General features: G+C 33.9%; 7 protein-coding genes and 1 pseudogene across 10 annotated transcripts; 5 read left to right on the forward strand and 3 right to left on the reverse strand.

Annotated features, from left to right (window-relative positions):
• Nucleotides 1-7,021: 7,021 nt before the first annotated feature.
• Nucleotides 7,022-11,223, forward strand: LOC130946627 (protein HOTHEAD-like). 2 transcript variants are annotated; one of them, XM_057875432.1, is made up of 6 exons: nt 7,022-7,195; nt 7,600-7,978; nt 9,347-9,657; nt 9,857-10,242; nt 10,350-10,918; nt 11,005-11,223. In XM_057875432.1, the coding sequence occupies exons 1-6, from the start codon at nt 7,096-7,098 to the stop codon at nt 11,057-11,059; spliced, it is 1,800 nt and encodes a 599-aa protein (XP_057731415.1). In that variant the 5' UTR covers nt 7,022-7,095; the 3' UTR covers nt 11,060-11,223. The 2 variants fall into 2 exon arrangements, with proteins under 2 accessions (XP_057731415.1, XP_057731416.1); XM_057875433.1 differs by lacking the exons at nt 7,022-7,195; nt 7,600-7,978 and adding an exon at nt 8,545-8,617.
• Nucleotides 11,224-11,422: 199 nt separating this feature from the next.
• LOC130943878 (receptor-like serine/threonine-protein kinase ALE2) lies at nt 11,423-15,299 on the reverse strand (annotated as a pseudogene).
• A 19,867-nt stretch (nt 15,300-35,166) lies between these two features.
• LOC130946498 (NDR1/HIN1-like protein 6) lies at nt 35,167-36,420 on the forward strand. The gene has a single exon (XM_057875259.1). The coding sequence runs from the start codon at nt 35,364-35,366 to the stop codon at nt 36,132-36,134; it is 771 nt and encodes a 256-aa protein (XP_057731242.1). The 5' UTR covers nt 35,167-35,363; the 3' UTR covers nt 36,135-36,420.
• Nucleotides 36,421-41,996: 5,576 nt separating this feature from the next.
• On the forward strand, nt 41,997-43,681 carry LOC130945250 (serine/threonine-protein kinase BLUS1). Its single transcript, XM_057873982.1, has one exon. It carries the CDS (start codon nt 41,997-41,999, stop codon nt 43,446-43,448), a length of 1,452 nt encoding a protein of 483 aa, XP_057729965.1. The 3' UTR covers nt 43,449-43,681.
• On the reverse strand, nt 43,633-44,972 carry LOC130945232 (LOB domain-containing protein 22-like). The gene is made up of 2 exons (XM_057873960.1): nt 43,985-44,972; nt 43,633-43,896 (listed from the first exon to the last, which is right to left on the reverse strand). Exons 1-2 carry the CDS (start codon nt 44,655-44,657, stop codon nt 43,850-43,852), a joined length of 720 nt encoding a protein of 239 aa, XP_057729943.1. The 5' UTR covers nt 44,658-44,972; the 3' UTR covers nt 43,633-43,849.
• Nucleotides 44,973-45,110: 138 nt separating this feature from the next.
• Nucleotides 45,111-49,718, reverse strand: LOC130945230 (beta-galactosidase 17). Of its 3 annotated transcripts, none has more exons than XM_057873958.1 (19): nt 49,501-49,718; nt 49,323-49,424; nt 49,020-49,215; nt 48,852-48,940; nt 48,524-48,604; nt 48,319-48,413; nt 48,005-48,075; nt 47,771-47,861; nt 47,582-47,699; nt 47,403-47,498; nt 47,261-47,309; nt 46,965-47,152; nt 46,812-46,883; nt 46,520-46,669; nt 46,326-46,376; nt 46,098-46,242; nt 45,735-45,880; nt 45,580-45,645; nt 45,111-45,445 (listed from the first exon to the last, which is right to left on the reverse strand). In XM_057873958.1, the coding sequence occupies exons 1-19, from the start codon at nt 49,696-49,698 to the stop codon at nt 45,341-45,343; spliced, it is 2,109 nt and encodes a 702-aa protein (XP_057729941.1). In that variant the 5' UTR covers nt 49,699-49,718; the 3' UTR covers nt 45,111-45,340. The 3 variants fall into 3 exon arrangements, with proteins under 3 accessions (XP_057729941.1, XP_057729939.1, XP_057729942.1); XM_057873956.1 differs by having other exon boundaries at nt 46,089-46,242; XM_057873959.1 differs by having other exon boundaries at nt 45,113-45,445; nt 46,089-46,242; nt 49,020-49,222.
• A 5,630-nt stretch (nt 49,719-55,348) lies between these two features.
• Nucleotides 55,349-56,509, forward strand: LOC130945251 (protein FAR1-RELATED SEQUENCE 11-like). The gene is made up of 2 exons (XM_057873983.1): nt 55,349-56,135; nt 56,265-56,509. Exons 1-2 carry the CDS (start codon nt 55,349-55,351, stop codon nt 56,507-56,509), a joined length of 1,032 nt encoding a protein of 343 aa, XP_057729966.1.
• On the forward strand, nt 56,510-58,388 carry LOC130945252 (protein FAR-RED ELONGATED HYPOCOTYL 3-like). The gene is made up of 4 exons (XM_057873984.1): nt 56,510-57,433; nt 57,754-57,933; nt 58,002-58,059; nt 58,204-58,388. Exons 1-4 carry the CDS (start codon nt 56,510-56,512, stop codon nt 58,386-58,388), a joined length of 1,347 nt encoding a protein of 448 aa, XP_057729967.1.
• Nucleotides 58,389-72,089: the final 13,701 nt, after the last annotated feature.

The following is a 72,089-nucleotide window of genomic DNA, read 5'->3' on the forward strand; positions in this document are numbered from 1 at the left end:
TCGGACAACGAACTCTAAAATACCGATTTGAAAATTGGTATCTAACAAAAGTCAAAACCAAGCCATGAATTCCAAACTGCAAACATACTTGGCATAACAAATGAAAAAGAGATCTATTTTTCAAAAATGAACAACCCCCCCAAAACTGGTCCTTATCTGACAGTTCACGCAGATATATCACTATGAATTATCTAACAACGAAAGAGAAACTAGACTTAACAGTCATTCATTTGCAATTTATAAAACATCACAACAAGCCTCGGATAAAGGCAAAATTCAAAAGACTCCGAACAAATCGGATAAAACCAGTTCCAGAATAACTACAAACAAAATACAGATACACAAATATTTTTCAAACTGGAAGGGGAGTATTCTCAGCATGCTCCTCGCCGGCTTCGACATCCGCAAGCTCCCCATTAACAACTACTTTGGTCACATCGAGTTTTCTCACATCAAAGTTCGAAGAAAACAACGTGACTTGGCTGATGGCACGATCAAAACCAGCTACGAACATGTCCATCTTCTCCTCTTCAAGCTCGTGGATACGAGAGGTCATCTCACCTTTAGTCTTATCATTTTCCTTAATCTTAGCTTGCAACAATCTAATTTGTTCTTGAAGACGAGAAACCTCATTTTCCCTCTCCTTCATTTTTGAGGTTACATCAATGACGACCTCTTCCTTCTCTTTTAGCAAACGCTATAGAGTTAATGCCTTGTCCACTATTACCTATTGTTTCGAACCTAACAGTTTGGTAGCACGCCCAACACACAATAGCTGAGATGCGACAATCTACAGAGAGAAAGACAAAATACAATAAAAAAAAATTCACAGAAACGAGCAAAAGATCAATAGAAAAACTCACCTGAATCAACTTTCCCATTCCCTCAACTCTAGTCCGACGAGTGAGACCCATGTCTCCAGGATACTGGGACACACGATCCGCAAGCTCGGAGATTGGAAACTGATCACTCCATACGGAATGCGGATTCGCCCCAGGTATAAAACCATGCAGTTTTCGTTGCCTTTCAAAAACAGACTTCACAGTAGCACCATGATCACCTTCAGAAATCATTTCCAGAGACTTCTCCGACCCAGTCCTCCTCTTTTTTGGAGAAGGAGGAGGCTGAGCGGAGGAATAGGCAGCATCCCCACCCGCCTCTTTCACAACACTGAAAGCACTACCACCTTTCTCACCTTTCTTTTTCAGATACGCTTGAAATTTGGCCGAACTCAAATTTGGAACCCTACCACCTACAACAACAAAAGGCAGAAGATGAATAACAACAACCAAACAAAATTAAAGCATATAAAACCAGAGTTACCTATATACAGTTTTAGCCCTTCTTTGTCATTTTCCTCTTCATATCTCAATAAATCAGGAATGGACAAACATTCCCCAGCAGCAAAATTTTCGATTACAAAATCTAAAAAGAGGTCTTCCTCCTCACTCCTTTCATTAGCTTCGAGGATTTGCATCGGTTTCGAACACCAATACAGAGGATATTTCTCTATCAGTTCGCTATCTAAATAGAAAGGATATTCAAACTCCAAAGAGAGGACCTTTACAAACATAGATTTGAAATTTTTAAAAGAAGACTTATACAAAAGGAAGATAAAACGGCCAGAAAAACTACCCAGAAAAATCCAAAGCCCTTTCCATACCCCTTTTGATTGAAAGAAAGAAAAGAAAACATTCAGAGTAGTAGGAAAATCCAGAAAATTCATCAGACATTAAAATGCATGCAAAAACACCTAGGAATTAGGATGTAACTGTGACGGAGCACGGTTTAGCTGAGTTAAAACCTTATATTCGAAATCTAAAAAGGAAAACTTTACATGCAACTCAAACAAGCAAGGATCATACATATAAAAATAACCCCAATTCCCTCTCCTTTCGCAAACTCTCTCCTCACTAGTACAAGGAAGAAATTCAACACGGATACCAGAACCTCCCCTAAAAAACTTTAGATTTTCCAACTCACGAAGTGACTCGACATCGCAATATGACGACGCAGAATTTTCACATCAACGTGAACCCAAAGGTAAGGGTTTTCTTTGTTCACTTTGACAACTTTCAAATTTTCTCTCTTTTTCTTTAGCCATTTTTCAGAAGATAACAAAATAGAGGAAACAGTAAAAAGACGAGAAGATGGTAAGAAGATGAGAAGACTAACCTTTGAAAGACATGTCTTTTCACACTTATGAAATTTTACAACTGAAGTTGTGATTTGTGTTTTTCCAAAAAGAAAATGGTAAATGTTTAATTACAACCCACTACTTTAGTGAAAAATTGAAAAATAATAATGGCGCGCCTAATGTGAATCGATCCGGATCCAACTTAGCCAAATAAAAATTTATTGCGGCCTAATTAATAAGGTAAAATTTTTTAAACCATTTTTATCTCTCTATTTTTAAAATTCATTTATTTTCAAAAACCCAAGGTTGAAACGCGCGTTGAGTTTAGGGGCTACAGTATTCCACCTCAAAATACCAAGGTATAACTCTACAAAAAAAAAGCTCAACTTGCTGAACTACACTCCAACAAGTCAAGTTTGGGGACTGTGTACTGTACCCCTGCGATCTCGGACAAAACTGAGTTATACCTCGACACGACTTATCATGAAAATGACTCCATCTTAATAGAACGCTTCCCATGATCTCGCCACGAGATCGACCACGAAGATCTCGGATGAAAGCAAACGACTAATTCCACACTAACTGGGCTATAAATCGGGCGCGATACTGACAATAGAGAAGAGGGCAAATTCATTCTAACAGTAACATACTATCAAGCAACGTCCCGATCATAAGCACGTTTTCATTTAAGTGATTCCTTTACTGACTTGGGCGTCGGAGTCCCTTTTGCAAGTACTACGCTCGGGTCCGAGTTCGCGAGAATATTCCCAGTTCAATTCAAGCTATCAGGCATATTAGGATTGACGTAAGGCCGACACATAGCCTGGGAGGAGTATCCTTGCCAGAACAGTCATAATAGTAGTTGTAACTCCTTAATTATATATATTACAAAATTACTTGAAAAACCATAAAAAATCAATCTAAAACCATTTAATAAAATTATCTTATTTTGTTTAATTACTACTTCTTTTATTTTTTAGTTACTACTTCTTTTATTTTATATTTTTTAATTATTATTAAAATAATTAAGTAATATTAGATATGATAATAAGTATATAATTATAAATATTATATACATAATATTAAAGAACTACCTCAATAATAAGAAAATAAAATTGCATTTAATATGAGCTAATAATAATTAAGAAATACTTAACCAGTAATTATTATTAATTGTTTCCAACGTCTTCACCTAACTGTGTGTGTTGAGGGCAGGTGGGGACTTAATTAAAGGCTTGATCCTAGTTTTGGAACAGTTGGAACTTTTGCCTCAAATCTACAAATATTGAATAATAATTGTCTAATAGCTAGGTTTTAATTAAGTGGAAGGCATAGACATAGCATAGTAGATAGAGTTAATTAGAGAGCTCAAAGATTGGATTTGGAACAACCAAACCAAACCAAACCAAAATCATCATATCGAATATTTTGTCTATTGATGTGAGTGAGGGTGGTACTTGGGGGTTGCACTTCCATTTTCAGTCAAAAAGATATTATGAGTAATACTTTAAATAAAATTTTAAAAATTATTCAAATAAATATTTTAATTTTTACGAAATTTTAATCATCAAATTAATTTTTTATTTTTAATTTTGTTAGATAAAGTAATTTTTATGTTAAATTTTATTAAAAATTAGATAAATTAATTATTATCATTATTTAATAGAGACATAATAATTCTTAAAAATTTAAAATCAATCTTTTGATTATATATAACTAAACATTCTAATGTAAAATTTGATTTGTTTAACGAAATAAATATTTAAAAATAAATTAAAATTAAAATTTATTAAAAATTAAAAGATTTGTCTAAAAATTTTAGAAATTGATTTAGATTATTACTCACATCTTAATTCCAACAACTTAGCTATATACTAATAACAATTTCGCTAACAATTTCACTAAATGAACAATGAAAGTTATAAATAATAACAAGTCGTATTTTTGAACTCGGTATTCAGATAATAATTTATTAATTAAAAATATAAATTTTAATTTTAACTTTACCTTTTTTTTAATTCGTTATTTGCATTTATTTATTGTATGCGTTGTTCTTCTATATTTTCTCTACTAATAATAGCTGCTACTAAAGCTTCTTTTTTCTTGTGCATGCCATTCTTGTTTGTTTGCGTGTTGCATGTGCATATTAATAACTCTCTTCTGTGTGGATGGTGTTGAAATAAATAGAATATACACTAAGTAGGATACATCTTTTAGTCAAAGCTATGATCTATAATATTAATATTTGAGTTCTAATAATTATCATTAGAGTTTGGTTCTTCAATGCTCATAATGCACCACACTAACCAAATTCTTATACACAATTTATATTTCAAAAAAATTTCCATGATTATTATTATGCTAAGAGCATCATTGGTTGAGGAAAATAACTCTTCATGATTGAATCATCATCATTGAATTTTGTAGACGTTTGGAACTATAAATTTAGACTACAATATATATAGACATTTAATTTGAGTAACAAGGAAGAAAAGAAATTAAAACAATAACAAGGCGATGACAAGTACAACTAACTTATAGTACTGGCAGTTAATTAACATTGATCAATACATGATTTTCAGATCGTTTTGAAACGTGCAATCGTAGTATATGTTTTAATTTATGCTCTTCCTTCTAAGGAAAGTGTTGTAATTAATTTCATTTGTCTTATTTTCCTATAACTATATGTGTGCGTGTGTGTGTGCATGCTTACATGAAGATAGCACGTCATAGTTAATTAGCGTGTTTGAGCAATAATAATAATTGTACCAACTTAATCTACTAATTAATCAAATAAAGAAGGAGATTAATGTGTGAATTTGGGTCCAAGTAGATGAACTAATATAACGGGTCATTCATTGTTGTAAGTTGTAACCCTAAGGCCCCTATGCCAATAAGTCACTAGTCAATAAAATAAAATAAATCACCAAAAAATGCCGGCAGGGATGCCCACTGTTGACTATAATGATCTTCTCTAACCCAAATTTTCTATGTTGCATTGGAGTGTGCATTCACAAGGAAAAACCATGTAACTAAACTTCACAACTCTTCTAAATTATTTCATCTTTATGCCGTCTTTATTTATTAGGATCTCATACTATCTAGAATAACCATCCGAGTACTAGAGATGATAAATATATTCCTAAACATGATACCAATCATTTTAAAAACTTCAGATGATAGAAAAAGATAACACTAATTGTTATATTTCTAATACTCCATAAATTTCCATTGTACACATTGTACAAGTATTCCATTGATTTCTCGTATTTTTCCTATTTATTAATGTGATTAATTACCCAACTACGTTTCTCCCCTAAAGCTTAGTATTGGAATGCCCACTTATAAAAATTAAGAGAATATTATTATTTTATATTACACATTTTAAATGTATCTATTTTTCAATAGTATTAATAGTTTAATACCATATGCTTTATTAAAATATTAGAAAAAGAAATATGTGCATGCCTCTATACATTTTTTAATTTTGATATTGAAAAAACTGATGTGTTATTCACTACTATTGGAATTATTTTGAGTGTTATTTAGGAAATGTGTAAGACAACTATTAATAAATCAGAGAGTCTGATTTAGTATGACATAAATTGGAGATTAGGTTTTTTTAAATCCTCAATTCTGACCTACTGATTAGGTTTTTAAATTTTTTTTTTATTTTTTTAACTACAAAATTTACCCTCCAATTTGCTATACACTTGACAAAAAAATTTTCGCACACAATATCTAAGGTTCAATTTGTTCATCAATCAAATTTAAATACAAATAAGAGGCTAAGTTTTTTCTCTCTCACTCGATTTACCCTTCTATTTGTGTATTGTTGTTTTAAAAAAATTTAACTCCATATCAATACAATACACTCCAACAACCCATAACAACGCGTAACACGTATAGTAATGAAAATCCATTACAAAAAACTGAGCCGCGACTATATATCTTATCAAAATTGCTGCTTATATTACCACTTTGTCAACCTATTTGCATGTATATTAATTTTCTAATAGTCACAAAAAAATATATTAATTTTCTAATATTATTTCATCAAATTCTACTAATAATTTAACTCCAATAGAAGTACGTGTAATACAATTTATATAGATACTACAAACAAAGACCCCTCTCCTCTCTCTTCCTCCCTTTTTTTTGTATCCACCAAATAAAGTTAAATATGAGGCCTAGAGACCTGAGTGAGGGAAAAGAATATACATACATATATACATCTCAAAGGCTCAAACAGTAAGCGACCTAACTAACTAGAGGATATAAATGTAGCAACAAGAGGAAAAGATGCTACTAGAATTTACAAGCCATATATATATACATACATAGCTAGATTTAAATGTAGCTAAAGAAAAAGGAAAAGATATATAGTATACAGTAAGTAAAGGAAGTACTTTATATATAATTAACATTGATAGATTTGGTGGCATAATAAATGTAGAGCGTTATTACTCTTACTTGCTCGTGAGCTGTCTTTGTATGATCAAAGTGGTAGATGCCATCATCGATCATCACAAACACAAAAATGCCAAATCCAACGGTCACCCTTTCATCCTTATTAAATGCAATCTTCCTTCATTCGGTCATGTAGGTACTAGTAATGCATCTTGTTAATTCACATTACTAACTGTTTTATCTTTAATCAACTTGGATTATTATTAGAAACAAAGTCAAACATAATAAGCATATGTATGTGATGTAATAATCATTGATAGGTTGTTATGTATGTAGAAGTAGGGTTAGGAAAATGGAGATCACTAATGATGGTGACACATTTAATTTCGTTCTCATTAATTATTATCATCACATTACTGGAAGTATATAAATAATTGAAAGTTTTTATAATATATATAGTCACAGAAAACAAGGCCAACCAGAGAGAGACACATAGAGTTTGAAGAAGGAAGCAGAAAGTTGCATCGATCTTGAGCTAGAGAGGCTCAATGGCTTCACTACTACTTAGTGCTTCTGTCAGATCATTTTTCCTCTTCTTCTTCTTCCTCCTTCCACTATGTCTCTTCAACTTTCTACCTCTCTCTCAAGGTTCATAAACTAAATCCTTTTAATTTCTCACATTCCATTCTTATTTTTATGATCTGATCTGATTTACTAGATCACACACAGAAACATTATTCAATCTACATTTTTCTTTAATTTGTTGATGGTGATGCATATAATATACCTATAATCGTGTCTTTTTCTTCCATAATTAACATGCAACACAACTCTTCTTTGACTTCATATCTTCTCTTCTTGTACTAATCTTTTCTTATACTAATAAGATGATAAGTATTAATGGATAATTTAGATAAATATAAAGATATTATATCAATAATATTTTTATATTTTTATAATTAATTATAAATACAAACTGTCTTGGACATAAACAAATTTTTTACATTTATTTAAGTAAACGAGTGAGTTGACTAGTCAATTAACTTGTACAGGTAACGATAAGGAATGGAACCATGGATATGAATTCATAAGGAAGGCGAGCTCATTCTCATCGTCACCGTCGGAATCAAGCAGCAGCAGCAGCAGCAATGGCTACGATTACATAATAGTGGGGGGAGGAACGGCAGGATGTCCTCTAGCAGCAACGCTATCGGAGAAGTTCAGTGTGTTGGTGTTGGAGAGAGGGGGAGTCCCTTTCACGAACCCTAATGTGTCGTTTCTTGAGAACTTCCACATCACACTGGCGGACACCTCACCAACCTCAGCATCCCAATGCTTCATCTCAACCGATGGCGTTCTCAATTCAAGGGCTAGGATTCTTGGTGGTGGTTCCTCCATTAATGCTGGCTTCTACACTCGAGCCAGTTCAAGGTATATGTAGTTATGTACTACTGCTTTATTATTATTACATACAACCATAACACCTAATTTTTCTTTCCAACTCTTTTCATTTTTAAATTTAAACCGTTCATTTCTAATCATTTTAAGATGCTTTAATCAATTTGTACAATAACACTATTAATTATCTTTTAGAAAAATATTTTGAAACATAGAGAATATTATTCGTAATTTTTTAGTCTGGGTTTAATTTGCGTTTTTATTTTCTCGTATTTTTCATTTTCAGAATTTTGTAGGAAAAAAATTATGGTTTTTATTTTTTTATAGTTTTTAAAATAAAAATGAAAGGTAAATCAAAGGCACCATTTTTATCATATATATTTTTTAAATAGAGCATAATTATATTATAATATATGCATGGTGGAATAAAAGAATGGGAAATTTTCAAATAGAACAATATAATAAGTTGGTGGTCTTGATTACATACATAATCATGACTAAGATAATGAAGCGCTTGGTGTTTTGGGTTAATGTGGTTAATGTTGTTATTACTTCAATTTTATATCTCTTTAATCTATTCAGTTGTCAAAATAGTTTGTGTTAAGGGATTTGAAATTAGGCATATCACACAAGACACAACTACAAAGGCAAATTTTTAATGAGAATTCAGATGTAAGTTGATGGTACTATTTATACACCGCTCACCTATAAAATAGAAGTAGTGTGACCATGTATATATGAAGAAATGCGTCTAGCATTAGCATGAAGAGACTTTTGGGGGACCCCTACGGCTATCAATTTACCTTCACAAAGTTAATTAAATTTATTGCTACACATGCATACGTAGTAGTAATACTATCTCTGTTTCTATCAATTTTCATTTTCATCAATTAATGCTCTCTCTCTCTCTCTCTCTCTCTCTCTCTCTCTCTCTCTATATATATATATATATATATATATATATATATATATATATATATATATATATATATATATATATATATATATATATGTGGTCCTTCTTAATCCTAACTTTATTTATTCCATGGCACTACTCATAATCCATTTTTATCATAGTTAGAATTTGGTCTTAATTCTAAGAATCAAACTCATCACATTCTTATATTAATGGCTAATGTTGTAATGCTTTGATTTCCGGTTGTATATGGTTTATCATGTGCATGTGAATCACAAGTAGGTAGGTACCAATCAATTAATTCACATATCTTTTTCTTTCTTCTGCGCTTTATAAAACTTTTTAAATGTATAAATGTGAATTTTAAATCTAGCTAAATTAGAAAGCTACCTAAAACAATTAATGCAGATGGAAACTATGAACATAACAGAATGATCTCTTCTATCTCAAAGAAGGTCTTTAACACTTGAACAATAAAAATGCAGATTCATAGAGAAGGTGGGGTGGGATTCTAAGCTGGTAAATGAATCATATCCATGGGTTGAGAAGCAGATTGTTCATCGTCCAACGTTTTCAGCTTGGCAGAGAGCAGCCAGAGACAGCCTCCTAGATGTTGGTGTCTCACCTTTCAATGGATTCACCTATGATCACAAATATGGAACCAAGGTTGGTGGCACAATCTTCGACAGATTCGGCCGCCGCCACACTGCCGCCGAACTTCTTGCTACCGGCAACCCTGATAAACTTACTGTTTTGGTATATGCCACTGTTCAAAAGATTGTTTTTGATACAAGAGGTGAGAAACTTGAAACCACATATGTCTAAATTGAATGGTGAAAGTTGATAGATAAAACACGTTAGATGACAGTTTGGTCAAAAATATCAAATCATCTAAAATTCTTAACTATTTGGCAATGCAGCAGTTTACGCCTTTTATTAGTATAGTACAATTGTATCTGACATGATTGAATGAAATGGCAATGATGTCCTTGTAGGAACAAGGCCTAAGGCTGTGGGGGTTATTTTCAAGGATGAAAAGGGGCAACAGCATCATGCAATTCTAAACAATGATGGGCAGAGTGAAGTGATTGTGTCTAGTGGTGCAATTGGGACTCCTCAAATGCTATTGCTCAGTGGAATTGGCCCAAAAGAAGATCTTCAGAAGTTGAACATCCCTGTTGTTCTTGACAACCATTTTGTTGGGAAGGGCATGGCTGATAACCCTATGAACACAATCTTTGTCCCTACTAAGAGACCAGTTAAACAATCACTCATTGAAACTGTTGGTATCACCAATTTGGGTGTCTACATTGAAACTAGCTGTGGTTTTGGCCAATCCAATGACAGCATTCACTGCCATCATGGCATTGTCTCAGCGGAGGTAACTAATATATTCACTAAATCTACTTAATGCAGATACAAAATAATGCTAAGGAATATAATGTAAACACTATGAACAACATTTAACATGAAAAAAACTTAATACAGATTGGGCAACTCTCCACAATTCCCCCCAAACAAAGATCAATAGAAGCTGTTCAAGCTTACTTGAAGAGCAAGAAAGATATACCAGTTGAGGCATTCAGGGGAGGTTTCATTTTGTCAAAAGTTGCGAATCCTTGGTCAACAGGAGAGCTCAAGTTAGTTAACACCAATGTGGAGGACAACCCTTCTGTGACCTTCAACTACTTCAGCCACCCATATGATGTTCATCGCTGCGTCGAGGGGATTCGCTTGGCAACCAAGGTTGTCCAATCTCAGCACTTCACAAACTTTACCATGTGTGATAGACAGACAACAGAGAAACTGCTTAACCTCACCGTGAAGGCTAATGTCAACCTCATTCCAAAGCATGTCAATGACACACAGTCACTAGAGCAGTTTTGTAGAGACACTGTGATCACAATTTGGCACTACCATGGTGGCTGCCATGTAGGGAAGGTAGTCAATCCTGATTATAAGGTTCTTGGTGTTGATAGACTCCGCGTCGTCGACGGCTCAGTATTTCCAGAGTCACCAGGAACTAACCCTCAAGCTACTGTGATGATGATGGGAAGGTATGTAGAATTCTATACATAGTGACCATGACACTTCACCTTTGTTTTTCATGTCAATAATCTATTGTTATTTATGTTTGTAACAGGTACATGGGACTGAAGATTTTACAAGACAGGTTGGGGAAATTTGATGGTATATAAGTGTGTGCATGTATGTGAAGATTGTGTCTATTAAAGTGAGAAAAAGAAAATTGTGTCATATGAAGATAAGAAGAGAAGTATTAGTTTTAGGACTGGAAATTAATGTATTTTGCTTGTAATTGACCAATTGTCAGTGAAGAGTGATTGTTAAATAATCAACGAAGTTTACTTTTTTTGAAGAAGAAAAACTTCTGTTTATGTACTTATGTTCATATATGTAATAGCCATCATTATTTATTTGCATGATAACTTGGCAAGTTCCAAAGACAGTGGAAAAAGAAAAAAACTCTAAACTACTTTAACGATAACAACATAAGAAGAAAAAACTGACATAAAGAGCAACATAAATAGATTAATTCCATACAAGGATACAAGCTTCATTCATTTTGCTCCTGAAGTTTGAAACACCAACTTCCGAATATAATATAACAAACAATGAAATTGTCAATAGAATTTGCATTGAGGCTGTGACAAATTTAATGGGATCAAGGCCATATTTTAGTTAAAAATTCATGCTCACTGATAGTCCCTCTAGCAAGATTTATCATTTTCTACCAGAGATGCATCTTCTTTTCCCTGATGCACTAAACATCTTCTATGTTGATGCATCTATCTGGCTCTTCACTAGCTTCATAGTCATTCAGTGAGTTCTTACACAGAAAAATCCACTCTCTCATCTGAACTTTTGGAAAATTTCCCTTGTACATCATCTTGAAAACTTGCCTGTCTTGCATAGTCTGTCTCCTCAAACTCACTGCATACCAACTTCAAGGCCTGCACAACTTCACCCATGAAAGGGCGTTGAGTGACTTCTTCTTGCACACACATGGATGCAATGGCTGCGACTTTTAGTATGCTGTCAAGAGAAATGCTGTGCTTTATATCCGGGTCTATAATCATCTCCAAACCTTCTTTACTTGTGAGAAGCGGACGAACCCAAGCAACAAGGTATTCTTGACCAGGCGATCGCGACCAGTCCACAGGCTTTCTCCCGGTTAGGAGCTCTAGGAGGACTACTCCATAACTGTAAACATCACTTTTCACAAGAAGATGTCCTGTCATTGCATATTCAGGAGCTAGATACCTGCATAACAAGATGTCAATGAGCTGAAAAATCAGTTTCACCTTAAGGAAATTTAATAAAGATGATTATGTTATAACATCTTTGGATGTCACATATTAGTATTACCCAAATGTGCCCATAACATGTGTGGAAATGTGCTTGTTTCTCTCATCAAGTGCTGTTCTAGCCAATCCAAAATCTGATACCTTGGGTGTGAAGTCATGTTCCAACAAGATGTTGCTGGACTTGAAGTCTCTATGTATGACACATGGATTTGAATCTTCATGCAGATAAGCCAATCCTCGAGCAGCGCCAAGCGCAATCTTCATCCGTGCATCCCAATCAAGTGGACCTGTTTCCTTGTCTGAACCTGTGAACAAATTGTGCATTCAAAGTCAGTATCTGAGAAGAAATCATGGTTTGAGTTTCAAAATTGATGAACTATGATTTAATTACCATGTAAGTGGGATTCTACACTTCCATTAGGAACAAGCTCATAGACAAGGCAACGACTCTGTTTCTCAATGCATATACCTATCAATTTAACTAAATTTCTATGGTGCAGACGGCTAAGCATCTCAACTTCGGCCAAAAATTCGCGGCCGCCATGATGATCATCCCTTTTGAGAATCTTCACTGCAACATCCCTCCCATCTTGTAGGCCTCCTTTGTAAACAAGGCCAAAGCCACCTTCTCCTAATATTCTTGAAGAACTGAAGCTATTTGTTGCTTTCTCTATTTCATTCAAAGTGAATATCTTAGCTGATCCTGCATATGCTATTGTTCCAGAATTGGTTGAGGTTGATCTAGAATTCACCATGTTCTCATAAGGCAATGACCTGGCAATGCCTGCTTTATTCATATTGCAAATTAGCATGTTTTTCCAGCACTTCAAACTTCAAGGAGAAACATTTTACAAATGAAATAATAACCATTTTCTATACTTGTCTTTTGTTGAAAGTTCCATTACTTACCTGAATTTTTGAAAGAGGGTGCAATTATAACATCTGTAGCTTGTTCAGTTTCAAGGGCTGGACAGTGGCATTTCAATAGACAAAGCCAAGTAACTCCAAGGAACAGAACAGAAGCTGCAAAACACGACAACACGAGCATACCAACCGTTCTTTTGCCATTCCCTTCTTTTTTCTTCTTATTAGAGACATCAACTCCTAAAGGCTTTATTAAATTCCCATCATTACCAACAGCATCTGGGTCAACTATACCAGAAACATCAAAAGGACTTGAAGGTGGAGAAGGTGGAAGACCTGCATCATCATGTGTTATCCAAAGATGAATGAAACTAAATATATACAATATAAGTTTAATTTGTAGATAGGCAAGAAACTTGGAATCAAGGCATAACCTGGATAATGAACATAGAGTACTTCATAGGCACCAAAAAGGGAAGCATCAGTGAGAATTTCTTTGTGCCAGAATTTCTTGTATATCAAGAATGCTGTTGTATCATCAAACTTAACTCCTTGAGGTACCAAATTTAAGAGAACAGTGGTTTTCTCTGGTTGATGATTTGCTGCATTAGCTCCAACAATGCGAACCTGGTTGCGACTCAACAAAAGACTGGCTGCAATTTCCTCAGCTAGCTTGAAAACCAAAGGGAAGAACTTGTATATTGCAATGCTGATGTGGAGTTTAACTTGAAGTGGCCACACACAACCACAAGGAGATCCAGGAGGTGTATTTGTCAATGGCTCTGAGCAAGTCACCATCATGCAATCTAAAAGGAATAGGATCAATATAAAACCTTGTTTGTTTAAATTGTTGAAAATGAAGGAACTAGTAGTGTCAATGAGTAATGTAAATAGTTATAGTTCTGTAAAAGATTTAGAATAATACCCTTATTAGGTGGTGGAGGTGGAAGAACCAAAGCATATGCTGGTGGTGGAGTCTTTATCTTATTCAATGATGAACCTAGAGGTGAAATTCTTGGGGAGGGAGAGGGCACTGACAATGGACATGGACAAAGCATAACAAACATTGAGGTGGTATGAGAACATATCTAATTAGCAATCAAGTTAGAAAAAATATCAGAACATAAAGCTAAAAAGAATGAACACAATGAGGGATTTACTTTATACTTTATACCATTCAAGTGTTCTGATAAAACTGATGGTGATGGTGATGGTGCAGGTGCAGCAGAATTCCAGCTTTTTGGTGAAAAGAAATGAGGTTGTGATTTGAAGACTGAAGTACCTACATTTTCAAGGAATTTCAGAGGAAAAAATTTAAGTAATTTTGGCATGTAAACATGAACAAATCTGAAAGTTGTGCAACAGTTTTAGTCAAACCTTGATGAGTATGAGGATTGTTTGGGTAGGTTGGCTCAGGAGTTTGGTTTCTAAACTTTCTTTTGTAATTGTGGTGCTTATGATGTGATGATATTGGAGAATCCACATAACCATGAATCCACATCTTTGTAGGAGCTTTGGAGAATGACTTGGATGGTGAAACTGCAGTAGTTCCATGAACTCCATAAGATGCCTTGGAAGGAGGAAGTGCTATAGATGCAGGAACTCTAGAATATGATGACTCAGATGGTGGCAATGCAATACTTGAATGGCTTCTGACCCTTGAATGGTGAAGATTTGTTGCTACAGAAAAAGAATAAAGTTTAATCTTGAAGTTTTCATTGAGGATCATACATATATATCCATTGTAAAACTAATTCAGAACAAACCTGCATATTGATGAAGCTGTGGAATACAGAGAACTAAATGTAGCTTGATTAACAGGAATAGTATCAGCTGTAACCCCATTTTGATTCTGAGGATCTCTGAGTTTTCAGGTACAGTCACAAGAAGAATAAAATTAAAGAGAGTTTGGTAGCAGAAGAAGCAGAAGCAAAATGTGGAAAGTCCTACAATTAAAGCATACCGACAATGCTAACCAAAGTAATAACTAATTATGCATTCTAGTCATGGAAGCATAAGGAGAAATGTTTCCTTCTCTTCAGGGCTGAAGAGCCTCTATTATTTGTTGAAATTAATCACATGATAGACAAATTCTGAAAATGACAGTTCCCTGATTCTTCAGGAAACACTAATAACAAGATCAAATGAAAACAAAAAGTAGAAAATAGATTGGTGGGGTAATTGTAGAAGCATTGTAAATGGCATAAATTTTGGCCAAAACAAAGAGAGGAGGATCATTGAATTAGGTGTCACTAACATAATTCAACACAATTAAGACAATCACCATCATGGGATTCTATATCCTAGTTTGAAAACTAAAGATTGATACCTTACACTATAGTTTCTACAATTTAGACTATTTTTTAGGCTCATGTTTCAATGTCTTTCTCAGTAATCATGACATCATAGCTAGCTTAAGAATACTGAAAGTGGAATTCAGGTCCCACAAGTTGAAGAAGTGGCTAAATCTTTTGAACTTATGTCTTCTGTTGTCTGAAGTCTAAACCATATGCAGTAATAGTATTCAATGTAATATGAAAAAATAATGAAGGCCATCATGCATTGCTGGACATTGTTCCAATTATTGTGACAATAAACTGAGTATGGATAAAAATTCAATTTCCAAAATCCACACTGTATCAATGGTAGTTGGATGTTATATATCTCTTGTTACTGTACTAACTTTACCCTAACGTATTATGAATTTTGTGTAACTACTAATATGTAAAGAAAAAAAAAAATCTCACATCAAAGAGTAAATACTTGAAAAAAAAAGTCTTATAAATAAGATTTTATGTTTTTATAATTTTATTGAGAGATTTTGAAAAAATTATCACGAAAATTATTATAAGTTGAGAATAGTTAAAAATCTCACTTTATATAATAAAAAATAACAATTCTAGTTTACATTCCTTCAATTTCATCCATGTAACTGATATCTAAGGTAGATTTTGGAACAATAATTTTTATTTTTTACTATGTATATTAAAACTTAAATGTTGAATTGTGCAATATTTGCATGGCCTCTTTAATTAGCACCTGTAACACCATAATATTTTTAGGTGTGGTCATCAATATATGAAATAATAAATTCGGATTTTTCTCTAGAAAAAAAAAAAGTGCATAGGAAAATGGATACAAGTGAATAAATACCCGGAAAATGTTGTTGTGAAATAAGGTATATATTAATCTAGGAAGCCAATGAAGGAACAAGAAATGGTGAGACACACATGGGTATGGTCCATTTCATGAAGTGTCCCCACTTAAGACAATGATCACAAGATTTGGTTAGTTCTTAGAGAATCCAGTGCCCTTCAGATTGACCTACCCCTCCATGAAAATAACATTGTTGACCATGTCCTAAAGCACGATCATTTAGAACAACTAAAAAGAAAAATAAAGAAAAAGAATAGATAATATATAGAAAACTACAATAATTGATAGATATTTGATATGTGTCGGTGAATTGGCTCATCTTTTTGGGTAGAGCTAGAGATAGTTAGTGCTTTTTAGCTGATTGGTGATTAATCAAGGTCCCTCTAGTCTTTGCTTTTTGGGTTTGAGTATAATTTTGAGTTTTTGTTTATGGGGCTTGAAGCCTCCTTTATTCACCAAAAAATTTTATTGTTCATCATTCATTAGGACAGTAACCATCTGTTTAGGAGGTGTATTTTCAAGAAGAAAAATATGATATAAATTTAAACATTTTTTTTAGGTAATTGTTATATTTTTTTTTTGAAATATTTATACCAAATACAATTATAAATTTTTTTGTCATAAGTCATCTATTTAAGAACAAAAGATTTTCCACAAAATTATTTTCATACTTAAAATAGGAATCGAATAACCATCCTCTTAATAATGAATCAATAGATCATACCCAATTGTACTATTAAGTTTGATAGCATTCAATGACAGTTTTTTTTTTTCGAAAAAGAAAACAACAAAAAAATACAAGAAAAGATCATTATAACAATTGGCAAAGAGCTTCAAAAATACTGATAGAAGGATCTTGCTTTGCTATAATGACGGATTCACTCTTTGTTCTTCTGATTTCGATAGACAGATAATAGGTAGTGTTTGTTTTTAAAAAAAGACATAGGATATGGACAAAAAAATGTTTAAAAATTACTTGAAAACAGAGATATAGACATTAAATACATACAGGATAATTTTTTATATTTTTGTGTCCATTCTTTTATGAAAGACAATGATAAATATAGAAATTGAGAAAGTGAACACAGACTTTTTAATAAAAATATGTTAGAAAATTAAATCAAGAATATTCAAGAAAGTACTACGACTACAACATACTAGAACATTAAAGTAGTTCAAAATCAAATTGAATTGGAATTAAATACAAGTTGCACTCATCATCTCTATATTAGAAGAATGAAGAATCATGAATTAGGAGTTTCAAGATTGATAATTAAGAATTTGAAGCAAAATTAAACAAGGAATTGACTAGTCAAAGTTTTTACATGTTTTTTGAATTATTACAACTAGTGCTTAGTTGTTATAAGAATTATTATTTTATTATGAAGGTTTGCCTATATCAAGGCTTCATATGTATGTTGTTATCTATTTCTCCATGAACCAAAATACTTAGTGTTTGTTTCAAAATATTCTCTCCTTATTATTATGAGTGTTAGTGAGTTTGAGAGATGAAAAATATGATAGCGTCATTTATATGAGTGAGTGATCCTAGGGCCAATTAAGTGTGGGTATTATACTTACATTTGGTATCAGAGCTAGTTAATCCAGCGCTTGGTGTTTGAGAGTTTGTGAGGTGTGGGAGAATTCTCACATAGTTGTTTGTTGATAGAGTCGGTATGGCAAACACTTTTAATATTGTGTGGTCTTGTCCCAAGATAGATAGGAAACTTGATTATAGTTATTGGGAGACTTTGATGTCTACCCATTTGAAGGCCCAAAACCTGTGGAATTTCATTGAACCGGGTTTGCAAGAAGGAGTAGATGCTGCCCAACAGAGGAGAGATCAATTGGCGCTATCTCAAATTCATCAAGGTGTAGATTATACTTGTTAGAAGATTGAATCAAATCAGGGAGATATTTTAGGATCACGAGAAATATTAGAAAAAATCAATGTTATCAATTTAGAATATTTCCATAAATATATCCCTAGCTGTCTATAAATTAGAAGAATTGTTGTAAATCAAATATAAATCAGAAAGAAAATAACATTTTCCAATCTCCTCTTATTCTTTCTACCTCCTAATTATTCTTTTTTATTCCCTTAAACCCTCGATACCATCGTAAGATGGTATCAGAGCGGTGTTAGGTCTTGGGAACTCAGAATTGGATCATCATTTCTATACTCTCTCAGCTAAATTAGCCAAAACAAAATGTCAACATCTGACGAAGATACCAGTGTTAGTACTGGCAATAATTCAAACAAAGCCGATGAGCTGACGCTGCAGATCGCAAAGCTGCTGTGGAGTAGCCTTGGAATGCAATCTTCACAAATCAACTCTGACAGTCTATCAATTGGTTTTCAATTGAATGGGGATAATTATCCTCTGTGGGCAACCCTAATGAGAAAAACAATTGGTGGAAGAGGAAAGAAGGCTCATCTGACAGGGATACCCCCAGCACCAGCAGAAACAGAACTGACATATGAACAATGGGAGCAAGGAGACCAGACCGTTTTTACTTGGATCATCCAGAACATCGAAGCAAGCCTAATGATTAATGTCTTTCAATTTCCAACGGCAAAAGCTTTATGGGATGGCTTGGCAACCACATACAGAAGCGGGACGGATCCGATACAAATCTACGACCTGTATCGACAAGCAAACACGCAAAAACATGGACAAGGTACCCTAGAGAATTTCTGGAACAAACTACAAGCCATTTGGATGGCAATAGACAAAAAACAACCAAATCCCATCAAATGCCCAGAAGATATTACGACTTTCAATCGATTAAAATAGGAACAGAGACTATACCAATTTCTAACTGGTGTAGATGACACATTTGACACTGTTAGAAGAGATCTATTAAAACAAGAACCTGCTCCTTCAATAGAATCTGCCTACGCCACTATCCGGAGGGAGGCGGTCCAACTTCAGATTCTGAAGCCTACCACCGATGGTGTAGGAGAGGCATCACAAGGAGAGATCGGGACAGGCTTCGCTGCGAAAAACATAACCGATCAAGGCTGTCAAAGGCGTGGTCGCTCAGACACTGTTGGACGGTGGTCATCATCACGAAAGAAAGAGAGAGAAGACAAAAGCCATCTTTACTGTACCCACTTCGGAATGAACAAACACACTAAGGAAACATGCTTCAGAATCGTAGGATATCTAGAATGGTGGGAGGATAATCACAAGAAGTCAAAGAACAAATCCGGTCAAGGGAGAGGCGCCACCGCCATAGGCATCCCGAAGGTTACCAGCAGCAGTGGCACCGGAGAAAAAGAAGGAGAAAACTGCAGGACACAGCACGGTAAGGCTTCGGTGGCCACAATGCAACAAGGTAAGAGCGAAAAAGAGGGCGGTAACGGGCTATACCAAGATGGGTCATATAATGGCCTTGGTTTAATTGCTGGGAATGGGGCCATAACCAAGGTCCTATAAAAAATCAAAAGAGTGGATCTTCGATTGTGGGGCCACTGACACCATGACCTATGAACTCGAGGATTTTGACAGCTTGACCAAGCTCTCAAAGGCCCATATTGAGACTGCTAGTGGCGATTTAATTGAAGTTAAAGGGGAAGGCTCTATTGTTTTTTTAAAAAATTTAAAATTGGAAAAATGCCTTTATGTTCCTGATTTGTCTTCTAAACTGTTATCTGTTAGCCAAGTAACCAAGGAGTTAAATTGTGTGGTACTCATGTATTCCAATTTCTGCCTTTTGCAGGACATTCTTACGAAGGAGATCATTGGGCGTGGTACTGAGCGAGATAGGCTTTACTATGTTGATGAGGTAGCACACCAGGGACATGCCATGCTTACTCATGGAACAGTTACCAGGCAACTTTGGTTATGGCACAGATGTTTGGGACACCCCTCATTTGGGTACCTTAAGATTTTATTTCCTAGTCTTTTTTTGAAAAACACTGAAACTATTAAATGTGAGACTTGTATTCGTACAAAAAATCATAGAGTTACTTTTTCTCCAAGCAATACAAGAGTCAATTCTATTTTTTCTTTTATCCATTCTGATGTGTGGGGTCCCGCACCGAAGTCCCAAAATAATCCCTTTCAATATTTTGTGTTATTTGTGGATGATTTTTCTCGCATGACTTGGATATATTTTCTGAAACATAAATATGAAGTTCCTGATCGGTTCTTTGATTTTTACCAAATGATTCATACCCAATTCAATAAAAAAAATTCAAATACTCCGGTCAGATAATGGTGGAGAATTCATAAATCAATAAATGAAAGACTTCTTGCAAAAAAATGGGCTTATCCACCAAACATCCTGTCCAAACACCCCCCAACAAAATGGTGTCGCCGAGAGAAAAAATTGTAAAATTCTTGAAATGACTCGAGCCATGTTTTTTGATGCACAAATGTCAAGTTCTTTTTGGCCTGAAGCTGTTGCAACCTCAGCCTACCTTCTCAATCGCCTACCCACGCAGGCCCTCAGCAACAAAACACCCCTCCAAATCTTGGCCACTCAGACTAACATTCCCTCCATTCTTACCTTGCCACCTCGAGTTTTTGGGTGCTATGTTTTCGTCCATATCCCAAAAACAAATAATAATAAACTCGAACCTTGTGCAAAAAAGTGTGTCTTTGTTGTGTATGCTACACATCAAAAAGGGTATCGATGCTACAATCCTGTCACTCGTCGCATTCATGTAACAATGGATTGTGATTTCTTAGAGTCTGAATTTTACTACTGTTACCAACATGGCGTTCAGGGGGAAGAATTTAGTGGATCGACAAGTTGGCTAGATAACCTTTGTTGCCTTGAAACTGTATAAACAGAGCGAGTAGATGGAGCCACCGAGCATACCTTACTCAACGAAGAAAATCACTCAGTACACACAACCAGTGAAACTCCTTCTAAGAATGTTATACAAGAGGTAAGTGAATCCTACTCTGATAATTTACTCCATACTTTTAATGAAGATGCTAACAATGACAGTATAGCTCTAGAACTTGAAGAATCAAAACGAGAACCCTTTACACTTCCTCTAAGAGGAAACAGAGGTGTTCCACCCAATCGATACTCTCCAGAACATGTCTCTCGCAACTCAAAGTACCCGATAAAGACAACCAGAGAAGGAGTGACAGAGGTTGCAAAGGCTTTTTCTAGCATCCTTCTAAATGAAGACATCCCCAGAACGGTCCAAGAAGCAAGTAAAAGAACTGAATGGCAAGAAGCTATGAAGACAGAAATAAAAGCCCTAGAGAAGAACAAAACCTGAGAAAAATGTATTCTACCGGCCGAGAAGAAACCAGCTAGGTGTCGATGGGTATTCACCATTAAATACAAGACAGATGGCACTGTAGAACGTTACAAGGCAAGGCTGGTCGCCAAAGGGTACACACGAACTTATGGCATTGATTATTCAGAAACCTTCTCACCAGTAGCAAAAATTGATACCATCAGAGTCCTCTTCTCAGTAGCCGCAAATGAAGATTGGCCTCTCCACCAATTTGATGTAAAAAAATGCTTTCCTTCATAGAGAGTTGAAAGAAGAGGTATATATGAAAGCTCTACCAGGATTCTCTGAAGGATTTGAGAAGAATGAAGTGTGTAGATTGAAGAAGGCTCTCTATGGCTTGAAACAATCACCGCGGGCTTGGTTTGGAAGGTTCACGGTTGCCATGAAGAAATACGGGTACAAGCAGAGTAACTTAGATCACACCTTATTCCTGAAAAGGAGAGGGAATTTAATAACATGCCTAATAATTTATGTGGATGATATGATCATAACAGGGAGTGACAATGAAGAAATTGCAAGGCTAAGGAGGAATCTCTTCACAGAATTTGAAATGAAGGACTTGGGTGGATTAAAGTACTTCTTGGGAATAAAGGTTCTACGCTCCAATAAGGGAATCTTTATCTCTCAGAGAAAATACATCCTAGACCTCCTTGCAGAGACAGGAATGGTTGACTGTAAACCTGCAGACACTCCTATGCAAGTTAATCATGGCTTGCGACTAGAGAAAGACTCTAAACTGGCAGATAATGAGCGGTACTAACGCTTCATTGGCAAACTAATCTACTTGTCACACACCCGACCAGATATAGCCTATGTAGTAGGGGTAGTTAGCCAATTTATGCACCAACCACAGGAGAATCATATGGAAGTTGTCATGAGAATGGTCAGGTACTTGAAAGGAACTTCGGAAAGTGGGATCTGGTTCAAAAGAAATGGACACCTTAACATTGAAGCATACACAGATGCTGATTGGGCCGGTAACCCAAATGATAGAAGATCTACATCAGGCTACTTTACATTGGTGGGAGGTAACTTAGTCACCTGGAGAAGTAAGAAACAGAAGGTTGTTGCCCTCTCAAGTGTTGAAGCAGAATTCCGAGAAATTGCTAAGGGCATAACTGAAATCCTTTGGATTAAGAAACTTATATCTGAAATCGGGATTCCACCTCAATTGCCAAGCAAATTAAAATGTGACAATAAAGCAGCAATAAGTATCTCAGAGAATCCTGTACAACATGACAGAACTAAACATGTTGAGGTAGATCGGCACTTTATCAAAGAAAAAATTGAAGAAGGTACTGTGGAACTCTCTTTTGTTAGGTCAGAAGACCAATTGGCAGATGTCCTTACGAAAGCAGTCTCAGGCAGAATTTTGGCCGAAGTTCTCAGCAAGTTGAGCATTGGTGACCTCACTACTCATCTTGAGAGGGAGTGCTAGAAGATTGAATCAAATCAGGAAGATATTTTAGGATCACGAGAAATATTAGGAAAAATCAATGTTATCAATTTAGAATATTTCCATAAATAGATCCCTAGCTATCTATAAATTAGAAGAATTGTTGTAAATCAAATATGAATCAGAAAGAAAATAACATTTTCCAATCTCCTCTTATTCTTTCTACCTCCTACTTTTCCCTTAAACCCTCGATATCATCGTAAGAATACTATGTTTGGCAAAATAGCAAATGCCAAAAGTGCAAAAGAAGCATAGAACACGTTGAAATTGTCATATAAAAGCGTAGATAAAGCTTAGAAAGCAAAGCTACAGTCTTTCAGAAAGAGAATACGAAAGGTACGAGATGTCTAGCTTAGAAACTGTTGAGCAATATTTTACTCGTGTTACAGATCTTGTCAATAAGATGAGAGTCTATGGAGAAGATATGCCCAATAGTAAAGTGGTGAAGAAAATTCTTCGCACCATGCCGATGAAGTATGACCATGTGGTGACTACGATACTAGAGTCCTACGATATGGACACCATGACGATTGCAGAGTTGCAAGGAACCATGGAAAGCCACATCAGAAGAATACTGGTGAAGTTAGAAAAATCAACTGAGGAAGTCCTGAAAAGTCGAGTAAATTTAAACAATGTTGTAGAATCAAGCCGTACACAAGAAGGACGAGGTCGTTGTTTTAATCTTCAAAGTAGAGGCAGAGGAAGTTTCAGAGGTAGAGGTCGTAGCAATTACAACCAAGGAAGTTACAATAATTTTACACCGCCTAATTAAGGAAGAGGTGGAACAAATTTCAGGCATGTCAACCGAGGAAGAGGTCGAGGCAATTTTTATCAAGAAAGAACCAATTTCAACTATTTTTATTGTGGAAAGTATGAACACAAAGCAGCAGATTGCAGATTCAAAGTGATAAATAATAATCAAGCACACGTTGCAGAAAATCAACATAAAAATACTGATGATAATCTGGATACTCAAACTTTATTTTTTACAAGTAATTCATGTGCTAAAGATGAGAATATGTGGTACTTGGATAATACCTGTGGTAATTATATGTCTGGTAAAAAGGAGTTATTTTCTTCAATAGATGATTCAGTTAAACTATTATTGAAATTTGGTAATAGTACAAAGATCCCTATTGAAGGAAAAGGGCACATACCAATTAGATTGAAGGATGGTTCTCTAAGTTATATTTATGATGTTTTCTATGCTCATGAACTTGATTACAATTTACTGAGTATGGAAAAATTATCTAAGAAGGGATATAAGATGATAACTTATCGTGGATATTGCACTGTATTTGACAACAATGGAAGGTTCATAGATAAATCAAAGATGACTTCAAACATAATGTTTCTATTAAAAATTCAACATGTCAATCTCTCTTGCATGAGTTCTGTGATACTTGATGATAATTGGTTGCGGCATATGCAGTTTGGGCACTTTCATTTTTCTGGCGTAAACTACCTGTCAAGAAAAATGACTTATTTCTGGTCTACCACGGATTCATATTCCCAATTGTGCTTGTGAGATTTGTCAACTGGAAAAGAAACATAGAGATCCATTCCCTATAGGAAAGTCATGGAGAGCTAGAAGACTACTTAAAATTGTGCATTTAGATCTTTGTTCTGTAGAAGTTCCAAGTAATGGTGGTAGCAGGTACTTTATCACTTTTATTGATGATTTTAGTAGATATACATGGGTATACTTTCTGAAGCAGAAATCAGAAGCATGTGACGTCTTTAAGACATTCAAGGCGTTTGTTGAAAAACAAAGTGGCTATAAAATCAAAATTCTCAGAACAGACAGAGAAACAGAATATCTTGCATGTTCAGAATACTTTAAACAACACGAAATTTAACACCAACTAACAACTAGATACACTCCTCAACAAAATGGAGTTGCTAAAAGAAAGAATAGAACCATCATGGACATGGTCAGATGCATGCTCAAGTCAAAACAAATGCCTAAAGAGTTTTGGACAGAAGCAGTCACAACAGCAGTTCATAATTTAAACAGGTGTCCAACAAAGAGTGTTCGTGATAAAACTCCAGAGGAAGCTTGGAGTGGAAAGTGGCCTTCCATTCATCATTTCAGAGTCTTTGGGTGTATCGTTTATGCCCATGTACCAGATCAATTAAGGAAGAAGTTAGATGACAAACGCGAGAAGTATATCTTTATCGGTTATAGCACAAACTCAAAAGCATACAAGTCGTACAATCCAGAAACAAAGAAAGTAATCATCAGCAGAGACGTGACGTTTGGTGAGAAAGCTATGTGAGGCTGGGACACAAAGATAGAAAAGCATCCGATTGTAATTTCAAATACATGTGATGATGAAGAAGAAAGACAACCGGACGCAACTGAACAACTAGAATCATCTAGAAGACCTCAAAGAGAAAAAAGACTACCTGCTAGATTAGCAGATTATGAAGTTGGCAATGACAACGATCCGTCAGATAAAAAAATCATAAATTTTGCTCTATTTTCATATTGTGAGGCGTTGAACTTTGAAGAAGCCTCTAAAAACAATAATTGGAAGAAAGCAATGGATGAGGAGATTCATGCCATTGAGAAGAATGACACATGGGAGCTGACAGATTTACCAGCAGATAAGAAGCCGATTGGAGTAAAGTGGGTTTACAAGACTAAGTACAAACCCAGTGGTTAAGTTGATCGTTTCAAAGCAAGATTAGTTGCTAAGGGATACAAACAAAAGACAGGTATCGATTATTTTGAAGTATTTGCTTCTGTTGCAAGATTAGACACTATTCGTATGATTATTTTACTCTCGACTCAAAATAAGTGGAAGATATATCAAATGGATGTTAAGTCTGTATTTCTAAATGGCATTTTAGAAGAAAAAGTGTATGTCGAGCAACCTGCAGGATATGAAGTTCTTGGAGAAAAAAATAAAGTTTACAAGTTGAAGAAAGCTTTGTACGGGTTAAAGCAAGCACCAAGAGCGTGGTACAAGAAGATTGATTCTTATTTCATTGAGAATGGTTTCAGAAGATGTCAGTTTGAACATAATCTTTATATTAAGTTCATTGAACCTGGAGATATCTTGATCGTGTGTCTTTATGTTGATGATTTAATCTTTACTGGCAATAATTTGAAGATAATTGCAGAATTCAGGAAGGCTATGATAAAGCACTTTGAAATGACGGATATGGGATTGATGTCTTATTTCCTTGGCATCGAAGTTCTTCAAAAAGATGATGAAATTTTCATTTTTTAGAAGAAATATGCAAATGATATTTTTAAAAAAATTTCAAATTGAGCACTCAAAACCAGTTTCTACTCCAGTCGAAGAGAAGTTCAAATTGTTGAAAGAAGATAAAGAAAGAGCAATAAATTTCACATACTACAAAAGGTTGATTGGAAGTCTAAGGTACTTGACTGCGACTAGACCAGATATTGTGTTTGGAGTTGGTTTGCTTAACAGATTTATGGAGGAGCCTTGTACCAACTATTTACAAGCGGCAAAAAGAATTCTTTGATATATTAAAGGTACTTTAAATGATGGAATTTATTATGAGAATACTAATGAAATAAACCTTGTTGGCTGCACTGATAGTGATTGGGCTGAAGATATAGAAACAAGAAAAAGTACTTCAGGATTTGTATTTCATCTTGGTTATGGTGCAATTTCATGTTCATCAAAGAAACAATCAGTAGTATCACTCTCTACAGCAGAAGCAGACTATATAGCAGCAACAAGTTGTGCAATGCAAGCAGTTTGGCTAAGAAGAATTCTTGAGGAATTGAATGAGAAACAAAGTACTCCAACAATAATATTTTGTGATAACAAGTCAGCTATTGCACTTTGCAAAAATCCAGTATTTCATGGAAGATCGAAGCATATTGATATTTGGGTTCATAAAATTAGAGAATTGGTAAATGAGAAAGAAGTTGTGATCGAGTACTGTCCAACTGAAGAACAAGTTGCAGATATATTTACAAAGCCATTGAAGACCGAATTATTTTACAAGTTGAAAAAAATGTTTGGAATGATAAACTCTACAAGCTTAATTTAAGGGAGACAATGTTAGAAAATTAAATCAAGAATATTCAAGAAAGTAGTACAACTACAACATACTAGAACATTGAAGAAGTTCAAAATCAAATTGAATTGGAATTGAATACAAGTTGTACTCATCATCTCCATATTAGAAGAATGAAGAATCATGAATTGGAAGCTTCAAGATTGATGATTAAGAATTTGAAGCAAAATTGAACAAGAAATTGACTAGTCAAAATTTCTACATATTTTTTGAATTATTACAATTAGTGTTTCGTTGTTATAAGAATTATTATTTTATTATGAAAGTTTGCCTATAAAGGCTTCATAGATATGTTGTTATTTATCTCTCCATGAACCAAAATACTTAGTGTTTGTTTCAAAAATTTCTCTCCTTATTATTATGAGTGTTAGTGAGTTTGAGAGATAAAAAATATGATAGCGTCATTTATATGAATGAGTGATCCTAGGACCAATTAAGTGTGAGTATTATACTTACAAATTTTTTTTTCTTTTTGTCCAAAGATATTTTTTATTATTCTACTGTTATCCTTTCTTGTTTTCCTTAATTTTAGCTTCTTCTCTATTCTACGTTCTTCTTTTTTCTCAGGCACTCTCTTTTTAGTCGGATAATTTCTTTCTTCTTATGTTATCATTATTATTTTAATATCATTTTTACCGTATTAGTTCATAGACCAATTCTTCTTTGTAATCTCCTGTACTCTAACGCACTCTCATTTTTTATTAAATTATTTTGTATTTAATGAAAAGAATTTAAAATTACATAGTTATTTTAATCATTTCATATAATATTTTAATTTTATCTATATGTATCCAAATATAATATTAGACATTATCTTAATGTCTTATACTATCTAAACACAATATACAAAAATAATTTTTATAGTTTATATTCTATTATCTTTGTCTTATATTTTATTTTATCAAATTTCTAAAAACAAACATAGCAATAGATATCTTTTAAACGAGGTGATGACCGGATTAATAGCATATCCCAAAATCACGGATGAATACGCAACAATAACATTAGAGAATTGATTTTCTTTACGTGAAATAGCTGAAATTCCAATAGATATGAAAACCCGCTTGTTGACGTGAAAACTTAACGGAACCGATTAAAGCCACGAGAATGTATTGGATGACTGATAGGAAAATTGTTGCTCATGATTGAATATGGAAAGAAAATTATGGAGTAACAGTAATAGTATATATGTATATGGGATTTTTTGACTGAAATAAAATAAAAAAATTTATTATTTTTTAATTTTAATTTTTAAATATTATTTTTATTGCCTTTAAAGAGTATATAGGAGTATACAATAACAATTATTATTATCGTCGTCTTAAGAGTACATGGAGCATACAAGAGTACGTAAGAATAAGTTATATTTTTAATTTATTGGAGAAATAATAATTTTTTTTAATTTATAACAAAAAAAATCCTTGTTAAATATAGCTTATTTTTATGTATTTATGTAGTACTTTTGGAAATCATAAAAAATTTGAATTTCGTTGGTTTTGGAAAAAATTAAAATGAAGTTTATCGGGATTAAGCTAACTTTATAATTTTTATAGAGTTTGTGGGTATAGAGTTTGCCGGTCAAACCCATAATTATTTAGGTGAATATAAAGAGATTATGCGATTTCAACTATAGTTCGTTGACAAATATTTAATTTATATATTCTAAAAACAATTTATAATACTTTATTTAGTTCTTTTAAGACATTTTTTATCCAATCTCGCAAGAAAACCAAGAAGGGTATAGTCAACACTAAGCCAACTTATATATTTTACACTAATTAATTGTCATTAATTATTAATTATTTAAATTTAATTTTTGTTTAAAATATAAAATTAATTATTATTAATTACTTCTTTTTATTTTAATTTATCTTTTACTATTTATTACGCAAATCCTAATTTTTCTTTTTAAAAACGTCCAAATTTAAAAAAAAAACTTCAGAATATAAGATAAAGAATCATCCAAATCTTAAAAAAAAAAAAGCATACAAAACATAAAAAAAAAAGAATCATCCAAATTATAAATTAAAAAACATACAAAACAAAAAAAATCAGTTGTTTTTCTATATTTTTCTTTTTTAAGTAGAGTATTTATTTTAAGATAGAAAAGTTTATTATAAAATACAGAAAACTATTAAAAAAGTAAGATATTAAATTAGGTTTTAACTTTTAATGTATGTATTATATATTTATTAAAGTAACTATTTGAAAACTTTTACTATTAATAATTTTATAATATACCTAAAAAAAGTAAAAAACACATGTGAACTAAATTCTATATTTTATCAATTCATTATTTCGGGGTTATAGATGTGAAGGATTTATTTAAGAGTAGTCATAAATGCAGAATTCATAGAAGAATCCATTTGGCCATAACATCAATTAATTGTTAACATCAAAGAAGAAGATGCGCTGCACAGAAGCCAAATACAGTAGCACTAAGTTGAAATGAACCTCCCATTCTCTTCTAAACACTTTATATGGATACGCGACACTATATTAGTATCCTTCTTATCATCTGAAGTCGGTTCTCTTTGAACAGCAATAAAAATTTCCCTCAAATCAGTTTCACAAATAATTTTTGTTACACCACACTTCCAAGTTAAGACTATGTCTCTTCATATATTGTAAAAAACTCTGCCTTGTGATACTCCACATTAGAATGTTTCCAAAACAGCTCTTCATCCAATCACTGCCATGATTCTTCAGCACACAACCAAAATTCTACCACCTGAGCTTTTTTGAATATACTAGCATCACAACTGAGGAGATTCCCATATCACATTATGGACTAGAAAAAGCTGTTGAGGCCAACTCGTTCTTCTATCTCTCAGCCAAAATCACCATCTTATTCTGTGTCTATTCTTCCTCTGGGTTGAATATTTTTTTTTTATGTATTTGATGGTGTTATTTGATCTATCTAGCCCACTTAACTTAGGTTCAATTTGGATAAATAACTTAATTAAGTTATTTTTAAAAAAATAATTTAAACAATAAATATTTATATTGAAAGTAATTTATAAATAAGTTATTTTGTGTTTAATTTTTTAATTTTAAAATTATTTATTTTAAAAGAAAAATGATAAAAAAACTTAAGAAATAATTTTTTTTAACTTCTTCATAAATACTAAAATATTATTTTAAAAAATTATAATTTAATCTTAAAAATTGTACCAGATATTAATACTATACATTTTCATAAGTTAAAAAAAAGTAATTTATGGACCTATCTAAACGGACTTAGTGAGGTTGGACTTTTTTTTTCTTTTTTCAAGTAAGCAGAGTGAGGCACGACTTTGATGTTGAATTAAGTTTCTAGCTAATTTTTGGGCATGGTAGCCCAAGGTTACTCATCTATGATTATTTTAGGGTATTGCATAGTAGGCTAGTAGCCCAAGCCCAAAGGTTGCTCATGTATTGTTTTAGGTTTCCTTTTGAGGAAGCATGTGTACATCACTAAATCCCAATATGGCAATATATATAAGATAACTAAAAGTATAATAATTAATTTGATAACACAAGCCAGATGCGTTTTTGGTGACAAAATCGCTCGTGATTCGTTAGGTAAGATGATAATTTACAAGTTCAATGTTGAAAATGACGTAGTAGAACAATATTAATGTAATAGGTTATTCTAGAATGGAAATTAAAAGAAGAGTGTAATAAACATAAACATGGGGAAAGAGGCCAACTGGATGAAATCAAATAAGTTAACAGTGGGCATATATATATATATATATATATATATATATATATATATATTGAATGCAAGTTAGGTGTGGATTCATTTCCATTTCCCATCACCTTAAACTTATTATTACTTTATTTTAAATCTTATAATGATTAATAATATGATCATATATTTAGGATGTTAATTAGATAAAAATGTTAAAAATATTTTTTTTAAAGATATTTTTTAAAAATTAAAATTTAATATATATAATCAATTAAATTATGTTATTTTTATTAAAATTAGATTGAATAAATTAGTTTAATAAAAAATTAATAAATTAAATTTTGAACCGATATAAATTAATATTTTTTACAAAAAATGACTATAATATTCCTATTATAAAAAATAACTAAAATACTTCTATTATAAAAAATAATTAAAATACTCTAAATCCTAACCTTTATGACGACAGAAAAAAAAGACTAAAATTTAAGATTTTTAAAATTAATATATAATAAAAATATTTTAGTCATTTTTAATAATAGGAGTATTGTAGTCATTTTTTATAAAAAATAATATTAATTTAGACCAATTTAAAATTTGATTCACTATTTTTCAGTTAAATTAATTTGTCTGACCTAATTTTAATAAAATAATACGATTTAATTTATTATATTTATTAAATTTTAATTATTAAAAAATATTTTAGATATCTTTGTTAAAATAGCTCCATATATTTGATGGTTAATATATAAGTTCTTTTGAAAATTGGTCCATCATTTAATTTCATTGATCCTCAATATACTAATAAGGGTTTGATTTTGATGCAATATTAATTATGAAAAGCAAAATATTTTAGAGAGATATTTATGCATTGAGACCTCATAAATAAAAACATTCAACTTTATATGTACTTCTAAAGCTTTTTTTTGGTGACTACTTCTAAAGCTTTTTATACTAATTAATGGCACGTCCGATCTAAATTCATTTGTATTAATAATTTTTTGGTTAATTATATATGTACACATTACAATGAGAATGTTTTACTTAATCATTCATTACTTCTGTCTGTTCTCCAGATTTTTTGCGATTGGTTTAAGGAAAACAATAATTATATATAATTAAAAGAAACTCTTTTCTCTTAAAAGGAATTCAGCAGAAAAATTATTTATAAATAAATAAAAGTAAATATTAAAATGATGATGATGTATTTGTGATGGAAACCTAGGAACTTACTAGAGGTAGATATATGTTAGAGGAAGGTCCTGATCAGGGAGTGTAGGGAATCAAATCATGACCATCTATCATTGCATTCTTTCTAATCAATATAATTCAGGGGATTTGATTTAGTGCAGGCTAAAAAATTTTGATATGGTAGTAAAATGGGTATTATACATTAACATGGTGATTTTTTGTGTTTTTTAAATTTATGGGAGTACACAAATCGGAAGGTCTGATTTGTGTTGAAAAAATTTTAAAAAGTTGGAGTACACAAATCGGACCCACCGATTTGTGTTGAAAAAAATTAAAAAATTTGGAGTACACAAATCGGACCCACCGATTTATGTACTCCAAATTTTTTTAATTTTTTCAACACAAATCGGACGGTCTGAGTACATAAATCGGACGGTCCGATTTATGTACCTAAAAATCGGACGGTCCGATTTCTATACCTCTTAAAAATTGGACGGTCCGATTTATACTTCGTACATTAAATCATCCCACTTTTAGAAAAATATCACATTAAATCACATTTTAAAAAACACCATTATTAATCCAATATTAAAAATAAAAAAATGTGCATTGCATGGCACAATCAACATGGCCATCAATTTCATAATTTTCTTTTTTTATTCGTAAAAAATTTTGTGTCAGATATTTTTATTTTTAAAATTTTTTATTAAATTAAAATTTTTAAATTTTATAAAAATAAAGTATAAATTTTTATTTTAGTCAAATTTATTATTTTTTTATCTTAACAAATAAATCTTAAAAAATAGGACTAAAGAATTTAAATATTTTAATTTATAAAAATTAAAGATCTCAATATAATAAAAATTGATTAAAGATGAAAATATTTGACACAATTTTTTAAAAATTTATTTGAATATATATTTTTTATTTTAATTTTTTTTTAAATAATTAAAATTATTAATAATAAAAAAATTTAAATATTTTATTTTAATAAATACACTACGAATACATTGAGAATTTAAATTTTATATTATTTTTTGTAAGAAAAAATTTAATTTGTAACTTTAGGCGCAAATTAACTAAATCCTTTTATTTTATATGGGCACGTTGTAGACTATAATCCCATGTTACTAACCATACCATAACTGCATAGGTAATAGGAAGAGAAAGATAGAAGAGGAGGTAGCATCTCACATCAAATTTAAATCACGTTCACATCCCTTTAGAATAATGCTTCAGGAATCAATGAATCATATCATCCACGCGCCTTTCTCTCTCCTCTATTCCAATTCTGTCATTAATCTTACCAATAAAATAGTAGCATATGTAATTCTAGTAGTGCTAAGATATATACATATTTCTCATTAATTATATATTTTTGACAGAAAGAAAATTATTCTCAATTATAAAAAGTCAAATGGTACTTACAAATTTTAAAGAAATATCAATTTTATATAGATAATAAGAAGACAGATATTTTATGTATTGAACTAAAATCTAGTAAAAAATCCAACATTCGATTTTTAAAAATCTTAAAAAGAAGAAACAGAGATCAAACAAAATCTTTTTTATTTCTAAATTTATACATATATGTTGCAAGTTAATAAGATACATCTTCTTATTCTCCATATAAATATGAATATTTTTTGAATCTGAAAATTTTCCTGTAAACGAAACCATTTTTTCATCAAGTTTTTCTTTAAGATTTAAAACGATCTACATCATCAGAACACTACCAGCAACCATAACAGAAACCAAAACGCCACCACAAACAAGAGGGAAAAACCACATATGGGTTATACAATCAGGAACACAGAACTAAACTCAGGTTCGAAGGAAATTATTTTAGATCTAGATCTGGATCTCAAATCTAGATCTTTAAAAGAGCAGCAGAAACAGAAATTAAAGCAAAAAAAGAAAAGCAAAGAGAACAAAGAAAAAAAGTTAAAGAGGTGACGGAACAGAATGGGTGAAGGTGAATGAAAATCAAAAACAGAAGAGAAAAAAAAGGAGAAAAAAGAAGAGGTGGCAGAAGAGACGAAAAGGAAAAAAAATTAAATTGACAAGAACAGAAGAGAAGAGATAAGAGGAGATAAGAGCATCAGAGGGCCACCGCAGCCTAGATTGAGGCGGCGGCGGAGCCCTCAAAAAAAATTTTAGGATTTACCTCAACGGGAGAGAAAAAAAATCAATCAGAGTAGTAGTGCGCCCTAATTAATTATTTACTAGTTACTTACAACTACAAGTGAGATTTTTGTTTCTTTTCATTAATTATACTTAATATGCTTAATATAAATAAAATAAATCTGTCATAGGTACTATACTCGGTTAGGTACTACATTTTCTCTATGCATTATATTAGGATGCCAGCTAATTTTTGACCTAACATTCATAATTAATTTTTGGAGTACAATGACAAATTAAATCCACATTTATTTAGTTTCTTCAAATCTCCGTTTTGAATTAGCTTCATATATTACTAACCTTCATTTCACATGAAACCTTATTTTTTTGGCAAGAACAACAATTTTCTTTCATTGTTTATAGAAAGGAAATATTATATATTCTAACTTTGTATATATTTCTTTCGTACTTTATAGATTATAAAAATACTTGAGAAAAGTTACAAACATTATTTTCTTATAGAAATATATAATAGTAGTACTAGTATATAACTATGTATGAAGTAATGTAGTAGCTGAAATTTGAATGAAGAATAATGAAAAATGATCTAGCTGTACCGACTAGTCAATCAATCTATATACATAATTGAAAAATGAATACAACTCACTCCTTTAGCTAAAAGACCCACCATTATCAATCATATAATTTGCATTGGGGTATATATATATATATATATATATATATAACATTTATTTTAAAATGTAGGATTATTCCTCTTTAACCTAAACAAATAACAAATTCGATGACTCTGAAAGACTGAAACTAGCTAGCTACTTGAATTATTAACTTAATTACATGCATGTTGTAACTTCCTTGTCGGTGAGTAAATACAAAAAAAAAAAAAACACCATATTATATATTCAATTAAGGTGGCCCTCACAAACAATAACAAGTTGGTGTAGTTTGTCAAAGAGTTGGAAAATAATTTGCATGTGGGTTAAATACTTAAAAGAAAAGAAGCTAAATAAGTTGACTTGAAATTAAGTGTGTAGAAACGAGTGAAGATACGCGCCAAGAGTGAGAGCTGGACACAGCTAAAGAAAGAGGAATGGTTAGAACGTTCACATCTTTCCACTTTCATAATACAACACACCTCACCCACTTCCAAATCCTCATTTATCACTTTCTTTAATTAAATCCCATACTTTACTCTAAATACTAACTATACGTCTATACCCTCTCTTAAATTAAACTCCTATATTTTCTTTCATTTCCTTTCTCTTCTATTCATATCAGTATCAAGTTTCAACACACTCTGGAAATTTAAGTAAAGAAAAAAAAAGAAAAAAAAAAGAAAAAAAGAAGGAAGACAGACATGACCGACAGGGTTTACCCTTCCGCCAAGCCCGCCGCCAACGGAGGCGCCGCTGCCGGAGCCAATCCGGCATTTCCAGCTACCAAGGCTCAGCTCTACGGAGCCACCCGTCCAACCTACCGTCCGCAGCCACTCCACCACCGGAGGAGCCGCCGTAGCTGCTGCTGCCGCTTCTGCTTCTGGCTGATCCTCATCGTTCTCATCCTCCTCCTTCTGATCGGTATCGCCGGCGTCGTCGTTTATGTACTCTACCGTCCCCACCGTCCTGACTTCACCGTCACGTCCCTCACACTTTCGTACCTCAACCTCACCGCTTCTTCCACACTCAGCTCGAAATTCGCGATCAGCGTAACCGCTACAAACCCTAACAAACACATCTCATTCTCCTACGATCCTACCTCCGTCTCGATCCTCTCCGGTGACATCGACGTCGGCGACGGCACTGTCCCCGCCTTCGACCACGGCAAGAAGAACACGACTGTGCTGAAGACAACGATTTCGAGTTCCGGCCAGGCGCTGCAGAGCGACGATGCCGCGAAGTTGAAGAGCAGCATGAAGAGTAAGAGCGGGTTGCCGTTGCAGGTGAAGCTGGAGACGAAGGTGAAGGCTGCGATGGGGAATTTGAAGACACCGAAGGTCAGAATCAGGGTTTCTTGTGAAGGTATCAAGGCCACACTTCCCTCCGGGAAGAAACCGGCGACGGCGTCCACCTCGAACGCCAAGTGCAACGTCGATGTCAGATTCAAGATCTGGAAATGGACCGTTGGATGAACAATATTATCACCATCTTTAGAACAAAAAAAATTGCAGAGGTTTGTTTTTTTTTTTTAATATATATTTTAGCTTATGTTAATGGTGGACTTTATTTTATTCTATTTGATATATTATTTTTGCTGAATTTGTTTATATACATAATAACTGGTTGTAAATGGAAGAAAGATTTGATGATGAGGTTTTTTATTTTTTATTTTTTTAGTGGGTGACAGGTGTTTTATCTTGTTGTATACTACTCTGTTTTTTTCTTCTTCTCTTTGAAAAAGGCTTTGTATTTTTCTAATCTTACGATTTTGTTTGAACTTGTTCTTTCAGTTACGTCATGGTTTCAACTTGTTATAAGTGTAAATCTTCGTCACTGCTAGAAAGACGTAATTAGCAAATGTTTATTCGCAAATTAATTAAAAACTATAAAAAGTTTAATCCACACATTAGTACACCGACAAGGAAATTTAATTTGATCATAATATTTCTTAGAGTATTGCTACTGCTGTACTATATATCGTGCCTAGCTACTACTATTATTGTATGGTATAGTAGGTTTAACGTAAATAACCATTTCATTTAGGTGGATAAGTAAATTTGGGAAATTCAGGTTAACTTGAACATACTTACAATAAAATAATAGAATGAGTAAATATAAAAGAAAAATATTATATATATTATTTTGGTGACGTGTACGGTGGTAGTTGAGTGTAGCAGTGGAAGGAATGATAGGTGTATCAAAAATCGCTATCGCTTTGGAAGAAGCCATAAACTTGTGCATAGTTTTGTTTTCTTGTCTCCTCAAGTAGCCTTCCATTGCTACCTTCCTCTTCTCACTCTCCCTTCTTTGCCACCTTATTATTTTCTTTGCACAATTTCGTATTAAAAGGGTTTTTTTTTTTTTTAATGATAGTATAAAGAGGGTATATGCACATTAAAAAGTTAAAGTTAGTTTAAAGATTCTCCTCTTCTTCTTTTTCTCTATTTTTGGGTGGGACCAGATTCTCGTTTTGACTCAGGTCCTTTTTCTTTCGAGCTATAAGACTCCACGGAAAATCCAACACCTTTAACATCATAATAACGTTAGGTCTTTATCACTTATATAGTTTTATAAGTATTTTTATTTTATTTTATTTTATACGTTCCTCCATTTACTTTCCTTTTGAACATTTTAAAGGCTTAAAAGTAGTGATCCAAAATACAAAATAAAAAAACTCCGTAAATAAATATCATAGAGAGAGAAATACACATAGTACTTGTTTCAAGTAGTATAGAAATTGGTTTCGATCGAACTGTATAGCCTGATCTACCATACTATTTTCTCTTCACAAAAATATTATTTATTCCTAATGTGTGTTTAAAAGACGCTTAATCTTATTACTGGAACAAACTAACATATATAAAATAAAGCATATGTAAATGCAACATAAAATATACATGATGACATAACTTTTTGGGCAATTCACTTAAATAAAATAGATGGATCAAATATTTATTCAAATACAACAATTAAAAATTAATTACTTATTTATCTTATTTTTTATTTTGTGTAAACCATAGAATCTCTTCTATAGTTTACAAAGAGAAATTTGTGTACATAAAACGTGGTACCCTTTTCACGGTTTATGAAAAACTAAACATATATATATAATCCATGAGACCGACTGATGAATTATATTGTTGGGTGTAAGAGTATTTGGGAGAGAATTCGGGGGCATCAGACTCTAGCGTGGTGAGGTCATAAAAAATCAAGATTGCATGTATTGATTGAATGGTGTTGTTCACGTGACTGAAAACATTAACTAAGAGGTTAATTTTTTATATGTTAAAATTTCATTAGTAAGGAGTTAATTATTTTTTGTTAATTTATGTGTTAGAATGTTATGTGTGCTTTGTGTAATTCGTAAATAATTTATAGTATAGTTATTTATACGTTAAATTTGATTAGTATCGAATTAATTTTTTCGATAATGAACCATATTCTTTTTAAAATTTGATTAGTGTCGAAATAATTTTTTCTTCCACATGTTGCAGCCGACTAAGCGTATTTGTAGTGTTAAGAGACAACAGAATATGCCTCTACATGAACAGATCAGGCCGTATTTGAAAACTGCGAATTGTATCGCTTGGCTAGACTGATCAGTCATTAGTTATGGGTTGATGAGCCTCTACTTAGCGCATTAAGAGGTGGCGTCCTAAGATGCACACCTTCCACATGTCATTTGGAGAATGCACTATCACTCTACAAGATGTGGGGTATCAGCTGGGTTTGCCCATTGATGAGGAGGTCATTAGTGGATGCCTCACTGACTTTGAGCAGTTCATGGACAACGGAAGACCAGCGTGGGAGTAGTTTCAGAAATTATTCGGTGAGCTACCGCCACCGAATAAAGTCAAGCAGATGACGATTCACTAACATGGTTCCATGAGAGGTTTCGGATGCTCCCATCAAATGCGAGTGAGGAGACAATACGTATATATATGCGTGCTTACATTATGATGTTGTTGTCGACTCAGCTGTTTGAGGACAAGAACGCGAAGCGGGTTCATGTTCGATGGTTGCTATTTGTGGCGTCGATGGATGAGTTGGAAAAATCCAGCTGGGGCTCAGCTGCACTGGCCTGGTTATATAGATGTATGTGTCCGGTGACAAACCGAAATGTCGTTAACTTGGCCGAACCACTTCAGCTACTACAGTCTTGAATTTTCTGGAGGTTTCCTATGTTGAGAACATATGAGGCCCAATTCAGGCGCAAGTGGGCACAACATGCAATGGCGTGACAATATGGGTAATGCAGATTCTGAAAATAGCCACAATCGCATGTATGATCCCTAAGTGAAACTCGATAGCTATCAAGCGAGAAGTTAGTGGTAGGGGTCGTCTCAGCCACGGTATACTCGGACTGATACCTGTCGTACAAAGTGACGGTGAAGCATCTCGAGTCTCTCAAGTTGTGCTCTATTGCTTTCACCAATGCCTGACAAAATTCATGCCAAGTCCTCAATTGCGCCTCTGCCGTTTGTACACGGATAACAAACAGCTTTGCAAGCCTTCCTTAAGTGGACTTCACCAACGCTGTCATCAAGAGATTCCTTGTACCCTTTAACACATAATTGACACATTCACTAATATTGGTTGTCATGTGGCCAAACCGTCTCCCGCTATCCTGATGCTGGGTCCACTTGTCATATTCCATTTGGTTGGCACAATCACACATAGTCGGGTTCTCAGTCCACATAATGTCAAACCAGTAATCAAACTCTGTCTCGGTCTTCGCATATGCAGCATTCTCCAATAATCTTCTCGCGTCTTGACCTTTGAAGCTCAGGTTAAAATTCGCCGCCACATGACGAATACACAATGCTCGATAAACACGTGGAGGTAGCCAACCACTATCAGAGGGCCTCAAGGGCAGCCTCAATGCCGTTATGTCTGTCGGAGATAACAAGAATACATTTCTATGGCGTCACATGCTGTCGTAAATTGGGCAAGAAAAGAGACCACGACTCCGCATTTTCTCCCTCCACAAGTGCGAACACTATCGGCAAGATGTTCGAGTTTTGTCTTGCGCTATAGCCAGTAGCAAAGTACCTCCATACTTGCCATATAAGTGGGTACCGTCAATGATCATGAGGGACTTTCAATGCCGAAAGGCCTCGTTGCAAGGTAGAAATGTCCAGAAAAGACGATGAAAGTAGACTGTAGATTCATCGACTTGATTCCCAACTCTAACCGGAGAAGTCTTCAACACTGTAACCGTGTCGGCCATGGTGGATTGGACCCAAAACATCCAACGTGGCAACTCGGCATACGAGTCTTTCCAATCTCCATATATATGTGCTATTGCCTTCTGCTTTGTCATCCAAACCTTCCTGTAACTAGGTCTAAATCCATAATTTGCTTTTGTTGCTTCCTGCAACATCTTTATCGTAACCACAACATCCGTGGTAATCAAGCTGCTGGTGGTCGCTCGAAATCGAAGTAGTCAAGCAAGTGTGCGGACCGTTATACCTTCTGACCTCCCAAGTGCCCTTTCGTACACGATGCGAGATGGAAATCAATCAAGTGCATTATTTGCCGAACTCCTTGCATTTTCCATGATACTTCAGATGATCTGACTCTAAGACCTTGTACTCAACACCTCGACGGATGCTATAATCCTTCACACTCAAAATAGCTTCCTCTTTATTCTGGAATGATTGCCTAATCTAAAATTCTGTGGAAGAACCCCCCAACAACAGCATCTCCGTCCGGCTGTTGCCCCATAGCCTCCAAGTTTAGAGTTGAAAAGTGCGGAAGGTACTGCTGTGTGCCGGAGATTGATGGGTTATGCTGTGTACATGGTTTGGCACCTGCATCATCATCACTGTCCCCAATTATATCAACAGGCTCCTGGTCTGAATCATCCTCCCGCATTGGATTCTCAACTCGATCAGGTTCGCCCAACCCTACAAATCAGTAATAATGCCATGACCACTAGCCATCTCAACTGTCTGCTGTTGGACCAAACGGTTCTCGAATGGTTCAAAACCAACTGCATTCGTACCGTCTAAATCATTCGCAAAGGAAGGAGATGCAACGGACAGACGAGCTGGTGCAACCACAGCCATCAAACTAAAAGCATCGCCAGTCGACTGAGAATTCAGAGCTGATGTCCCATAACTGCCGACGTTGATCTCCAACTTCGTATACAGCTCGTGTATTCTGACCTCTGAAAAATTCCTACAACAATGAAACAGAACCCGAAGATCTTCATTGGACGCTATCACAAACGTATCATACTTCCCAACGGTTGGTACAACTGCGATATGGATCTTATGAAATAACTTCTTCACTCACTTGCTCCCAAATACCTCAAGCTTCTGCAATATACTGTTCTTTAGATCTGACAACGTATTCGATGAACTGATAAATACACTCAAAGATTCTCTGTCAGTGAACTTCGCACCGTATCTCTTGTTTCTATGAATTTTTCCAGAGTAATGCACTAGCACTAGAAAACTATGTACTCTCTTCCTCACTTGCCATTATAAAAATAATACTCTTCTGGATAATTGATTTCACCGAGTATATATAGAATTTTTATTCCTCATAAACCATGAAAAAAATAAAACGGATTATGTATGCATGTTTACTATTCATAAACCGTAGAAAAAGTACCACGGTTTATGTTCTACATTTTTCAAAAACTGTAAAAAAATACCACAATTTACATATTTTTATAAAAAGTGAAAAAAATTCTACTATTTACATAAAATAAAAATAAGATAATAAGACAAGTAAGTAATCAATTTTTAATTATTATATTTTGACTAAATATTTAATTCATTTATTTTTTTTAGGTGAATTGCCTAACTTTTCATTCAAATTATACCATACATTCTGACCCTATCAAGTAAAAAATAACTGGGATCTTCATGCTGCTTTCCAATATTTATGCCGCAAGTGGAAGACTAGATTGGAAGATTCTGCAAGAAATTTTATACACTTGAGGCAAGACTAAGTTTATAGTTTGCCTTAGTGAGTAATATATTGTTGCAAACTTGGAGGCTGGTCTGCCCAGATGGATCAGAAACAAATGGTTCTACGTGCCTCCGCTACAATTATTATCTTTTTCAATTAAAGACGAAGATGATTATTTATAAAAACTGTGAATAAATAGAAAAAACTTATTAAAACTTTGTGGTTGATTCACATGCATAGTTTGACATCACCGCTACTTTATTTTTGCTTTTCCTCCAAAACCTCACAAGAAAACCGCCATAACGTAACCCACCCTCCACTTTGGTGGCACTTATTAATACCTTGTTGATTATCCATGGCCATGCACACCAACTATGCATCTTCTTCCAATTCACTCAGCTACTCAAATCATGGCGACAAAGGACTCATCATGGGAATTAGAATCACCAAGAAGGCTTCAATACCCACTCGACTCCACCTCATACAAGCTCCTCGACGAGATCGGTTCCGGCGTCAGCGCCGTCGTCTACAAGGCTATCTGCATCCCCATCAACTCCTCCCTCGTCGCCATCAAATCCATCGACCTCGACGGCTCCCGTCCCGACTTCGACGACGTCCGCCGCGAAGTCAAAACTCTCTCCCTCCTCTCCCACCCCAACATCCTCAACGCACACTGCTGCTTCACCGTCGACCACCGTCTCTGGGTGGTCATGCCCTTCATGGCCGGCGGATCCTTCCAATCCATCATCTCTCATTCCTTCCCGGACGGATTCTCAGAGCCATGCATCGCATTCATCCTCAGAGAAACTCTCAACGCTTTGTCTTACCTCCATAGCCAGGGACATCTCCACAGAGACATCAAAGCCGGTAACATTCTCGTCGATTCCAACGGATCCGTCAAGCTCGCCGATTTCGGCGTCTCCGCTTCCATCTACGAGTCAATCATGAGCTCCTCTTCTTCCTCTTCTTCTTCTTCAAGTGTTCCTGGTTGTTGTTCGTGTTCTTCTCTCATGCTCAAAGATGTCGCCGGAACACCGTATTGGATGGCGCCGGAAGTGATCCACTCCCACGTCGGTTACAGTTTCAAGGCTGATATATGGTCGTTTGGGATCACGGCGTTGGAGTTGGCCCATGGAAGGCCTCCACTCTCTCACCTTCCTCCTTCTAAGTCCATGATTCTCAAGATCACCAAGCGCTTTCGCTTTTCCGATCTGGACAAGTTTGGCGGCGGTTCCAGCTCCCACGGTAAGAAATTCTCCAAGAACTTCAAGGACATGGTGGCTTCTTGCCTGGATCAGGATCCGGCTAAGAGGCCTACGGCGGAGAAGCTTCTGAAGCATCCGTTCTTTAGAAACTGTAAGGGCTCTGAGTTTTTGGTGAAGAACGTGCTGCATGGGTTGCCTAGTGTTGAGAAGAGGTACAAGGAAATCAGCAAGGCTTCTTCTATGAATAATAATGATGATGATGATGATGATGATGAAGTGAAGCATGGGAAGTTGATGAAGCAAAGAAGGATAAGTGGGTGGAATTTCAATGAAGATGGATTGGAACTTGAACCTGTGTTCCCAAATGATGAAGATGATGAGGCCAAGGCAACAAGAGAAGCTAAAGGTGAAGAAGGTGAGAATGAGAATAATAATGAAAGGTTAAAGGGTATTGAAGGAGTAGCCATGAATGTGAACAACCGTGATGCCATGTTAGCCACACTCAATGTTCTCAAAGGGAGCTTGGAACAAGAGCTAGCACAAGTCAAGGCCTTGATCAACATCTTACGTGCAGATCGTAATCATCATCACGATCTTGATCATGATCAGCAGCAGTTGGAGTCACAACTAGACACCTTCAAGCTTCACCTTTCTTGAAATTTTATTGATTCAACCTAAAGTTTCTTATATATATATTTCATATTTCATTTGTGTTGCCATTCTTGTGTTGGAGAGAAGCTCAAGAGCTAACAAAATTTATTGATCCAATTTCTTTAGTCTAATAATCCAACAATATACGTTTATTTTATATTTGTATTGGTAAAAAAATAGGTAATGATGATAGTCGCTATATTGCTGCAAAAATTTATCAAAATACACAATAAACAAAAAGCTGGTGTAATGTTTGAACTTTGAACTTAATAATCAAAGGCAATACCTAGCTAGTGATGATTACAAAATTGATCTTATGCCATCTTCTCTACAATCTATGTTAAGTTGTAAAACTTTGCTAGCCTAATATTTTGTGAGAGAATAAAAAAAAGTTGCTACAGCTTTTTTTAATCTTTCTGTTCCTGATCTTGAAAATTGTAAATTTGCTTCATCCCTGCATATTTGAGAATAATATGGTATCATATTAACATCAATGAAAGAACAGAGTATAATATATAATCAGCAGTATGATGCTTACAAACCTGAATAATGCATGCCCTCCACCGGTGTTTGATGATTTGATTTGGTTTCTTTAAAACCAAGGTCAAGCATAGGCTTCTGATCATAAATATAGCCATTATTATCATCAACTCCAACATTGCCATTTTCATTCTCACTGGTTAATGTCAAAGGTGATAACAACGCAGGTGATTGCAAGTTTTGCATCATCCATGCATTAAGATCCACTTCATGCGTAATGGAGCTATTGCTATCCATGTTAGTAGCTTCATAATATTGATCCGGTTGAAATGGAATCCCTTCAACATTATTAACTTGGTTGCAACTCGAAGATTGCTGCTGCGCTTGAGCTTTGAAGAGGGCGAGACGATGAAGAACAAGTTGAAGCTCAGCTTGACGGTACTCAATCTCAGATTGAAGCTGTTGAATCATTGTACAACAACCGTTAACAGGATCATAGGCTCGCATCTCAGATTCGTAGATGATGGTTTCCATGGCAATGTTTCTCTCGGTAGGACCCAGTGGTTTGATGAGATCAGTCATTCTTCCAACTCCAAACAATTTATGAGCGTTAAGGAATTGTTTTTGGCGATCGTGAGGAAAATATGGTGCGAGAATGCAGTTAGGACCACACTTCCTACGTTGGTGCTTACAAGCAGCGCAAGCCTGTGAGGTTGTGCTGATCTTTTTGCTCATTTCTCAAGAAAAAATAGGGGAGATTCCGGAGGAGATGCAATTAAAATTTTTTGCTGGGTTTCCCTTTATTTTCTGTTCCTTATTTGCAGGAATCAACAAAGTGTTACAGCAAAGATTTTGATAAGAATCTATTGTTATCACCGATGTTTTCGGCCACGTAACTAAATTCTGTTCTGTACAACGTTATTTTCGGATCGTGGAATGAACAAGCTTCTTTTTTTAGAAAACCTCTTTTCAAAGTTTGTTACTTTGTTGTTGGAAAAAAAAAATAAAAAGAAATAGAAGAAATGCTAGCTTCATTTTCTTATTTTAAATTATTTTCTAATTGCTTAAGAAAGAGATACACTAGTGTAACAAAATTTAGATTATCAGAATGATTTAATTTTTGAAAGTCAAGTCAAAAACTCAAGATAGAATGATCTAGAATAATGACTTTGGCCAATGACAATTTATTTCTCTCATTTTCTATTTCTAACTTCTATTTCTCTTTTCTGTTATCTTTCGAATTTGAATCTAACGGGAATGTGATATAATAAAGTTAAAAGAGAATTATTAAGAGATATCGTCATAACAAAAGCATATTTATACCATATAGCATAAAATCATTACTATGCCAAAAGATAGTTTTTATGAACTAAGCAAAAGCAGCTCATTTTTGTCATGTAATCTTCTATTATTAAAACTTAAAGCTGATGGAGATTCATATTACCAAAACTGCATGTGAAGTCTGGCTCATCAACACTGTGTACAACAAGTTCAGGGTCTGGAGATTCCAACTCCAGGATGACCTGCATCATCGTTGTCGTCGTCGTCATAATCATAATTATAGTTATTGATTTAAATGATGTTTGACAGTAATGAAGCCCATATAATTGGATATAATGTGTGCTAGAGATAAACAATAGTCGGTGCCAAGTCGTACCAGATAATTATTTCCTTGCTTAAGAACTGGAGCAGGAACATAGAGGTTGCACTGTGGTCCTCTCAACTATCAAGAACAATAATCAGTTATCAGTCACATAGTTATAATGACGTATATATAATAATTCACTGAAGAGGGAAAGGAGACTATTTTACCGGCCAATATCTTCCTATATCAAAGTCATTAACAAATGCAATGCCTTTGCCCCAGTTGTTGAATGATATGTATGTATCCTTGACCTCACTTGATTTGTCAATTGAGAAATGACCTGAATAGAATGCAGGCTCTCTTGAAGTATTCTCTGCAAACAAAATGGAGCAACTTCATTACGGATTTTAGATTATCATTTCATAACCCCATCATCAAGTCGAGATAAAATAAGATAAAATAAAGAAGCTGTTTCACTGGGTGATACAAGTTACATGAATCAAGTGACATCATTGCAGGTAGAAGTGACAGGAAAAAAAAGGCATGAAATTTGTTGTTTGCTGCATACTTTTAGTACATACCATACTTACTCGTCAATCTTTTTCCACGTGCAGAATATGCAACCTGCATGATGCCATTGTGGGTTGGCACTTCATTGAGATTGTGCAAAGGAATAGGGAACATTTTCCACCTGTGTAATATTTCCCCGTCCAGATAAACAGAGGAAAGAATGCCCTGTAAGAGTTCTTACAAATATCAGCAAAACTACGATTGAATTCTCAGAGCAGCAACATCATCATCATTATAATGGCCTTTACCTTTCCATCAAAGATGTAAGGTCCATAATTTACACGACCCATGTTTTCCACCTACAACAATGGGGAAGAAAGCTTTATGCAGAAAAGCTCATGGATCATAGATATCCTTTGGAAGTTTATCAGTAAGCAACTATGTAATACTTCAAATGTATATTTTTATTTTATTTTTTCTATATATAAAAGCAGGTATATACCAGAATCAATAAGTTGATGTTAGAATGGCATTTAAGATTAGGAAGGTTGAGTTTGTTATTTGACCATCTTTCTATGGCACCAACATAAGATGGCCTTGCACCAGTTACGTCAGAAGGGCATGATATAAATACTTGAGCTCTGTCATGCAACTGCACATCATAATTGATAATATTAGAGAAGTTAAGTTCTTCCAGTGCAAAATACGGTAGAGTTTCTAGCAAGTAAAAAAAAGATGATAATATGTGGAAAAAGGTTGCCAGGAAACAATAATGAGAAGAACTCAAATAGCACCTTTGGTATAAACAAAGTTTTTATGCCTCCATTCGCTTTGTACTGGGTGACATATAACAAGAATCCAAACAACTGTACACAAAGAACATTAAGCTTGGATGATATATCATTTAGGAATAATAATGCATAATTATGAAAAACCATCACTTTTACCTGGCCCACAGACTCCATTGACATTGGTTGTTCAGATTCAAAGACATTGGTGGAACTGGTAAAATTAAATTCATCAAATAAGAAAGTTTTCCGCTGCAAGTGAATTGGTCCATATGCTGTCTTTTGAATATTAGATGGAACAGATGGAAGGGGCACTGAGCTATATCGTGCTATAACCTTCCGAATAGCTGAAACATTTACAAAACAAGAACCAACTTCAATTCTTTCTTGGGCATCATAGTTTAAATTGCATAAATGCAATACTGTGCTTCAAAACAAGAGAACACAACACAAACCATTATATTTTGAGTTGTCAACATCTCCATCTTCTCTAATTGGCGCATCCTGGGAAAGAGTTAATCAGTTCAGTCTGCAACATGCATAATAAAATTCACAATGTAAGGTGAGGTGCAACAGATGGGTCAAAAGATTGCTCACATAATCATATGAAGTTAGGTCAGGCTGGTAATCAGCCTCAGCAGAACCAGTATTTGCTCCACTATAAAACCCAAAGTTTGTACCTCCATGTGCCATCTGAAAATCAGAAAACGTGATCAAAATGGATCACTTGAAATGCTATTCTCAAATATAGTACAAAGCTGGAAGTTCAGACATACATATAAGACTGCCGAACCATTTTTTTGCAGAATTTTCTCAAGGGAAGCTGCTGTAAAATCAGCATCAGTCTTGGCAATTTTCTCCCCCCAATGTGTAAGCCACCCAGTGTAAAATTCACTGATATGACACGAGCTTTTTGTATTTACCATATCATGAACAAAAGCAATATTCAATAACAATACACATACGCTGACAACGGCGGTGATTTTCCAGGGGCATTGTACTTCTTTTGTAACTCGAATATAGGCCAAGGATCATCACCAGTACTGAAGTCAACAGCTACAGGGGGATAATATGGACAACCAATGTGAGTAGAATATATTCAAGTGAATGATATGTGTTTATGGTAGGGGAGGGAGAAACAGAGGAGGATGGAAAGAAAAATATGTGCAAAAACAGCATGTATAGTATTGGGTTCTCACCTGAATAGACTGCATCCCCACGAATAGTTCCTTTCTCAAGATTTTCCCTAGCCCCCCCATCTGTAGTGTATCTGTACAAGGTGAATATAAGAAAGATAATAAACAAACGAGATATTCCTCAGGTAAACACAGATGTTGTAATTCAATATCATCGTTCAGCTTTAATTGCCTGAAAGATAGAGCATGTACATTTAGAAAAATTCAACAGTTTTAATAAATAACATTGTAACACCATCTTCGAAAACACCCTCCACACAAGGATACGTTAATTTTAGAATAAAGAAGATATGGTTCAAAAACATAAAACTTCATACAAAATGATATCGGGTCCGAGATGACTTCTAGCCAGCACGACAAGGTGTTGGAGATATGCTTTGTCATTTCCATATGAACCATACTCATTTTCAATCTGTGCCAAACAGTGCCACAGAAATCAATCTAATTTTTCTTTCATAAGGTAAGTAGTTTAAGTCCAAAATAGAAGATTTCCATAAATCTCCAGTTAAGGTAACTTCATACCTGAACCATTATTATTGGACCTCCATTTTGATATAGGAGAGGAACCAATTTTGGAAGCAGGTTACCCCACCATCTTTCAACCTTGAACAGGAAACTATAGTAAGTTGAAACTTCAATAACAGCTACACTTAAGCACAGAGACAGATACAGAAAAAGACCACAACCCACAAGTACCTAGATGTTTTAATGAAACCAAAAATGATAGAGAAACAATGTAGGATTGATTGTTCATAGAGATTATCAGCTCAGTGTTGTATTCCCCAAAAGTAAAAGTGGAATAATCAAGGGTCTATAAGTCTATTAAACATAATCCATGTTGAAAGCATACCAGATGAAGAAAAGTAGGATCGGATGACCTTAGCTTGGGGGATGGGCTCATGGAAGAGAACCAAGCAGGGAAACCACCCCAATCCCACTCTGAAACAAAATCAACAGAAACTGTATGTCATCATCTAAAAAGAATTGTATAAAAGAGAAAGGAGGTTTTTACAGCAACCTGCACATATGTATGGACCAGGTCTAAGCATGACAAGTAGACCTAGTTTGTTACAGAGTTTGAGGAAAGATTCAATGTCAGCAAAACCCTCAAAAACATGGCGTCCAGGGCTTGGTTCATGTAAATTCCAGGGAACATAAGTTTGAATTGTGTTCAATCCCAATGCCTTGGCTTTTAAGAGTCTATCTTCCCAGTACTGCAAACTAGAACACAAAACACATCACCGTTTGATTTGAACTGAGTCCAGAGTGCTACGGTTCCCCTAAGCTAACCTAATTACCAAATTTTCAGATTCATATGTACCTGTGGATGCACTCGAAAATAGTGCAAGTCACCGCCAATGATCTGAAAGGGTTGAGAATCTTTCCAGAACATATCGCGGGAAATCTCAAAGTTTCTGTTAACCTGCATGAAAACAAGGTTGAATAGGTGGTAGTTGGTGTGAAGTGGAAATTGAAATTGTAAGAGTGAAGGAAGTTACTTTGTTGTGGTGAGAGGAGGAGGAGAGAGAAGGAAGAGGAGCCAAGACAGGAAGGAAAGCATAGAGAGCTGTTAAGGAGATGAAGATGAGTAAAAGCGTAGCTTTAGAGCTTCGTTTCTTCGCCATTGCCAACAGTTTCGAAGCTGAGGAAGCTGATGCAGTGTTCACGTTTCTCTTCTTCTTCACTCCGATTATCATTATTCTTAAAAACTATTATTTACAATGTTAAACTTTTTTTTATTAGTTAGCTAAATTTCTATTTGACTTTCACTTTGACCTTGATTTTGAGCTTTGCGTTCATTTGTCATTACCAACCCTTCTTTTACTCTCTAACTAGTGCAGAGCCCGTAGGCGGAATGCTAAACCAATTCATAAGTCAATATAAGTCACATTTACATCATAATAACGTATATATTATTTTTTATAATTTTATTATAAATATATCACATATAATTGTATATTTTACATTAAGTCACCAAATTAAAGAAAGAGTAATTACCTAAATCAGTCTCTAAGAATTTTAAAACCGGACATGTTAATTCTTAAAAAAAATTAATACACAAATTAATTTTTAAGGTTTTACTCCGACAGACAAATTAGTCTCCAATTCATTTTCTAGCAAAGTAATTACCCAGATCAGTCCCCAAAGATTTTAAAAACGGATATTTTATTCTAAAACAACTAATGTACAAATTAATCCCTAACGTTTCTCTCTATTAGACATAATAGTCATTCGTTCAAAAATAAAATAAAATAAAATTATTATTATTATTATTAATTACACAATAATATTGTACTATATTTTTTGTATTTTTTAGACAAAAATAATAAAAAATTTATTCATTAAATTCTTATATATATAGTCACTCAATAATAATAATAATAATAATAATAATAATAATAATAATAATAATAATAATAATAAAATTATTAGAGATTATTTTATAAAAAATTTAAAATTAAAACTATTTGATATTTTTGTATTTAATATAATCAAAAATGTCCTATATAAAAAAAATATATGTTTGTATTAAAAAATATATATTAAAAAAAAATATTTTAATTTAAATTTATATTAAATACATATTTTTTTAATACAAACATATTTCTTAAAATAGTATATCTTTTAATTATATTAAATACAAAAATATCAAATAGTTTTAACTTTGAATTTTTTGTAAAATAATATCTAATAATTTTATTAATTATTATTATTATTATTATTATTATTGTTAGACTATATATATATATATATATATATATATATATATAAGAATCTAATGAATAAATTTATCTTTATTTTTATTTAGAAAATACAAAAATTATGATACAATATTATTATGTAATAAATAATAATAATAATAATAATAATAATAATAATAAAATTATTAAAAATTATTTTATAAGAAATTTAAGATTAAAATTATTTGATATTTTTGTATTTAATATAATCAAAAGATATACTATTTTAAAAAATATGTTTGTATTAAAAAATATGTATTTAATATAAATTCAAATTAAAAATATTTTCTTTTAATACATATTTTTTAATACAAACATATATTTTTTTTACATAGGACATTTTTTGATTATATTAAATACAAAAATATCAAATAGTTTTAACCTTAAATTTTTTATAAAATAATCTTTAATAATTTTATTATTATTATTATTATTATTATTATTATTATTATTATTATTGAGTGACTATATATATATATATATATATATATATATATATATATATATATATATATATAAGAATTTAATAAATAATTTTTTAATTATTTTTGTTCAAAAAATACACAAAATATAGTATAATATTATTGTGCAATTAATAATAATAATTATTTTATTTTTAGACGGAGGACTATTATGTCTAATAGAGAGAAACATTGGAGATTGATTTGTACATTAGTTTTTTTGGGGACTAAAATGTCCGTTTTTAAAATCTTTGGGGATTGATCTGAGTAATTACTCAGCCAAAAAATAAACTAGGACTGATTTATTTACCGGAATAAAACCTTAGAGATTGATCTGTATATTAATTTTCTTTAAGGACTAAAATGTCTAATTCTAAAATTTTTGGAGACTAATTTGGATAATTACTCTTAAAAAAATCAAGATCTTTATTTATAAATAAAAAGCAAGTTTTATGGTATAGATAATAACTAAGTATCTATATGTGTAGATAATTGGTGACAAGATGTGGTTATGACAGATGGTATGAATAGAGGACAAATTGTTCAGTGTTTTAGAGAGATTGCACGAAAAGTTTATAAAATCACATGATGGGAGTCATAATTAGGTTGGATAATAAAATATTATAATGAATAATTAATTTTGACTAATTAGGAGCCCAAATCTTGGCCTTTTTTCATTCTTGGACAAAAACGTTTTTTTGTGTTATAGGCCAAAAAATATAGCATACATTAATATTATTTTTACTTAATATCCAAAAAATCCAAACACCACTCCAACTATGATTACTCACAGAAAAAATAAAAAAGACCTTGCTGCCTCTACTAACTCCTTATAAGTTTGGGCTTTCATCCAATCAGCATAATCCATATGCAGAAATTTGATATTGAAACAAGTTATTATGTCACATCCGAAAAAAAAGGTAATAATAATAATAATAATAATAATAATAATAATAATAATAATAATAATAATAATAATAATAATACAGTTAGTTAGGAATAATTTTAATAAAATAGTTTATATCTAATGTTTAGTAATATTAATTTAACGAATTATTTTAAATTAAAATAAAAATACTATAATAGTGAATCAAATAATAAAGTTTGATTTGTTTTGTATTTATTTGGATATTTAAAAATACCAAAATATATAACACGTCCACAAAAAAATGATTCTTCTCTTATAAAATTACAAATTATATATTTTATTAAATATTATATGAACACATTATTATGCATATAGTATAAGCAAAAGAAAAAAAAAGAAAATACATAATGATAAATACATACTAAAATATTATCAAATATATTGTTGTTAAGATATAATATAAATGAAAAATTATGAATGTATAAATAAATACTAAATGTGTACACTTAAATATTATCTTGATGAATTTGGTTACATAATTTAAATTATAAATATTAATTTATTTTTTATAAAAATTTAATTTATAAAAAAAATTATTTAAAAATATCTATACACTATATCCAACCAAAAATTTAAAGACGAAGAAGTTATTAAAAAAATTGTTATAAAAAAATATTTATTGCTATCAAGTGTTAACGTAGACAAAAAATTGTAATGATAGACTAATAATTACAGTATTTATATTTGTAGCCTAAAATTGTTATTATAGCACATGCTCGAATGGAGAAGTTTGGATATAGAAAATAAAGAATCTTTTTAGGCATACTTGAAATTAAAAGGCATATTTATACAAAATTTTGATGATATATTTAATAGAAGCTAATTTTGATCTGCGTGTAGTTGTTTTGTACGTGCGATTAATTATGTAATGCTACAAGAGAAAAAAACTAATTTTTAAAGTAACGTGAATGTCATTTAAAAGAATGAATGTGATTGCACGACTGTATAAAATATTTTGCATTGTAGTTAGTTGAAAATTAAACTGATATTTCATGAGAACCATGCTTCCTGTGGTAAGCAATAACTGGGAATTAGGAATGGGTTTCACTCACTAAAATGGCGGATCAACTATTTTTTCTATGAGTCGGGTTTATTTTTTCTTTGTCATAGTGGTTTCAGTAACGTTATTCTCCTTGTTGTATTTTGGTTACCATAGTTACAGTGATTTCTGAATTTTTGGGTGTTTACTGTAAAGGCCTATGACACAAAAATATATTTTTGTCTAAGAACGAAAAAAGGGACAAGGATTGATCCATAATCAGCCAAAATTAATTATTCATTATAACATTTTATTATCCAACCTAATTATGACTCCCTCAGGTGATTCTATAAACTTTTCCTACAACCTCTTTGAAACACTGAACAATTTGTCCCCTATTTATACTATCTGTCATAACCATAGCTTTCCATCGATTATCTACACATATAGATACTAAGTTACTATCTATACCATAGAACTTGTCTAAATAAAAATAATAAATTTTTTATGGTTAATATTAAGGCAAAGTCTTCGGTATAGACAGCAAAATAGTATCTACATGTGTAGACAATGGGTGGCAAGCTGTGGCTATGACATGTGGTACAAGGAGGGGACAAATTGATCAGGCTTTCACAGAGGTTGCAGGAAAAGTTGATGGAAGCACGTGAGAGAAGGCATAATTAGGTTGGGTAATTAGGTGTTATAATTAGTAATCAGTTTCGGCTGATTAGGGGCCCAATCCTTGTGGCCCGTTTTTCGTTGTTGGACAAAAATATTTTGATGCTGTTTTTTAATCTGTTAAAAAAAAAAGAAAGGGACCCAGGTCATTCCCAACCCTCCCTCGTGACCCAACCCCCTGCCCCTGTTTCCTGAATCATTCATTCAAACACGTACAGGAGAACGCAGAATAAAAGAAACCCTCACGGCCTTGCCCTCCGCCTAGCCTTGCATGGTCGCCGACTAACAGAGGTCCTCAGCGCCGACGCCGTCCCAGGTCCTGAGCACCGCAGCTTCTTCCTCCATCCTCGCCGCCTAACCTAGATCCTCCATCGTCACCGCCTGACCCAGTAACTCGGCAGGTCCTCATCGGGTCTTCATCTTTGCTGGCTTCTCGGCACGGACCCAGGTTAGTGGCTTGTCGTCCTCATCTTCACTGAGGGTGTGGTCTTCTTCTTGAATTTTTGTTTCTTTTTTCTTCAAGTCTTCTTCGGTCTTGCCTTGCATTTTTGTTCTGAAGTTCGGTTCTTGGATTCTTCTTCTTCGATCTTCGGTCTTGGTTTGAAGTTTGATTCCGTCTTGTATTTGCAAAATTAGTACTGTGAAAATTTGTATGTATGGTTGCTAAAGGTGGAAACTCACTCTGTTAGGCGGAATTTAGACTGTATGGTTGCTAATGGCAGAAGCTTACTCTGATGCTAATGGTGAAAATTTGTATATTGTTGAATGCTGTAGGCAGAATTTGAATGTCTCTGAAGTACTTGGATTATTGAATTTGAATGTCTCTGAAGGCTAAAGGAGTGATTTGTGATTTTGAATATCTCTGATTCATTGAGTATTGATTTGTGTTTTAGATATGAAATTTGTGATAAATGATAACTGACTTCTCGTGCTTATGAAATTTCTGTTTTCCCTCAAGTTAATTTTGGTTCATGTGATTTAATAGGTGTTTAGGGTAGAAACTGAAGAGGTTTTTTTAATTGGATTTGCAAGGTGAAATTTGGTTGACTTTTGATTTAATTTGGTAACAATGTTTTATGATTAGGTTTATCTGGTTTTCATTCTTTTTGAATTTGGTAATAGGGTGATTTTTTTTTGCTGTTTTGTAGTGTTTGTTGCTGAATGATGGTTGTTCTCTCTTGCCTCTATTTAGTAATCTTTATTGAAATTATATACATTTTCAATGCATATTTGTACATTTTCATTGATATAATACCTTGTGAATAAGTATCTAGTTAATTATTATTCCAATGTTGTGGTTAAAATTTTTGTCTAGTTGATGATTTCTGTACCGATTTCCTTTACTTGAATTTGTAAGGTTGACTGTGTGTTAAATTGGTTTGCTGCTGCCCTTTTAAGTTGCAAAATTCCTTAGGATTTTGCAATTTCAATTGGCGGATTATCTATTTAGATGTTGTGGTTGTCTGTTTGTTAAATTGTTGTCGTGTAGAGGTTAAGGCAGTGTATTTTTATAGCAGAAAAATGTTATTATTTAAAAAACCAACTATTACAACTTAATAGATGGAGTGCTATGGTGGGATGGGCAAGGCAAACAGTTTGTCTCCAGATAAAAGTGAAAACGATTTATGCCTTTCAAACAACAACGTTGTTGACGAGAATGACTTAAGAAAGATTGAGTTGTTGTCGGATGAAGATGGTCGTGAATATGGTTACGTGACTGGGTTGACTGCAGAGGATATAATGAAAAAGGTGTTTCGAAGTGAAGAGCGTGCTTATGAGTTTTATGGTAAGTTAGGGAAATGCAACGGATTTGGGGTCCGTAAGGGAGACTATGCAAAGGATGAAGATGGGAGTGTAGTGAGAAGGAGGTTCTTCTGTAATCGGGCTGGCCTAAGGGATGGAAAACACTACAATAGACTAGACAGGAAGAGATGCCATAGGCCTGAGACACGCACAAATTGTCAGGCCCTGATGTTTGTATACCTTGATAAGGGTAGCTCGGTTTGGAAGGTTCGGAAAGTAATCCTCGAGCATAACCACGAGTTGATACCGACGGGAATGGTTCATATGATCCGAAGTTTCCGGGCGATATCAGGTTCTGCAAAGGCCCACATGGATGGAATGCATACGTATGGGTTGCCGACATCTAAGATATTGGGATACATGGCTGGGATTGCGGGTGGTTATTCTTCTTTGGGTTTTACCAAGAAAGACGCATACAATTATATGGATCGGTCGAAGCGTGCAAAGGTGGTTGATGGAGACATGAACGCTGTTATAGTTTACCTGGAAAGCAAGGCAGCTACTGATCCCATGTCTATGGCCCGGTACAATTTGATTGTAGAAGGTATGTTGGGAAACATGTTCTGGCCAGATGGTCCTAGCAGGATTGATTTTTAACACTTTGGAGACGTCGTTGCATTCGATTCGACGTATAAGAAGAACAAATACAATAGACCCCTTGTCATATTCTTAGGTTCAAATAATCACAAGCAAACAACAATTTTTGGTTTCGGTTTGGTTTTAGATGAGACAATCAGTTCATACAAGTGGATGTTGGAGAACTTGTTAGAAGTCATGTGTAGAAAGCTGCCCTCTATAGTCGTTACCGACGGGGATGAATCAATGATTGCTGCAGTTAGGGAGGTGTTGCCCCGGGAAACCCATAGGTTGTGTGCATGGCATCTGCAGAAGAATGTTACCTCGAACACCAACGAGTAGATGTTCCGTGATGTCTTTGCCAAGTGGTTGTATGCTGACATGGAGGTTGAAGAGTTTGAGTGTGAATGGGCACAGGTTGCTGAACAGTATGGGTTACTTAATAAGTATTGGGCGTTACAGTTGTATGAAAAGAGGAAGATGTGGGCAAATGCGTACTTGCGTCGCAAGTTTTGCGCTGGGTTTCGCACGACGTCACGGTGTGAGGGCATCCATTCCCATCTAAAAAAATTTCTGTCGTCTAGGCACAGTATTCTAGAACTTGTGCAGAATCTGGAGCTACTAGTACGGGAGTACCGGAATAGTGAGCTGGTTGCACAGTTCAGTTCAATTTACGGTGTTCCCGTTATGATGACCCGTCTTGATCCCATCGAACAGTTTACTGCATCGGTGTACACGAAGGTCATCTTCACACAAGTGAAGAAGGAGATTGAGTCTATCTCGGTCGTTAACTTCGTAAGCAAACGAAGGGTCTCAACAACCATGGTGTACACGGTTGAGGAGTATGGATTCTCCGGTCAGAATGTGGTGGCATTGTACGATCCAAAAAGAGATAGGTTGGTATGTCGATGTGGATTTTGGGAGAAAGAAGGTTTTCCTTGCAGGCATATGTTTTTTGTCATGAAGCACGAGCACGTAAAAAGAATTTCCAAAAGCTTGATTTTGAGACGATGGAGGAAGGATGTGAAGACAGTCAACGAATACACTAAGAAGACGGGACTAGAGGATGAGCGGGGTTTCTTGTTGAGACATGGAGCCCTGCATACTGCTTCGCATTGGATGTTGTTCGTCGGATCTAAAAACGACGATCTGTACAAGAAATGCATGAAAGGGATCAGGCAAATATGCTGTGATCTAGAAGCCCGCAGCGGCAATGACATGATGGATAGGAGTCCGAACGCTGCCTGTGCTGTTCGGGATCCAACCGTTGTGCGCACCAAAGGGGCACCCAGCACACGGGGACACAAAGGTAGAAAAAGAAAGTGCACGAGATGCAGAAAAATCGGGCACACAAAGCGGATGTGTCAAGTGGAAGTGCAGTGATGTATGCAGCTGAGGCATCCTAACAGACCGGTGCACCGAGCCACAAAAAATCTCAACCTCGACAAGATATAAACACTGTCCCAACAAGGAAACGAGAGTTAGCAAACTCGAGGTAAACACTTGGTTGCAAATACTGTATTCACTACTTAATTAGTTTTACCTTATTAAGTAAGCAATTTTATATCAATTTTGTTGTCATGTAGGTTGTTTCTCCGCACTTTAACCTACACGCTGATCAAGGCAAACGGTTAGAAGAGGGAGATGATCATCGCAGTGAGCAAGATGGCGGAGATAACGACAGATGGGACCATGTAATAGGCACAGCGCAAAGCCAAACCAGGAACATGGGCGGAGTGGGTAATACCGTCGACTGGAACATAGAGGTAATCGACTTGTGGCTTGGTAATCTCTCTTTCGATTGTTACTCGTATTCTTATTTCTCCATCCATAGAACATGCTTTGTGGCAGGGATGGTGTTTGGGAATTTCTTGATGATATTTCATGGCGCTGTTTGTATTATGAATTTATTGTTATGGAACTTGCAAATTAGCTGCATGTACTTGATTTTGTTATAGTCATTGTGGAGTAGAAGTAGTTACTGTGATTCATTGATCTTGGGTGAGTTTGGATTAATGTGAGGTTATTTGTTGTAGGTGTTGGAAATATTGCGTTTGTTACAAGATCGCTGCTGAAAGTATTGAGCACATGGTGTTCTTTGTATGGCTGGAAAAACATTTTATACGTTACCAACTTTTTAAGGGTTCTGAATTTCCTTGGTTTGTATTCTGTTAATTCGGTTGATACCCGGAATCGTGCAGCTGCATCCAAGTTAGCATGAAAAGTAAATTATGGTGTTGTTATACCTACATATATTGGAAGAAATAGTTTTGCAGTTGAGGGCAGATTGAAAGACAGCAGCATCTCTTTTTGTTAGCCATGCAATATATAAATTTATTTCAATTTTCCTGTTCCTACTTTTGATTGCATTTTAAGGCTAAAGAAATATTAGATGATATACGATCTCTCAGGTCCAGGAATTTGTATCTTGAGGCAATGCATCGCAATGTAACCCATCGAGAGAAATATAAGTTTTCACACATTTGTCTCAAGCATGGACACGCATGCACTGATTATGAGTTCGCCCGCTTGGAGTATTATAATTTCACCTTCATTTCATTATCTTTTCTTACTGTACTAGTAAACATTTCTCGAGTGTTAGTTCATTCCAATTCTCGAGTATAAGTTATTTCCATTATTGACATGTGTTTTTTAAGTTTGGTTTACAAGATATTCTTAATTGTATAACAAGATCTTGTATACGTAAAAATTATTATAGAGTAATTCAAAGGTTTTTTTATTAAGTAAAAAACAACGACAACTAAAAATTTAAAAATCTTTAGTTACATGTTGTCTTGAAAGAGAATTAGTCAATTTTAATAGTTCTAACATGTAACATATATAATTAAAAGTTTAACGATAATTTAAAACTTTAATATATTTATAAAGACTAACATAATTAACGCTTAACTAAATTATATATCCTTGCAAAAGGTTTCATTGATCTAAGAGAAAGTAGGTGACTTAAAATCCACAACAATTTAGGAACCCTTATAACGGGTTCTGGCCATTAGTGTGGCACATCTACCCATTTTAATTACCAATTGTGGTAGCCCAAAATAACAGAAATGCTAAACTGCATGCAACATAACAAAACCAAAAGGTTGCATGCAATGGTAGAATGAATATTTGGAATCACAATAACACGTCACGAGAACGAAGTTCGTCCTCACCCATCAGGAGTTTTCAAAAAAATAACAACCCTCTACTATGTTAACTTAGATGGTCAGGCTTTGCCTGCTCATACTGCCGGCTGCTGCATCCTCTTGCCCACCATCCTTGGCGTCATACCCATCACTGTTGAAGTAGCTCTTCACTGAGTTATCCCAAAAATATCCAGCCTTCTAACATACCTCCTCCCTCTTAGGGTTCGACTTCGACATAACCAGATCCACAGCCAACCTCATCCGAGTTTCGTCATCAACCCTCTACAAACAATAAAATGAGCAACTGCGTTACTTCCATACAGGTTCAAAGCTTTAGGGCTTTTCCAAAACATATTGCAGCACACAATGAAAAATAAGTCACAAGATCACATAAACCCACGTAATAGTGGCCAGGAAGCAAAATGCAGTCCGGTTAAAAGAACACCTATACATACCTCTAAGTCAAAGAATCCCCATAGATGTGACAGCTCCATCCATTGGGCAACCCAGATGCCACAATCATTGGAGTTTGGTGCTTGTTGACCCGTCGCAGGCTCTAAAAATTTGAAATTCGTGACTTGTGGTGGTTTGCTTTCTGGCCTCTCATAAAACTTTCCTTCTCGCAGCAATTGTTGAATGTACTTGGCCTGCAATGCCAAATAGACATGATACTCAAGTATAGTAAAATTAAAGGATGCTGGTCATCTTTATTTAGTAGAACAAAAGGGAATGTGACACGGTCAAACTACCACAAAATACATCTGGTTGATCCTGGAGGCACGCGTGTTTTATGACATGAGAGAGTCTAGATAAATCAGGGATTCATTCTGGATATCGATGATCATTAGATACCAATGACGATTTAAGTGCATCGGTACAAAGATCTGCGGGAAAAAATAGTTTAACATTCGGCAGGGACATCTATAGATGGATGAAACCACAAATCCATAGTCCTTTAGAATACAGAGGTATACCTTCGTGAGATCATCAGCCCGGCCCATGTAGTGTTCTCTGATGAAGGACAATGTCTCCTGGCAGAATGCAACAGGGTTCAGGGCCACCTGCTGCAATATCAATGTTGTCCGTTAGTTTCCATATTAGCACTCGTGATTACAATATACAGAAGAGAAGTTGAAGTAGTTGGTAAAGGGTTGCTAAAACATCGTTTAAAAACTTAATATAGTCGAACATGGTTAAAATAAATTCGGGTGGATAGATGACATCATTCGGGGTTGAGGCGACATACTGCGAATGTCGTTGGAAGCCACCAGATGCGCCTATTTGCTCGCTCATCAGTCAGCATAGTAGCCAGCAGAGTCAGTACCTGCACATAGCGTCATAGGTGACGTAAAAAGTTATTGTTAAAACAAAGCTTATGAATACAACCGATTAGACTAAAACAAGTAAGAGTGAGCCGACTAAATGGTAGTTCAGAATACTTTACATCGTCCACAACTTCCTCTCCAGGTCGCAACGTCCCCAAAGCTTGCCTGTCTCCCTGGCAGTGTTCATTGGGGATCAGCACCTCCCTGCAAGGTTCCATCAAGTGAAATTGGAATCATTGAAAGAAAACTGTAGCAAAGAATAGTTGGAAAATATAGCAGCAAAGTAAACGGGAATAAATTTACTTGGTCTTCAACGTAAAACTAGAAATGTGTGAAATACATTACAACAAATTATTCATGCTGGTTATTTATAATGCATGGTTTTGGTAATTATTATATAGCAAGTAGTTTTCCGTTGGACTTGATGAACCTTTTAATTTTTAATGGACTCGGAAATTTGAATGGAATGGATCAACCAAAATTCTAATTTTTTTGGGCTGCAGTATATGTAGTTGGAAAACGGGCCTAAGGCCTTTATTTAATTTTCCTATTTCTTACACAACTTGATTTTGTGGTGGCCTAAACACGCATTAAACTTTTAGTTTGCCACAAATCGAAAAATAAATGGGTTTGGGGGGTGGGGGAGCAGTTGTACTAAATTTTTTGGGATTGAGCAAAAAACGGAAAACTTTGGTGAGGAGCCATGCACAAAGATATGGATGTTACCAACTAAAAAAACCTTCAAGTAATTAGCTAATGAGAAATACACAGTGCTAAACAGATGGCTTATCATGATACTTCATGAAAGAATCAAATTAATGATCTATCATGAGGAATGAAAACACGAAGTTAACATGCATACAGTGATGGCTAAAGCACCTTTACAAACCACAAGGACATGCAAGTAACAAGTGCAAACATCAAACTTTTAAAGTAATTTGAAGAATGAGGGAACGTACTTCATCGACAGCTTCCGACCGAATACGTACGCAACGACCGCTAACTCAACAGTCATAAAGTTGACACCGGCGGGGGGCGGAACACAACGTCAATACACTGCACAGGTATCCGGCATGATATTTTATTTCTCCCACTCACAAATGTCGTGTAAACAACACAAAGGCGGGAACCAAGGAAGGTTATAGGACTTACGCGCGGGAGGTCTCCACCGTCCATGAAGCCCGGTGCACCAACTCGATAAAAGAGAGGGACTTCCTTACCACCGTTGGCACGAATGGAGTTGGACTAGAATCATTGCCAGAAACGAACTCTAGCCGCCGCTATAAAAAAAATTCAAATGATTCCGGGAAACAAAGAAGCATTAGCTCGTGATAAAAAAATCTATACATGTTAAGAACCTCCAAATAAAACAGTGTTCATGTGAGAGACCAACAGTGAGTCCTTGCAGCATTGCTACCTTAAGTGGTTGTTGCTTCACAGTGCTAGACTGTGCTGCTGGCCTTGTACCCTTGTTGTTGTTAGTATTTCTTGCAAGGTCGGGATTTGTGTTTATAGCATTCATCCCAGGGCCGATCTTGGCTATTATAGTATCGACATCGTTGGTTAGAGCCACCGCGTCGACTTCCTCAGAGGCCAGCTTCGGCTTTCGGTGCCACTCCTTCTTTTGCTTCTTTGCATCGTGAACAGCAAGACCTTTAGTTGAACCATACCTCTCCTGGTGCGTTAGCGGCCTTTCTCGTCCGTTTGCATATTCCGGCCACAGTATCTCCAGTAGGGTTCCGTGACCATCAACCATACGCTTAAGCTTCTTAATCTCCTCTGCCTGAGTCTCAACTATAGATCTAGTTGCTCCATCAGATCCGAGCAAAATCTGGAAACCCAAAGAAAACAAATCTCTTAAAAAAAATAGACACACTGTTGAAAGATAAAATCAACAAGAAAGGTCTATTTGGAAATGATCCTTATGCAACCCACCTCACGCACTTTGTTGAACACGCCGACGATAGGATCATCTGATGTTGAAAATGCCTCCTGGGTCACAGCCGGCATCTGCTTTGCCTCTTCCACACCGGAGTCATCTTTCGAGGTCACATGAGGACCCCCAACCTTCTGCACAGTAGCCTTCTCCTTGTTTTTCATGCCTGCCTCCAACGACCCAAAGCAAAGAAGATTGCACCAACGTACTTGGCGCCAAGTTTACACGGTCCAAATAATGAGATTCTCAGATGCAGTATCTTGGAGATATGCCATACCTCATAATGAAAACGTTGAAGTAATGGGCTCGTAGATGATAGGGCCCAATTGTTGTAGGTTCATGAAAAGAAAGGCTTAGAGTACTACAGAAAATTCACACTCTAAAAGAAGCACACGTTAGGATTAGACAGTAAAAAACACTAAAAGAGGTCCATTTTAGAGAGAGAGGGTTTGAGATATAGGATTTTTGCTTCGCACACATTCCGAGGTATTGATTATGTGATGTTGCTTCCAAAACACCCTCTCCTACTGCAACACTCAACCCTACAAAAGAGTGATTGATTGAATGCAAATGTCATTCATCAAGCCCAACTTGCAGGGCCGACTAAAAACCTATATTTGCATCAGCTTGCGACTACATCTACTGCCACCCCATTATCAATTTTTGGTCCGTTAGTTTATTTGTAAATTAGTCAACAGAACCACAACCTTGTGGCACCGTGATTTCTGCCCACTGAGTTTAACTTTGGTAATTATGGAACAAGTTGGATCCAAGGATCTAGTAGACATTAAAATATCTTAGTTTGGAAAAAATGTTGAGGCTGAAGCAGCATGTTAGAAAATACTTATTTCTCTTGAGCAAAAACTTTTTCATTAGTATACCAACATGAAAGAGTTCCCTGGTTAGAATGGAATATTTTGTTATTAGGCAAAAAATAAGAGACTGTCTTCTGTTCCACTCCTTTGGATATTACTTGTGCAACGAGTTGGATATAAATTCTCATGATAACACTTGTATCTAACCCCAAAATGAAATGGCATAACATTAACGACTAGATTTAATATAAGTCACTACGCAAAACATGAGCAACATAGCAACAGTAATATCAGTTTCAATCGGATATTTGCAAGCCACCCAATAAGTCTAGCCAGGAAGGAAACATTAACAAAATACAACCAAATTACTAGTTCTAAAATACACTAACATAGAAATCCCAAATCCTGGAATACCTCTATCCGAAACATGCATTACATCCTCCAAAATGCAACCTATTCCTCTAACATCTCCCCAAACATTTCAATTTGTCCAGAAAGTTCCTCATTTTCTTTTCTAGTATACGAATTCGCTCCCATAATCTACCCACTTCGTCAACCCTCGACTGATTCAAACTTTCTTTGACCTGGCTCAAGATACAATAGTTGTAATCATGAATGGTATAACCAGTAGCAACAAGAATTTTATCTAGCATTGTAAATGAAACTTCTTGACGAGCAACACGTTCCTCATAACACAAAAGACCATGAGCCACGAGATCTATACCTCTGCTATTGTGAGGCAGAACCACCGTAAATCCGAACAGCACACGCTCATCGTTCGTGTTGATTTCCTAAGGAACAAAAAGCGGAGAACCTATTTGAAAAAATGAACACGCCCTCATCAACATCAACTCCATATCTTCCAGATACACAAAACGGTCGTCTGTCCTCGTATCCTTAACTACACGAGCCAAACCAATTTATTATTTTAGAATAAATTAAAATCTACATCATTACCAAAACTCTGCATTTACAGGAGTGCTACATGAAAAAAACCGATTCAAGATTAAAAATTATAAAAATGATCTTCGTGCTCACCAGTCACTCCAGTGGGGTTGCTCCCACCACTACCATCTCCACATTCCAAATTCTCAGCAAGCATGACGACCGAAGAAACTTTCTGAGACGAACGAAGTGAACAGAAAGCACCTTCTAGCAATTTTGACGGTCTTCTTCTCACCGGTTGAGGATGTGGTGTTGGCCGACGAGCAGGAGGAGATGCGGCACTACGCAGCCAAGCCAAGGCTTCCGACAGGTCATGGAAGCCACGGTGTTCATTATTCCGGAACCCGTTCACCTGAAGCTCGCATTCCTCCCATGACTTGTAAATGCCTGGGACACGTCCTCTTCAAACAGCATAGAAGGGAAAACGACCAGCTTCGGTCGCCATGAGCATTAACACATGCAACGGTTGAGGTATCTTCGAAGATTACAGAGAAAACCAAGAGTGCTGACACCACTATGAAAAGTATGAGGAAGGCATTTTATACTTCATAAGTATGAGGAAAGCATTTTATTCTTCTTTTTATCCATTACCACCCCCTCCCCCTCCCACCGGCCCAACGAAAATAAAAGTGAATCTAAATGCACATTCACCTTAAACAAATTATACTCACATAAAATGGAAAAAACGATTTTTTTTTATTGTTTGTTTAGCCACATTTAAAAATATATGTTATGAAATATAAATTAATAAAAAAAATATAGATTATAAATACGACTAAATCAGCAAGTAAATTAAGAAATAAATTTTTAAATTTAGAAAAAGGGAAATATTTTAAAAATATTAAACAAACACTCAATCCGGTAAAATTTATTACATTCTCAAAATACAAAAGTTTTAAAATGACAACGACATAAAAATAAAAACATAATATTTTATATTTATAACTAACAATGAAAATAAAAAAATATAAACAAAAACATATAAATATGTGTTTTTATATTTGTATAGTTTATTATAGTTAATTAACGAAAAGATAATCAGAATTTAACAAAAAACAAATATGTGAAACTCTTTATATTCACTTGCATTTAATTTCATTAAAATTGCGACTCGTTTTTTTAGAGTAATATATAACTTTGCATTCATTTTTTGGCCTTTCCTGTGTTCAAGAAAATTATACTTGTCTCTAGAATTGTCAACCAATCACACCTTAATCGTTTGGTTATTATTTTATGATATAAAATCATACAAAAAATACTAGACAATGAGTACCTCATGTAATTTTAACCAATTCTTAACGTAACTTAGATACATGATGCAACTACTACTCAATTGAATAGGAAAATAAGATATTCGCTTTCATTTCCACCAAATTGGTTTCTTTTTTCTTTGTAAAAAACTAATATAAATGAATTAAAAACTGTATCAAAGGCCATGATAACATGTTACTTTATTGAAACAGTAACCAAAAAAATTAAGAATTCTCTACTTTATTCATTAGGTAGGTAATCATTATATGTAGTAGATTACATTTTCAACACATGTCAATTTCAAAATAAAAATACATGCTGTTCACCCCAAACCTATCGACTCTATACTTTCATCGTGATTCGTGCAATTGAAAAGCTTCTGATGTCCTCTTCTTTGACTTTTTTGATAACCCATCCTAATCTCCTCATTTTTTGTGTGAGACCTAATCTCATCTATTTGAACTCACAGTATATGCCAAATGCATCATTATAACAACCCAAAACCTCCCACAAATAATAATAATAATAATAATAATAATAATAATAATAATAATAATAATAATAATAATATCGTAATTAAAATAATAAATAATTGACATGCTAACAATTTCACCATAAACCATACACTTTATTATTCTAATGCATTCCATTTTTTATAAAATACTATTTATTTTATATCATTTTTATCGATAAAATCATTTTATATAATTTATTTCGATTTTATGTTTTTTAAAATTTGTAATAAGAATATGAAATGTTTAATATCTTCACCTCCTTATGGATAACTCGTTAAAAAATGTTATTAAATAATAATGTCAAGTTATGATTAATTTATTTATTCTTTGTTATACCCTTTTCTTTTAAATTTTTTAATAGTATTTTGTTTAGTACTCCATATAAGAAAATTTATTATTCAGTGTCATAACATCAAGTTCATATTTTTTCAATAACTTAATAATAACCATGGTTTTAGAAGTGAACTGTTGTTCGAACTACTTAGGTTACTAGACTACTTAGGTTACTAGACTACTGAGTCTTTAGTCCAACCACAAGTCAGTGATTGAACGAGTTCACCCGTTGGTATATAGATAAAAAATAAGAAAATACTCAAACATTTATAATTACTATTTTAAACACATTTTTTATTTAATTTTTTAAAATTTTTTAACTCTACTAAAATTAAATAGTACATTTCATTGAACATGTCATCGTGTTCTCTCCTCTTAGCAACTTGAAAAATGATATGGAAAGAGGAAATTTCCAAGTCGGATCCTGCTACAGACTTTAACGAAACCGATTCGTTGACCTCATACAACAATATCCTGCAACTGAAATGCTCTTCCAACACAAATTAAGAAACTATCAAGATAACAAATTCACGACAAGGAAATCAATAACCAAATCATCATTCATTCGAAAATTCAAAACACAACATTCGAATAATTTGAGAGGAAAATGACAAGTTGCTATATTCATACACAGCCTTAACCTCTACACAACAACAATTTAACAAACAGACAACCACAACACCTAAATAGATAATCCGCCAATTGAAATTGCAAAAACCTAAAGAATTTTGCAACTTAAAAGGGCAGCAGCAAACCAATTTAACACACAGTCAACTTTACAAATTCAAGTAAAGGAAATCGGTATAGAAATCATCAACTAGACAAAAATTTTAACCACAACATTGGAATAATAATTAACCAGATACTTATTCACAAGGTATAATATCAATGAAAATGTACAAATATGATTGAAAATGTACATAATTTCAATAAAGATTACTAAATAGAGGCAAGAGAGAACAACCATCATTCAGCAACAAACACTACAAAATAGCAAAAGGAAATCACACTATTACCAAATTCAAAAAGAATGAAAACCAGATAAACCCAATCATAAACACTGTTACCAAATTAAATCAAAAGTCAACCAAATTTCACCTTGCAAATCCAATTAAAAAAACCTCTTCAGTTTCTGTCCTAAACACCAATTAAATCACATTAACCAAAATTAACTTGAGGGAAAACAGAAATTTCATAAGCACGAGAAGTCAGTTATCATTTATCACAAATTTCATATCAAAAACACAAATCAATACTCAATGAATCAGAGATATTCAAAATCACAAATCACTACTTCAGCCTTCAGAGACATTCAAATCCAATAATCCAAGTACTTCAGAGACATTCAAATTCTGCTTATAGCATTCAACAATATACAAATTTCCACCATTAGCATAAGCGTAAGCTTCTGCCATTAGCAACCATACAATGTAAATTCCGCCTAACAGAGTGAATTTTCACCATTAGCAACCATACATACAAATTTCCACAGTACTAATTTTACAAATACAAGACGGAATCAAACTTCAAACCAAGACCGAAGATCGAAGAAGAAGAATCCAAGAACCGAACTTCAGAACAAAAATGCAAGGCAAGACCGAAGAAGACTTGAAGAGAAAAGAAACAAAAATTCAAGAAGAAGACCACACCCTCAGTGAAGATGAGAACGACAAGCCACTAACCTGGGTCCGTGCCGAGAAGCCAGCAAAGATGAAGACCCGATAAGGACCTGCCGAGTTACTGGGTCAGGCGGTGACGATGGAAGATCTGGGTTAGGCGGCGAGGATGGAGGAAGAAGCTGCGGTGCTCAGGACCTGGGACGGCGTCGGCGCTGAGGACCTCTGTTAGTCGGCGACCATGCAGGGCTAGGCGAAGGGCAAGGCCGTGAGGGTTTCTTTGATTTTGCGTTCTCCTGTACGTGTTTGAATGAATGATTCAGGGAACAGGGGCAGGGGGTTGGGTCACGAGGGAGGGTTGGGAATGACCTGGGTCCCTTTCTTTCTTTTTTTAACAGATTAAAAAACAGCATCAAAATATTTTTGTCCAACAACGAAAAACGGGCCACAAAGATTGGGCCCCTAATCAGCCAAAACTAATTACTAATTATAACACCTAATTACCCAACTTAATTTAGTCTTCCCCCACGTGCTTCCATCAACTTTTCCTGCAACCTCTGTGAAAGCATGATCAATTTGTCCCCTCCTTATACCACATGTCATAGCCACAGTTTGCTACCCATTGTCTACACATATAGATACTATTTTGCTGTCTATACTGAAGACTTTGCCTAATATTAAAATATTAATATAAAGAACTTCTGTCATGCTAAAATTAATTCCCAACAATAAAAAGAAAATTCAAAAAACTTGTAATTATAAGTTAAAACATAAAATTGAGTAATACATAAATAAAAATATTACAAATATTTAAAAAAAATCAATTCATTGTAAAAAAAATACACATTTAAACACACATTGATTATGTTTTTATTAAGTCATTTCTATTCAATTTTTAATTTTTTATATTAAATGTTGCTCTAGAATAATATTGTTTTTTCGTGCATATATTTTTCTACGCAGGAGTATCACAAACTATCATATATTTTGTGTTTTTTCATGTTTTTTTCTCATTATTCTTTAATTCATTAGCTGACACACAAAATTTTGTTACAGATAAATTTGTTGAAATAGTATTTTTAACTTATTATTCGAGTTGTCCAACTTCATTTATTAATCTATATTTTATTAGCAATTATAACAATATCACAATGCAAATAGCCACTTTGATAAAAAAAAAATCTATATTTAATTTGTTTAGGGTTTGCTAAGTGTGAAATTACTGCTATATTTGACAATAATTGAGTTTATTTAGAAAAGTATGTCTAGAATCAAAGACATGTTGAGTTCCACATAATGTTATCATTTTTTGCCTAGGAAAACTTTGTAATTTAACTAGAGCCTCTAAGAGAATAGTGAGAGAATTTGATTTATTTAAATTGTTGATTTGGTCGAAATGTTCAATTTGAGTTTTTGTGTCTTTTGTATATTAGATTCTACAATACTAAATTTCTTGCATCAAAGATTAAACATAACTCTCCTTTTTGTTTTTTTTTTGTTTTACTAATTTAAATACTTTGGCTCTTTTTTCTTCTTCTAAATTTAATAGCGTTTGTGTTCGATAGAATGAAGAAACTAAAAAAAAAATGTGAAATATAGTATTAATCTTAATGGTATTCACATGTTCATTATTAATTGAAACTGAGACTTTAGTGTCCTATAATTTGCTTTTACGATGTCTTTATCTTTTAAATGGGTTCCTAAAATTTCTTACTTTTTTTAAGATGTTTTACAATCCTTTAAGTTTATTATTATTATTATTATTATTATTATTATTATTATTATTATTATTATTATTATTTGCAATGCTAAATTTTGATTTTATTATTTTATTTTATTTTTTTTAGTAGATGTGGTCAGATTTTATTTAGAAGGCCAAAAAATTAGTTTGAATGTTATTCAGACTCATGTAAAGATATATTTTTTGTTTTTCTTTTTATATATTTTTTAATTTTTTATTTTTTTTCTCAATTGGATAATAAATTAATTAGTTAAGAATTTAATTATGATTGTATTGTGTCTCTTATGCTTGTTCTTGTAGGCTGTGGTTGATCTAAACCAATTTTAGTTCATCCCTTAAAGATCTCAAAACTTCACAGCTTGAAAATTATTAGTTGTATAAGATCACTAATTTCTTTTTATAAGTTCATTGCTTTTATTTTTTTTCAATCTTTTCTCGATTTTTTTTAATTCTTTATTTATTGTTCCTCCCAATCAATTGTAAAAGTGGAGCTCCTTTTTGTTGGAAATTGGGGTAAATTTCATTCTAAGCAACATGATCATTATTTTTTGTTTAATTTGAAAAGAAGTTGGGGTTGTATTAAATATTTTTATAATTGTCTCCATTAAAAGAACATCTATAATATCAAGTAGATACACAATTTGATATTATACAAATGTGTCTTAATTTGCTATTTTCATGTTTTTAACATTTTAGACGATTTAGTTTTCTTATCATTCTCTATTCTCCTGATTTTTTAGCTTAGGATTATTTTCGAACTCATGAACATGTATATTATTTAGTCGTACGTACCTTCACTTGTCGAGTAATAGTTTGAAATCTTATACCTTGAATAATCTAATACCAAAAGCAATTATTTATCATGTACTATTTTTTTATTCTCTTCTCATTTTGCTGCAAATAAAACGATCATCTATTTAATTGCATGTTGAATTGTTATTAGGATTCTGAGGGATCTCAGAGGTAGAACAAGACCTAAAAAATCTTAAAGAACAATTGAGTGAAAATTTTTCGATTGTACCATTGATTAAGAAGTGTTGCACATTGGATTATATTTGTAATTTGTTCTAAAGTATGTGCTTCTTTTGTTGTTATTTAATGATAAATACTATTCTAAGTCATGAAGAATTTTATGCAATGTATTTTAAAGTATTTTGTAGCACATTTAACAATGATTCACTAAATGACGATTATATTTTGAATGTGGTGGACAGAAAATTTTTTTCATAATGTATAATACGTATGTTTAAATGTGTATTTTTTTTTTACAATGGATTAATTTTTTTAAGTATTTATAATATTTTTATTTATGTATTAATCAATTTTAACTTATAACTACGAGCTCTTTGATTTTTTTTATTGTTGAGAATTAATTTTAGCATGATGAAAGTTCTTTATGTTAATATTTTAATATTAGCCATAAAAAAATTATTATTTTTATTTATAAATATAGATTTTGGTTTCTTTAATTTGGTGACTTAATGTGAAGCCTATAATTATGTGTGATATATTTGTAATAAAATTATAAAAAATAGTGTATGCGTTATTATGATATAAATGTGACTTATATTAACTCATGAATTGGTTTAGCATTTCCCATACATCGTACGAACTCTGCACTAGTTACTACTTATTAGGCACTGAATTTGATGGTGTCAGCACGTTTGGACTATTAAATGGTCCCATAACAAAATATGTTTTTTAAGTTTTTTTAACAATTATTAAATAGTTCTTTTCTAATTTTAATTACAAATTAACCCCATATATTTTATTTAATTATAAAAACTATTTTTTATTTTATAAATTTTTACTTTATCATTTATCTATTATGTTTATTAACAATCAAAATAAAAAACAATAACAAATTGATCTTCCATTGATCGTAATAAACTTTTTTGCCATTCCAATCGATTAAAAGTTTATATTTGATCCGTGACGTGCGTCCAAGGCTGTGAAATCATGTTTATTTGAAAATCAATCGATTGAATTATCAAAACAATCAATTGAATTTTAGATTTCCCATAACTCAATCGATTGGACTACAGGTTATCACAAAACAATCGATTGAAAGTTGTAAGGTAGCATGATTTTCGTAAAAATCAATCGATTGGTCATATTACCCAATCGATTGAACGATGGCTAAAACGTTGGTTTTTTAAAATTCAATCGATTTCTTATACTACCCAATCGATTGAATGCTACAAAGCAACTTGAAGTCTCACAATTCAATCGATTGGTTGTGTTACACGATCGATTGAATTGTGTATTACGCTGTTTTTTAATTTTCTTATCATTTTTA

This window comes from Arachis stenosperma, chromosome 8 (genome assembly GCF_014773155.1).
Source record: "Arachis stenosperma cultivar V10309 chromosome 8, arast.V10309.gnm1.PFL2, whole genome shotgun sequence".
In the NCBI taxonomy this organism is placed as follows: domain Eukaryota; kingdom Viridiplantae; phylum Streptophyta; class Magnoliopsida; order Fabales; family Fabaceae; genus Arachis; species Arachis stenosperma.

Bases quoted from the DNA above. Each gene is read 5' to 3' on its own strand.
- LOC130946627 (XM_057875432.1), top strand. From the start codon at position 7,096: ATGGCTTCACTACTACTTAGTGCTTCTGTCAGATCATTTTTCCTCTTC. The intron at 10,243-10,349 runs GTAACTAATATA...AACTTAATACAG, and splicing joins ATGGCATTGTCTCAGCGGAG to ATTGGGCAACTCTCCACAAT. The intron at 10,919-11,004 runs GTATGTAGAATT...TGTTTGTAACAG, and splicing joins ACTGTGATGATGATGGGAAG to GTACATGGGACTGAAGATTT.
- LOC130946498 (XM_057875259.1), top strand. From the start codon at position 35,364: ATGACCGACAGGGTTTACCCTTCCGCCAAGCCCGCCGCCAACGGAGGC.
- LOC130945250 (XM_057873982.1), top strand. From the start codon at position 41,997: ATGGCGACAAAGGACTCATCATGGGAATTAGAATCACCAAGAAGGCTT.
- LOC130945232 (XM_057873960.1), bottom strand. From the start codon at position 44,657: ATGAGCAAAAAGATCAGCACAACCTCACAGGCTTGCGCTGCTTGTAAG. The intron at 43,897-43,984 runs GTTTGTAAGCAT...TCAAATATGCAG, and splicing joins GGAGGGCATGCATTATTCAG to GGATGAAGCAAATTTACAAT.
- LOC130945230 (XM_057873956.1), bottom strand. From the start codon at position 49,698: ATGATAATCGGAGTGAAGAAGAAGAGAAACGTGAACACTGCATCAGCT. The intron at 47,700-47,770 runs GTATGTGTATTG...GTGTCATATCAG, and splicing joins AAATCACCGCCGTTGTCAGC to TGAATTTTACACTGGGTGGC. The intron at 45,881-46,088 runs GTATGTACTAAA...TTTTGTTTGCAG, and splicing joins AAGATTGACGAGTAAGTATG to AGAATACTTCAAGAGAGCCT.
- LOC130945251 (XM_057873983.1), top strand. From the start codon at position 55,349: ATGGAGTGCTATGGTGGGATGGGCAAGGCAAACAGTTTGTCTCCAGAT. The intron at 56,136-56,264 runs GTATGTTGGGAA...TCATATTCTTAG, and splicing joins GTACAATTTGATTGTAGAAG to GTTCAAATAATCACAAGCAA.
- LOC130945252 (XM_057873984.1), top strand. From the start codon at position 56,510: ATGTTCCGTGATGTCTTTGCCAAGTGGTTGTATGCTGACATGGAGGTT. The intron at 57,434-57,753 runs GTTGTGCGCACC...GTTGTCATGTAG, and splicing joins GTGCTGTTCGGGATCCAACC to GTTGTTTCTCCGCACTTTAA. The intron at 57,934-58,001 runs GTAATCGACTTG...CTCCATCCATAG, and splicing joins CCGTCGACTGGAACATAGAG to AACATGCTTTGTGGCAGGGA.